Source organism: Chenopodium album, chromosome 13 (genome assembly GCF_948465745.1).
Source record: "Chenopodium album chromosome 13, dcCheAlbu1.1, whole genome shotgun sequence".
Classification (NCBI taxonomy): domain Eukaryota; kingdom Viridiplantae; phylum Streptophyta; class Magnoliopsida; order Caryophyllales; family Amaranthaceae; genus Chenopodium; species Chenopodium album.
Genome location: NC_137846.1, coordinates 37783708 through 37855796, shown reverse-complemented (window position 1 = coordinate 37855796; position 72089 = coordinate 37783708). Strand labels below are relative to the sequence as shown.

The following is a 72089-nucleotide window of genomic DNA, read 5'->3' as shown; positions in this document are numbered from 1 at the left end:
CATTGATTTTATTTATTCTGCCATAGACTATTGGGATATTGATACTCATTGTTTTAGATTTTTCCATGATGAAATATGTCCTTTACCGGAAGAATTTGGAGCCATTATAGGTTATTATTCCACAGGTCTTGCGGTAATGCCTAGAATCAATGAATATTATTATAAAGATTTTGAATGCTTTTTTGATTTGAGGGGTACGGCTTTAAAACATATAGTGCATGGGACTATAGTTGACTTGACGGAATTTGCACATTATTTTTATGATAATCCTAATCCCGATTTCCGTGTCTATAAGAGAAAGGCTTTTCTTTATTGCTTGTTTAACTAATTGCTCTTAGTTAGTGGTAATGATAATGAAGGCCGATCAATGATTATATCTGTTATAGAACAAGTTGAATCTGGGAGAAATCCAATGCCGCTAATTGTTGGAGAGACTATGTTATGGTTAGATGCATTAAGAAAGAATCCGAGAGCACCTTTTCGAGGTTCTCCAATTTTATTACAGGTATAAAATAATGCTATTTTTAATTTTCCAAGAATTAAAGAATATTATTTTTCACTGTAATACTAATTAAATACATATTTTACAGATATGGCTCATGGAGAGGTTAAAGCTTATTAATCCTCCTAACGATATACACACATATGTTCCAAATTGCATAGTCCGGCGAAAGAAACGATTTTTGAAAATAGGTCGCCGTGAGTGGAGCAAGGTGTTTGCTGCCGGTGACTTTACCATAAACTGGATTGTTCCTTGGTGGAAGATTGAGGCAATGGTTGGTTGTAGTAACCAAGCATATTGTCGTCTCCTGAGTTTGTCGAGATTAACTTTTTATTTTCCTTGTAGAGTTATGAGACAATATGGTCTTGCACAAACTATCCATGTAGGAGATCTCCGCCGTCCTTATGAATTTCCTGTGTCACAAGAGATTGAGCGTTTTGACGGATACTAGAGGGGTAGGCCCTTTTGGGAGGTGATTACCCACAAGGAGCCACCTTGTTTGTCAAATAAAGTGAAACAATGGCTTGATGGAAGATTCCAAAAATCTCAAGTCAAAATCAAGAAGTCCAATGTGAAGGATCGTCTAGGTGACAAAAAGGTCCCTGCTAAAGAACGTCTAGGGGAAAGGATTGAATTCAAAACTCCTATTATTCCAGGAAAGAAAAGTGCTAAGAAAAATCAAGGAAAAAGAAAGGTTGACTCTACAAAGAAGGAAGTTTGGGTAGAAAAGAAACATAGAGTTCTAGCGGAGGGAGAAACCATCTATACTAAGATAGAGTGTAGGTCTTCTAATGGTTGTCTCCTAGCAAAGGTTATGGATCAAGAGGAAGAGGGTAAAGACACAAATTGGAAAAGAATCAAGAAAGAGAAAAAAGATTAGAGCATTGCTTTTCCTTTGATTTATTAGACAAAGTTAATTTGTTTTAGTTAATTTTTCAGCTTTTATTTTATCAATAATGTACTTTCTTTATTAATTAATAAAATTCCAGCTTTTATTTTAATTAACTTTCAATTAAAGCAATGAAAACAATTACAATATTTATTTTTCGGAGAATTAATTCGAGTACGGAAGTCGAATAAATTTCCAGAACATGCGAAACTGGTCTAGACACTCGCAGAAAGCTGGCGCTGCTATCTGATTCACTGTCGCTGACGATTGGGCTCTGTCGCCTGGCGACAAAATTGTCGTCTGGCGACAGAGGCTATCGTCTGGCGCCAGTTTTGAAATTTTGCAGACATGCGTTTTTTACTTCGGGGATACATAATCTGAAAAGATTAAAGCGGCCGCACCCTGTCTGGGTTGCCTACGTATCCTTTGCTTAAGGAATCAGGCCAAACGTAGCTCTCTTGAGTATTTTACTCAAGTACTTATGGGTAGTATTTCTTAAGTTGGTCAAGGTTTGTCATGTTTGAAAATTCATTGCCATCCATATCAGTTAATTTAGCCGCGCCTCCTGACAGGATTGTTTTGACAATATATGGTCCGGACCAATTAGGCCTGAATTTGCCTCTTGGATCTAAAACATTTTTTCTTAATGCTTTTAATACCAAGTCCCCAACCTTGATATTTCTAGTCTTGACCTTTTTATTGAAATGTCTAGCCATGCGGGTTTGATAACATTGAGTGTGATGTAGAGCTTCTAGTCGCTTTTCACCGAGTAGGATTAGCTCTTCATATCGTGCTCTAGTCCATTCGACTTCATCGAGTTTACTTTCTAACGCAATGCGTAGAGACGGTATTTCTAACTCTACAGGTTGTACGGCATCCATTCCATATACTAAGTTGAATGGCGTATTTCCTGTTAATGTTCGGATTGACATGCGATAACCCCACAGTGCGAAGTGAAGTTTGTCAGGCCAATCCTTATAATTTTCAGTCATTTTTTCGATGATCGTTTTCAAATTTTTATTAGCGGCCTCAACTGCTCCATTTGCTTGAGGTCTATAAGGTGAAGAATGGTGATGTTGAATTCCATATTTTTGTAGCAATTCTTCACATTCGGCTTGAAAGTGAGTTCCATTGTCACTTATCATTTCATGTGGGACTCCATATCGACAAATTATGTTTCTTTCGATAAAGAGTGCTACATGTTTCGCAGTGAGCTTGGCATATGACTGTGCTTCCACCCACTTTGTGAAGTAATCTATTGCAACTAAGATGTATTCGTGACCTCCTGTTCCGGGAGGTGTAATCTTTCCAATTATGTCTATTCCCCATGTAGAGAAAGGCCATGGTGAAGTGTAGGTGTAGAGAAGAGAAGGTGGGATATGTTGCAAATTTGCGTAAATTTGACATTTTGGGCATCTTTTTACATATTGATGACAATCTCTATTCATGGTAGTCCAGTAATATCCTTCTCGCATTATCTTTTGGACTAGCATTTTTCCATTAACATGTGTTCCACATATACCTTCATGGATTACTCTCATAGCTCTTCGGGCATCCTTTTTGTCTACACATAATAGAGCTCGACCCTTAGGTACCCTTTTGTGTAGTTCATTTCCTATGAGTACAAACTGGGAAGCTAAAAGTCTTAATGCTCTTTTCGCTCTTTTGTCAGCATGCAGAGGATATTCTCCTTTGGTGACATAATTTAATATATCTATTAACCATGGTTCTTCTTCAGGTTCTTCTTCTTGAATCACTTCATCATCTTCTATAGCTTGAATATATGCTGGTTTATGCCTTTTTTCTATGGTTAAAGGCATTTTCTCAATTTCCTCAGGTATTCTGACCATTGAGGCTAGTCTTGCCAAGGCATCGGCGAATTGGTTTTCCTCCCTAGGTAGGTAAGTGTATTCCACTTTTTCCAATTGATCGGTGAGAGTTTCCAAATACGTTTGGTAAGGAGATAAGCTTTCACTACTAACCTTCCATCTCTTGGAAATTTGATTAATAATTAGGGAGGAGTCTCCAAATATCCGGAGTTTCTTTACGCCTAAGGTTAAAGCGGTTTCGAGGCCTACCAGACATGCTTCATATACGGCTGCGTTGTTGGTGACGTCGAAATCCAATTTAATGGATATAGGGACATGTTCTTCTTTAGGTGATACTAACAAGACTCCTACGCCACATCCCTTTTGGTTTGAGGCTCCATCAAAATATAGAGTCCATGTATCATCCTCTGTCATCATTAAATTTTCATCTGGGAATTCATTCTCTTCTAAGGGTGCCGAATCTTCTATTGGAAAATCTGCTAGAAAATCCGAGACCACTGATCCTTTAATCGCCTTTTGAGGAATGAACCTTATATCGAACTGGGCCAAATTTACTATCCATCTTGAGATTCGCCCGTTAAGTGTAGATCTTTCGAATAGGTATTTAAGGGGGTCCATTCGTGAGACTACGTAAACGGTATGCACGAGCATGTAATGTCTTAATTTAGTTGTGGCCCACACCAGCGCGAGGCACAACTTTTCCAATGGTGTGTAGCGTGTTTCATACTCGAGCATCTTCTTACTTAGGTAATAAATAGCATTTTCTTTGCTTTCTACCTCTTGTGCAAGCATAGCTCCCATTGTTTCCTTTGTGACGGTTAAGTATAGTCTTAAGGGTATTCCAGGGAGTGCTGGAGCTAATACGGGAGGATTCGAGAGGTAGGCTTTAATCTTTTCAAAGGCTTTTTGACATTCATCGTCCCATATGATTGGTACATTTTTCTTAAGCTTCTTGAATATTGGTTCGCATATCGTGGTCAACTTGGATATGAACCTACTTATGTATTGCAACCGGCCAATAAATCCCCGAATTTGCTTTTCGGTTTTGGGCGGTGGCTTGGACATGATTGCCTTAACTTTGGTGGGATCTATCTCTATTCCTCTAGAGCTTATGACATATCCCAAGAGTTTCCCTGAGGTAACTCTAAAAGCACATTTGGAGGGGTTTAATCTCATGTTGTATTTTCTTAGTCTTTCAAAGAACTTTTTTAAGGCTATTGGGTGTCCTTGGCGGTCTTTTGATTTTACGATCATGTCATCCACATAGACCTCCACTTCTTTATGCATCATATCATGGAGTAGGGCAGTTGCTGCTCGTTGGTAAGTAGCACCCGCGTTTTTTAACCCGAATGGCATTACCGTGTAGCAATAAGTACCCCAAGGTGTTATGAATGTTGTCTTTTCCATATCTTCATCAGCCATGAGGATTTGATTGTATCCTGCGTACCCATCCATAAATGAGAGAAGTGCATGATTTGCTGTGTTATCTACCAAAATATCGATGTGTGGTAAAGGGAAATCGTCCTTTGGACTTGCCTTATTTAAATCTCGATAATCGACACACATTCGAACTCTACCATCTTTTTTCGGAACCGGGACAACATTGGCGACCCATTCGGGGTATTTGGATACCCTGATAAAACCTGCAGTTATTTGTTTTTGTACTTCTTCTTTTATTTTAAGAGCCACGTCGGGTTTCATTCGACGTAACTTTTGTTTTACAGGTTTCATTCCTGGAATTAATGGTATTGTGTGTTGAGCTATTTCTCTATTAATGCCTGGTATATCTTCGTATGACCAAGCGAATACATCGATAAATTCTTTAAGTAGATTAACTAAATCAATTCTTTCTTCTTTGTTTAGTGTTAGTCCGATTTTAACTTCTCTTTTAATGGTTGGATCTTTTGAGATATCAACCGTTTCTGTATCCTCAATTATCGGTGTCTTATTTTCGAGTGTTTCCATTGCTTTAATTATTTCTTTATCATTTTCATCATTAGTTAAGCAATGCTCGTCATCTTTAGATAAAGAAGAACAAGAAGAATACGGGGAAGAAGACATATTATTAAATTCAGAAATCATTACATCAAATAAAGAAATGTCCGTCGGGACTTGATTGCTAACTATCGAGGGTGTTACAACTAAAGACTTAGAAGACTTGATAGGGGAAGACTCTAACTCAGACTCTGACTCAGACGATTCTTCAAACATTGGTCCTTGTCCTGTAGTCATTGAAATCTTCTTTCCATTTGTAGTGGTTACCTTCACCGTCTTGCGCCATCCACACTCTTGATCTTTTATTGGAGTGATAAATTCGGAGGGGTCAAAACTTTCACTTTGGAGAACCGCTTGGATAAGTGAAGAATCATCCTCCGTGTATCTTGATTCATTCTTTTCTCTTCCAAAGAGGAGTCCCATGACATTAAAGTCGAAACAAGGAGGTGCTTTCTCCTTATAAATTGGAGCTGGGATCTCGTCTAGGAAGCAACAATCTAAAAAGATTTCGAACCCAGGTTGTCTCATACCATTTACAACGAAGGGTTCGGGGAATTCATGACAAGGATAGTCCTCTCCTTCTCTTATAAATTGTCCATTTAGAGTGAGAGGATATTGATCCATGGGTATCTCCCTTTTTTGCGTGCGGGCATTTCTTCGTGCTCTTGATTTTACCTGGGCCCGCTTAAGGTCTTCGCGAGTTGGTTCAAAACCAAGTCCGAAAGTATCCAATTTAGGGAGGCCAGGTAAGCCCATGTGTTTAGCTATTCCTTTCTTCTTTCCTAGAGTCATTCCAGGAAAATGTCCTTGCTTTCTTAGGATAGCATTCGTTGTCATGTTTGAGTGGAGATCGTAATGAAGAGGGTTCCTTTCATCTTCCTCTATTAAGGAGACCTCTTCGCTAAAGCCCCACAAATCTTCATCATTTTCATCATGTTCCACATTAATTAGTGGATTTTCTACTGTTTTGATTCTCATATATGAAGCATCAATGGTAATTGGAATGTCTCCAACTATGGCCTTTACTTGTTGATGAAAAGATGAAGGGACGGCCTTTAAGTCATGAAGCCAAGGGCATCCCAATAGCAAGTTAAAAGATGCCTTGATATCTACTACTTGAAATGTAGTGGCATGCTCAATTACACCTGCCGTTATATTCATGGTAATTGTCCCTAGTGCTTGACGACGTGAGTTATCATAAGCTCTTATGCCCTGGGTTGATGGGGATAAATCTTCATCTCTTATTCCCAACATTCTTGCGGTTCTGAGTGGGCACACATTAATTGCTGAACTGTTATCCACAAGAGTCATGGGGACATTCATTCTTTTGCATATGATTGTGAGGTTTAGAGCTTTATTATGTTTGTCACCTTCCGGTGGTAGATCTTTATCCGAAAAAGTGACTAAATTGATTGGACTGGGAAGGTCACTCGTGAGGAAGTTAGCAAGTCCCTCAGGAGTAGTGTCCGAATCTATGCCTACTTTAGCCAACACATCCATGACTGCAACTCTATGTTCCCGAGATGTGGCTAAAAGTTTCCATACATTCATTTCCACTTTAGTCTTTTTTAACTGTTTGACAACATCGTTGTCTTCTATAATAGGCACGGGAATTTGCTGAATAGAAGGTATAGGTTGTGTTGAAATGGGAGGTTTTATTCTCCCGGACCTAGTGAGCACATCTATGGGCGAATCCTCCTCGTCCCAAATGTCACTTACTGGGTATATTGTTGATAAAGGAGTTTCTTCAATGTCTTTAAGGTAAACATCTTCATCGTCACTGTCCCATACTCCATTAATCATGGCATCTTGTGGAAGTTGAACTAATTTCTTATCATCAATCAAACGTTGAACCAAGTCCTTAAACTTGAAGCATTGTTCTATTGTATGTCCCCCTGATTGATGATATGAACAGTAATATTTGTCTATTCTTTTCAGTGATTCAAATGGTCTTGGTTCGAGAGGTTGAACTTTTCCATTCTCGAAGAGCATTTTGAACATGTTTGTGTATGACGTCCCAATTGGAGTATATTTTCTATTATTCTTTTTGGGAGTGTCAATTACTTGGAGAGAAAAAGGTTTCTTTTGTTTAGATGGGGATCTATTTTTAAGTAACTCATTCTTCTCTTTTATAGCCTCAAAGGTTTTTGAGATCAACTTTTTCAATTCTATCAATATTAATGTCAATGCCACTACTTCTTGCTTGGTTGCAGGTTCCTGGCCATGGAATTCGAGAGTTTCTTCTTCAATGGTCTCGATAGGCTCTATGAGGCTAGATGGATCCTCTTGGTTTTCTTCATCGGAAATAGCTAAGGAATCCGACAGCGATGCGGTATTGATACTTGGTTTCTTACTTGCAGGAGGCAATGGGAGCTTGTTACTATCAATCAAGTCTTGAATGGCTTCCTTTAGTCTCCAACAATTTTCTGTAGGATGACCTCTACCTTGGTGATATTTGCAGTGTGCATTTGGGTTCCAGCTAGCCGTTCTCCTTTCGACAGGTGGGTCCCCAAATGGTCCAATAGGAGTTATAAGACCTTTTGCATGTAAGCGATCAAATGCGGTGTCATAACTCATACCAATAGGAGTATAATTCTTCCTAAATGGTCTCTTTTGTCCTTGATTATTATTCATTGCCAAAACTTCATTTAGAGGAAAAGTGCTAACATTATTTGAGTGGGTAGATTTGGATGAAGAAGGATTGTCGTTCTTCTTATTTTTCCAGCCACTACTTGAGTTGTTATTAGCAACTTTTTGTTTAGCAAGGTCATCTTCAATATTAATTCCAATATCATATACAGCTTTGAAAGTGTTTAAGTTGCTTTGGTACTTAAGGTGCTTAGAGTATTTTTCTTGGAGGTTCTTAATGAACATCCTAACGGATTCTTTTTCACTAGGCACTTCAACCATTTTAGCAGTAGTTTCCCTCCATTTATTAAAGAAGGAGGTGAAACCTTCATTTTCTTTTTGTTTTAGCATTTCTAATTCTCTATGATCGGTTTCAACTTGTATATTGCATTTATACCTTTCAATGAAAGCGCTCACAATGGATTCCCAACTAGAGGTTTTTTCTTTATCAAGTGAAAAGTACCACTGTTGACATACAACTTCTAAGGATAATGAAAATACAGAATGAAATGCTTTTCTATCTATCCCCTTAATACTCATTAGAGTTTCAAAAGCTCTTAAATGAAAATAAGGATTGTCCACAGCCTTGAATTTAGGGATGTCATTGGGATTAAACTTTTGTGGGAGAAGGCCCTTATCCACCGAGACCCCTTGGGAGCTAATCTCTTGAAATCTAAAGTCGCTGGACAATTTGCCCAAGCTTTCCTGGATTAGGTCCATTTGTTTTTGTTTTTCAAGATTACTTATTTGCAGCGATAGGTTTTGCAACATTTCAGCCAAGTTTGCTACCTGTCCCTTGACTTCATTAAGTTCTTCTTGACTAGCCATTGCCTTCTTAGCTTTCCTTTTCCTACCGACTGGTTTGTCATAAAGTAAGACTTGAACAAAAGTGTTGTCCTTGATTAAACGCCCTTCCTTTCTTGACCACGCGCTGTAATTTAAACCATATTTGTTTTAATACTCAACTCTAATTGACTTGACTTTATGTTCAAAAGATTTAAAAGAAAAAGTGAAAAAATGGGGTATATGTTTTAAGGGAATTTAAAAATTGGAGGATTAATATCCGACTTACCCCCCTAAAAAAATGACGGAAAACACGCATTCAAGACTCTCTAGACATGGTCATAATGTGACAAACATGTTATGTGTGTGCTTTATGTGTATGTGAGTGACATGCTTTGACTACTAGTGTATGACCATGGGACTTTAAGTGCCTAAACTCAATTTAAGACTTAAACATGGTTTGAACCATTAACAAACTGATTAATCCGATTAGTAGACTGTTAATTAGACTCGTCGTGATGACTCGAGCAAAAGAACTGGACTGTCGCTAAAACAACAGGAATGTCGCCACGGTTTAGAGCCTGTCGCCAGACGACAAAATTGTCGCCAGGCGACAGACACTAAACTGCAGCACCACAGTCCAAATTCCTGCGCCATTGCTAGAACATTAATCTGGACTGTTTCCAGTAATTTTACTTTAAATGGACATGCCTAAAGTCATGCTAAGTCGAATTAATTAACTTATTAACCTTTAATTAATTCAAAATTAATTAATTAGACAAAGTCCTTTTAGTCATTAGTCGGTTTATTTAGTCTTTAACACAAGCCAAACAAACGGTTAACACATATATAATAAATACAAGCAAGGGTGCACAAGTAGTTCACATAGTCACAAGATGAGTTTGCAACCTAACCATGGCTCTAGTTCTCTAAAGTTCGAGGATATGGGTTAAGTCAAAAAGGTCCATGGTTAAGAATCCATATGCATTGCACACAAGCCTACCGAGAGGGTTGGAGCGAATGGACAGGATTCCGCGAGTGCGTGATGAAATCGAACTCGACTCCATGGTTTGGTGGATTCACAAACATTACACGTACCCAAATCTGAACTTTGCACATGATAGTGGAATATTCCATTGGGCAGGTGAAGCAGGAACCCCCAGAGGGTTATATCCATATGTAGAACACATATGGGTTCAGAAAAGTGAGAAAAGGACTCAATCAATAAGTAAAATCAAGCCAACAATGCTAGAAATGGACAAAGCAAGAAGGCAGACCCCTGGCTCGGTATTGGAAGAACTTGGCGCAGACTACAGGGACTGTCGCCGCAAAAAAGCTCCTGTCGCCAGGCGACAGAAACTTTTTATGGGCGACAAGCCCTGTTTTCTAGACGCTAGTTCCTACATGCCTTGGCAAGTTTCTGTGTTCTTCGAATTTTCCAGATTTCGCATCATCTTTTCGATTCTAGTCATGAAAGATATTTCTCAAATTTCCTACGTGTAAAATTCCTATGGATTGACTCATGGGGTGCTCCCATGAGGACCTTTTAATGCATATGACAATAATGTTAATCAAATCACGCACATGAAATACTTAGAATTTTTCGGGTCTCATCCGCTCATTCTAAATAATTGCCAAAATTAAATAAATTTTAGGAATATAAATAGAAATCCTCCCCAGTGGAGTCGCCAAAAACTGTAGGGAATATTTCAAGCATTACGATAACCCCAAACTTGAACCCCACTGTGATCATACACTAAAGTACGGTGGCGTTCCAAAGGGAAAGAAAAAGAGCAAAAAGAGTCGCCAACAAGTTTTAGGAACTTGTAAACCCAAAAGACAATCCAAAGGACCGTCAACTCCATAAGGTCTTGAACCAAATAGGGTCCGGGGATGAGGGTACGAATCCAATCTACAAAAGAAAGGACCCGCCCTATAAAATAGGCCTCTACTTTGTTCTGCTCGTATTCATGTGCACTTTTCGAATAACATACAAACATTATATTAAACCTACCCTGTTTATCTATGTTGGTTGAATATTAATGCACAAATAAGACTATTATTGGCGATCACTTGAGTTAAAATCACATTAGCCTAAACCAAATTAATAATCATCTTATTAAACGTGATTTCAAGTACAAATTCACTTTAAACCTGCATAAAAAGGCGTGATCAAGCAATAACAAAATATAATCAAGCAACATAACAATAAATCAATAACAATAATAATAATAATCATGATAAGGCATAATAAAGCTTAAAAATAATAGCAAGATCCTAGGCATGATACTAACAAGATTAATAACAAACCTTAGCATGTCACTAAACAATAAAGAACGAAGCTTTAAACCTAACATGGTACTAACATGATAATATGATATTAGAAAGAGTAAAGACATCCTAAACATGATACTAGAAAGCATAAAATAACATCCTAACATGATACTAGGAATCGTAAAACATCCTAACATGATACTAGGAATTAAACATTAATAAGCATGCTTTCTACATTGAAAGAGAGTAATAAGATTACATACTTTGAAGCCTTGTATCTCTTTCTAATAACAAAATATACAAGTTAGTAACTTCAATGAAAATAATAAAGAATTATTAAAGAATCAAATTGAAATCAAATTAAATAAAGTTTAGACTAGTTTTGGACCAAACCCTCAGAAAATATCAACCTTTCACGTCTAGGGCGAAGGCAACTTCGAACTTGGCTAAGAGACTCTAAGTCTTGTGAATGCGGAATATTGTATGTAAAAAGCTAGTTTAGAAAGAGAAAGAGAAAAATAAGAATTAAGGAATAATTGAATGTGAATTGATAATTGTGAATGATTTGAGGATTGTGAATGATTCTGAATGATTTCTGAAAACAGGGATTCGGACGCTATTTATAATGAAAATAATCCGGAAAAACATAGAATTTGATAAGGAATAAAACTCCACGCTGTCGCCAGGAATTAACTCTGTCGCGACGCCACAATGTCTGTTACGCGGCGACAGAGTCTGTCGCGTGGCGACAAACTTGTCGTTTGGCGACAACCTGTATTAGCGCGTTTTTCTTCACGCGGAATCCGATCTTTAATCAACTTGATCTACGGAATCCGTACAGAAGATAAAATACATATTTTTAAGATAACAAAACGATATTTTATTCCAAATAAAAATCTATTAAAAATAATTAATTATTAAATCTAACAATATTAGAATTAAAAGGAACCTTCTAGAAACTTCTAGAAAACTATAATTAATCCTAATAATTTTAGGAATAATAATTAACATTGGGCCCTCCTCTAGATCATTGGGCCGTATTTAAAATAATTAACCAGGCCCAGTTTAGTATTTTGGCCATAACTTCCTCAATATTCATCGGAATCGATCTTATAATATATCGTTGGAAAGATCTTTTCAAGCCCCATCCAAATACACTATTATTTGACCTTTATCATGGACCAAACGTAAACTGGTTCGGCTATTTTCAAATAAACAAAGTCATTTTCAAAAACAGAGAGAAAAGAATTTTAATTAAAACTAAACCTCAACACTCGACTTTCAAACCTCTTTCACCTAATTCGATAAACACAACGTGAAAGGCATTCATCACTGGGTTTGGTTTTGGGGAGACACAAATGGGTGTCTACAACGACTGTCCTGGATTTGTCTTGACAATCGCTTTGGACTTCAAGACATAAGATTTCAGCACCCCCTTGTTAGCCAGACGGTCCAACGTCCGCTTGAGGCTATAACAGTTGTTGGTGTCATGGTCGAGTTCCTCATGGAAGTGACAATATTTATTCTTGTTCTGTGACTGGACGGAACTCTTCATTGGATTCGGCTTCTCAATGGTCAGTCGATCCTTTATCTCCATGAGGATGGAGTAGCAATCTTTATTAAACTCGTACCTTGGGACGTACGATTTGAATTCTTTCTTTTTCTTCTAGGTCTGCCCATACTTCTTTCCTCTTTTTTCTTTCTTCAGCTTTCTGAGCCGGTTGAGCAAACCGACACTCTTTTTGTTTGTCAGACTTCTTGGAGTCTGACTGATGGCTGGACGAGCAGAGGTCGGTGGCTGGAATAAATCTCTTCACCTCTATCAACGCCTCTTGGAGGGTAAAGACCCTCTTCCGGACGAGGTCAAACTTAAAGGTTGACCCATCCTTTAGACCCTTGAAGAATTCTGTGTAGGCTACCTCGTCAGACAGCCCTTGTATCTAGATTCTCACCAGATTGAACCGTCTGACATAGGAGCGAAGTCCTTCTTTATCTCCCTGCCGTATGGTGCTCAAGTCAAGACTTGTTTTCTTGGCAGGGATGTTCATCGAGAAGTTGGAAGCAAACAGGAAGGCAAGCCTCCTGAAGCTATCAATGTATTCGGCTGGCAAGTTACCAAACCATTGATGGGCTATGCCCTTCAAGGTAGCTGGGAAGCATCGGCACTACATAGCATCAACCAACCCCTGCATGTGCATAAGGTTGGTGTGAGCCATGAGGTGGTCCTCAAGGTTGGTGGTACCATCATAGGCACCAACCAAGACATTCTTAGCCTTGGCCGGCTATGCCGCCTCGGTTATTTCCTTGGTGAACGCAGAAGTTTGTTCACCAAGTCTGAGTAGACGGAGCTGCCAGTGTAGGGGCTGGACATTGTGTGCCGCCTGGCCCCCGAAGAGTGCCGATTGCATGAATGGTGGGACATACTGCCCGTATGGCATCTGAGGCGCATACGGGACTGCCCCAATCATCTGAGAGCCAGTATGGACGGACATGCCGCCTGTATGGCTCTCATACAAGGATTGAGAATTCCTTGCAGATGTATTTTTGAAGCTGTCTGGAAAGCTTGATGTAGAGGTTGACTCAGAAAGCTGCTTGCTCCGATTATGCTCGATGATGTGTCGAGCATCGGAGAAGGTTTTCTTGCTGCCATTTGGCTGAACGTGCCTGATGACCTTTCTTTTGCCCGTCTGGGTAGAAGGATGTTGGACCAGTCAATGACAGGCATAGTCTTCTCCCTTGGATGTAGAGTAAGTTGCCTGTCTCTGACTGACTTTGTCCTCTCAGCTTGAGGAGTCTTTTTGGCCGACAGACCCTTGCTTGACCCAACCGTCCTCTTGTTGATCAGGTCCTTGATTTCACCCTTGAAGCTTGTCATGAACTGCATGAGCTCGTCTCGAGTGACTAGAGCCTGACCACGCGCCGCCTGGGTGTTCCCATGCGGTGGTCCAGCAGTCTTGCTGGTACCAGCTTCATCGTTGCCTCGTTCCAACTTATCTCAGGAACGTATGTGCTTAGAGAGGAGTGACCTATCAAGGCCCACTCGGGTTTCGACTTCACAGTCGTTGTCCGTATCTTGGTCTGAATAGACCACCCCATCGGCTCCAGGTCAGTTGGGTTCAGGTGGCGGTAAAGACTCTTGAACCATCTTAGAGGTACTCTCCCCACAGACAGCGCCAAATGTTTTGGGTGATTTTGTCCTCGGGAGAGTTACAGCTCGAAGACTGGTCCGGTACGGCCTGTACTCGCAAAACAACGGAGACTCCGGGTGGTTGGAACGTGTTTAAGAATATAAAAGTGGGGAAAAGTAAAAGTGAGATCTTCTCGGATTCCGAAATCAGGTGTTTTCTTGTTGTGAGAGAAGGTAGGGTAGGCTGTAATAAATGAATTGTAGATGTCCCCATAATGGGGGAATCTCCCTATTTATAGGGTCATCGATAAACGTGCCCCTAATTAGGTCACTCTAACCTAATTCTGATGGGCTGCGCCGAATTACGGCTTTCTCGAGATTTAGGCCCTGAAGGCCGCCTTTTCTCCTGAATTCTGGGAACGCCACGTGTCAAATGGGGGATAGGTCCATTTCGACTAATCCTAGGCTGACACGTGTCTCCTGCTGGTTGGACCACGTGGCATGGGTAAGAATTACCCAAAACAATTTATTATATGGCATTTTATACAATATATGATATTATGTTGCTATATATAGACTAGTATGACCCATAGATTCTAAATACGATCTGCGCATCGTGATGTATTTTTGTAATCTAAATACGGTATGTGAACCGTTAAGTATTTTTGTAACTTTATTTAAAGTAAATAGATTAGTTATTTAAATAGTTTAGTCTAAAGAAGCCCATGAAGTGAAGGCCCAAATGAGCAAGGTGGATGAAGATCCATGATGGTTCAAGTAGGAGCATTTCATTTCTAGTTTTCTTAGGACTAAGGGGCCATACTATGTCATGCTTTATTTATGCATAAGTAGATAATGCATGTTAGATTTTATTTATGATGATTGATGATGCGCTAGAGTTCACTAAATAATCACAACATAATAAATCTAGGTCTCAGTAATATTGAGATTGCTTTTCCAATTAAAAACCCGATAAACCTTTGATATTTATGATAGATCATGCCAAAGGTGGGGGTCATTTTATATCTTGGGAGAGTTGGGGTAAATCAAGTTTTACGATTTTAATTGGTTATGCTCAACAAGGTTACCTAAAGCGTTTAGAATCTTGAAGCAAAGGGTAATAATTAAACATATGATGGTTAATTATTCAACCAAGAGTTACAAGAGTTGTAATCAGTAAAGAGTTTACTCACCTTGAAAATGTAATGGTTGATGGTAGGGCCAAAGTCTAGTAAATTATTACACAAATAAAGGGTCTTGGAATCACTTAAAATTCAATTGGGATCAATTAATATTGAATAAAGTGTTTTTAAAGTTACCAACATAATTCGTTTATGGTACTTTAATTTAAATTAAACATAACTATTTAACTTTGCCTTATTTTTACCTAGATGGGTAGCTGTAACAATGACAACAACATTTACAATCTACGACCATTCCTTGAGAAGGATAGGTTGACAGGAGAAAACTTTTCCACTTGGGAAAGGATGCTAAGGCTTGTTATGAAATTTGAAGGAAGAGAGGATGTCATTGACACCCCATTGCCAGGACCTTTGGCAGAAGATGCTACTACGGCAGAGGTCTGTAAGCGCAAGGAAGCACTAGACAGGGATGTGCCTATCACTTGCTTGATGATTGCTACTACGGAGCCTAGTCTTCAAAAGTGTTTTGAGGACCAGGATGCATATACTATCATGCAAGAACTCAAAGATTTTTTTAAGAAACAGGCTAGAGTTGAGAGGTACGAGCCCCATCGAGTGATTTTGGATTGTAAGATGGAGAAGGGTACCACAGTTCATGATCATTTTTTCAAACTGATCAACCTTATTAAAAATATGGAAAAATTGGGGCACCCATACTGTGATGAGATGGCAACATACATCATTCTCCACTCACTTCCAGAAACTTTCAACCAATTTATCATGAACTTTAACATGTCTGATGCTACAAAGACTATGAATGAGTTGCATGCTATGTTGGTTAGTGCTGAGAAGGAAATCCCTAAGGAACCTAAGAAAGAGGTTCTCATGGTTTAAAAGGGAAAGGGGTTCAAGAAGAAGGGGCAAAAGGCTAAGGGCAAGGGCAAGAAAGTTGCCAAGGCTCCTTAAAATCCTAAGGTGACTCCAAAGCCGACTACCACGAACCACCACCACCACGAACCACCACACTGGCGCCGAGAAGGAGTGAGAGTGCCGTGAGAGAGAGATAGTTTGAGAAGGGTTTGATCTCGTGTTTTCTAATTAGGGTTTGATCAAACTGATCACTGAATTGCATTACTGAAAACCCTAGGTACCTAGTTTATTTATAATCCTATTATTATTAGACTAAGTCACGAAGCCTAAAACACTCCTTATTCCTCCATATGGCCGGCCATACTAGGGGATGAGGCCCATCATGGGCCTCGTCCTCTACTCGTGCTCGATCTAGGCCCTTTGTGTGACCTTATAGGATCCATCCAATTTGGGCTTTAGCCTATTTTACTAGCCTAAAGATCGTTAGTACCTCTAGCTATGATATAACGACAACCCAAATGTACGAACTTAATTATCTCCAGAATTTGATCCATTTATATATCTAGTAATTGCACATGATGAAGTCATAAATCCTTCAATCTCCCACTTATCTGAGATAAGTGTGCAATACTCAAATTACTTAAGTCAATGTGTGTCGATTTATATGATTGCATTACATGTCGAGATCATATTAATCTACAAATCGTTTCATGATATCTGAGTTTGAATTACAAAACCAAATGATTATTGAGTAATGCATTTGAACGTAGCCACATATTTTCTGAATTCTCCCTCATCAAGCTGCCATGACACATTCCCTAATTTAATAGGTAGACTCAATCCAATCTTGTAGCAACAAAGCTCCCACTTAACTTTTGAAGTAACCAGGAAACATCCTTTATAATCTCCAGTTACGGGTAAACGTGTGAATGTACCACAGTTAAATCAATCATTGAATAGAATCAATGTTCCACTCATGTCAAAGGAATCCACTAATATATCTGGAAGCTCAATACTTGAACTTCAAAGCAGGTCAATAGTTCGATCATGCATCATTTATGCATATCTAAGTGATTGACCAAGCATCACTATGCCCATATAGCCCATGAAACTGCGCTATCCAATCAATCTTACATGCTAGTCCATTTATTGAAATCATTTATGTCCACTTTAATGATTTCGAACTAGGAACTTAAATAATATATGAATTTTGTTCACTTGTGGGAATTCATTCACCAGGTCATCAACCTGATGAGCCCATCAATTCATAATAATTTTGGACATTTTATTTAATTTCTAAAACCATAATAAATAAGAGAAATGAAAAATTTGTTTAAACATAATTCTGCAAGTATATGTGTTCCTTATGTAATATGTTTTCTCAAAACATACACAACTTGAATTACATAACTTGGTACTATCCAAGACTTTGATATGACTCTCATACCTTAGTCTATAGAAGGGGTTTAATAAGTAAATAAGTGTTTTTCTCACCTATAATAAACTTTGCAGATCATGACATCCCGTAATTCATTGATCTCATAAATGAGGTGATATCTCATATCTATTTGTTTGGATTTGTGATGTGACCCTGGCTCCTTTGTTTTGGCAAAGGCATCCTTTTAGTCACAGGACAATTTGATCAAACTTCCTCTTTAACTACTTTTGTTGTAGCTAAAAACTCATGTTCTGACATTGAGTATGCGACATCATTCTTCTTTAAACTCTTCAAACTTACTGTACTTCTCCATTCAGACGAAAAATGTATCCAGATCAACATCTAAAGTCATCTTGTCTGTTTGGAAACTTGCATCCGTATAACCTTTTAACAAATTGTTCACATACTTTTGCCACCTTAAACTAGAAACATTCCTTTAGTGCTTCTTAAGTACACAAGGATTTGTTCTTGGTAACTTTCAGCATGCTTATTCTTAATTTTCTTGAAAATTTTCTACACATGCACAAGTCATATGTAACATCTTGCTTGTACATATCATGGCTCATATATAGTGGATCGTTTTGCAGAAGCATAAGGTACACTATCCATACGACTCAACTCCACTAGCTTTTGAAGGCAGTTTTACTGAGCGTAATACCATGAGACATGGTAAGATATCCTCTCTTAGAGTCTTGCTTCATGAACTTGTCAAGAACCTTATCAACATAAGTCTCTCAATGTAGTCAATTCATTCTTCAACATTCATTTCGTGGATCTTGATTCCTAATATGTACTCAACATCTCCTAAGTCTTTTATATAGAAACAACTCCTTAACCATTACTTGACTGATTTAAGCATTGATATGTCATTTCATATGAACTGTATGTCATCTACATACAAGAGTAAGAAGACCATTTTCTCCCACTAAACTTCTTGTCTCTACAAGATTCCTTTTTGTTCTTTGAGAAATTAAACTGTTTGATTGCCTTGTTGAAACGAATGTTCCAACTCCTTGATGCTTACTTCACTCAATAAATGAATTTCTGAAGTTTGTAAAACTTTCTAGGAATTTTTGGATCACAAAACCCTTAGGTTGTATCATATACATATCCTCCATCAAGAACATTTCATGAAGGCGATTTTGATATCCAATGCTAAACTTCATAATCGATAGCAATCACTAGAAGAATCCAAATAGGCTTACGCATCTAATAGGTTAAACCCCATTTGTAAGACTACTATAGACTAACACATCTTTACAGACATGGAGTCAATTCTGGATTTCATGGCCTTAAGCGACTTCTTGAGTTGCACTTACCAAAGCTTGCTTGTAGGCTGTGATTTCCATCCATTCCATTAGGAAATTTTGGAATCCACCTTTTCTCAGAATTTCAACAAACTGTTTGTTTTGATCCTAAGTAACCTATGATTGGTATAAGCAACAATAGAATTATTCTCTTCAACTCTTTGAAGCCTTTCATTCAAGTTAGGATGATAGAAGTCTCGCTAGTTGAATTAGCTTGCTTCGACACATGATTTATCAAATTAGCTGATTTCATGCGCCTTCGTCTCTGATGTGGGGTCATCGTCATCCATTTGTTGCTCGTTTCAAATCTCATCGAGATCTAACTTTACTCCCACTTGGCTTTGTACGAAGAGACTTCTTTCTATAAAGACACTATCGTGAGCAACAAACACTTTGTTATCTACGCGATTGTAGGAATAATACCTCTTAGTTTCCATGGGAAAACCCACGAAGAACTATTTACTTGATTTAAGGTTTATTATTTCATCTTTGTAAACATTTTATATCGATTTCATAACCCTCAATCCTGTCCAGAAAAGACAATTTTTAGAACATTTCCAATTCATAACTCTTATGACGTCTTTTCAATTGCTTTGGTTAAGTTTATGTTTAGTATATTGACAATTGTTGTTTTGATGCATATCCTCAAAACGATATTTGTAAAACATTAAATTTAATCTAGGATCAAACCATGGCAAGCAAGGTTTGATACATGCTTCATAGTTTTATTTCAGAATTTTTATGATGATCTTAGACTTAATTCCGATTTTGATGAGACAATATTTCGATTTTCTTGTTTGAATACTGATTTGGTTTTACTTGGCATGGACAATTGTTGATCCATGACCAAGGTAATAAATTGTTTTCATTTATTGCTTGATACGAGTTAATTTTGTTTTATGACATTGATATAAGTAGATCACAAAAGCAAAATTAGATGATTTAAAATAAACTTACTTAGAACAAAGTAAGGTTAGATCACATAAACCATTTGCACATCCAAAGATTACAATTGGATGCACTCTTATTCTTATTTGATTATGAACACTTGAGAATTAAAAGTCGTGCTTGATAAGGTAAGATGACCAAGTCGCCTTTTAGTTGAAAGGGTGAAGGAGCTAATGACCTTTTGGAACTCTTACATATGATGTGTGTGAACCAATAAGTTCAAGAATTAGCAAAGAGATTTAACTATTTCATTGCTTTTACTAACGATTTAAGTAAATACGTCGATAATTATTTAATGAAGTAAAGCATGGATTTATTGAAATGTTCAAGAATTCCAGAATGAAACATAAAATCAGTTTGAGATGAATAATTAACACCAAAATAAGATTGTTGTGATAATATTTAACTCAAAATTAATGATCTTCTAAAGGGAATTGTTGAATAAATTCACAATCCAGGAACACTATAATTAAAATGTGTGTTGAAAGAAGAAATCAAACTTTGCTTGCCATGGTTTAATCCAAGATTAACTTTAATGATTTACAAATATCGTTTTGAGGAAATATATTAGAACAACAATTGTGAACAAACTAAACAGAAACTCAACCAAAGCAATTAAAAAGACGTCATAAAAGTTATGAATTAGAAATGTTCCAAAAGTTGTCTTTTCTAAAAATGACTAAGGGTAATGAAATCAATGTAAAATGTTTACAAAGATGACATAATAAACCCTAAATCAGATAAATAGTTCATCATGGGTTTTCCCATGAAAACTAAGAGGTATTATTCCTACAATCACGTAGATAAAAAAGTGTTTGTTGTTTGCGATAATGTCTTTATAGAAAGAAATCTCTTCCTACATAGCCAAGTGGGAGTAATTTTAGATCTCGATGAGATTCTAGACGAGCAACAAACGGATGTGAATAACATTACATCAGAGACGAGGGCGTATGAAATCAGCTAATTTGATAAATCATGTGTCGAAGCAAGCTAATTCAACTAGCAAAACTTCTATCGTCCTAACTTGAATGAAAGACTTTAAATAGTTGAAGAGAATAATTCTATTGTTGCTTATACCAATCGTAGGTCACTTAGGATCAAAACAAATAGTTTGTTGAAATTCTGAGAAAAGGTGGATTCCACAATTTACTAATGGAATGGATGGAAATTATTAAATTATTATCATGTTTTAAAGGTTTGATTTTGAAAGCATGTGGAATTTAACAAAAAGGAGTTTGGAATTATATTGGAATTATTAAAAAAGATTTATTGAATTATTGAATAATTATTATTAAAGCTTTATAAGCATGTTAGTAACCCCACTACGCGGATTTGGTTTATTTGATAAGATTTTGGACTTTGTATGACCGAGTCTTTCCTCAAGAATAGCCTTGTAATATAAGGAGACTAGCTTGGGGGGTGTGCACACTTGGGTGAGGAATAAGGATATTTGATGGAATTGGTTTTATTATTATTGAATTATTGGAATGGTTGAAATATTGGAATTTGATTTTGAATCATGAATTGGAATTATTGGTTAATTATTGGAATTGATTTTAAAAGCATGTTTGCTACTAAATTGAATTTAATTATCTTGCACTTATCGTACTTAGCATATTTTTCTAATTCGTATTTCCTATTTGTTTTGGTTCGCCCTATTTGCCTTAATGGTAAGCAGCGTTGACTAATTTTAGGTGGAGTCAATATGTGAGCATTTGGATCCCGGGAATGTCTTCATCTAGATTAGGAATGTTGGTTCTTGTTTTTATTTATGAGTACTCATGACAATGGTTATTATTATGGTTTTATTAATAAAAGAGTATTGAAGTTTCCGCTGCAAAGTATTGGTTTTATTTAGTAAGTTTGGTAGCCTTGTGTAATCACGCTGCGGTTACGCCTAAGTCTATCTCTACGATATAATTATACGTATTTTTCTAGTAATACCGTAGAGGGATATTTGGGGGTGTTACAAAATGGTATCAGTTTTCCGGTCCTAAAAAGATTAAAATTGGAGTAATAATAAAAATTGTGGGTAGACTTAAGAGGGCATATAGGATAGATAGAGTTTCGCATTTGTGTGAGAGTCGAAAGCTTTATTTTTATATAAAAATATTTTCCCATTTGTGGAAAGATGAATGAGAAAAGGATTCTCGAGTTCTCTACGAAGGCTTATAATGGGTACGACCTCTCTGTCTAGGAAAGGGTCGCCTCAACGTCGTAGGTAACTTTCCTGGGAGACACGGACTCGACCGTCCTATAATCACGACTCAAGTACATTATTATTATTTTTCGAAAATAAAAAGAATTGAAATTATTTGAAACTTGAGTATGTGATTATGTGTGCATTAAAGTTGGTGTTAAAACTCCTTAAAGTGTGTATGGGGGTCCGAAATTCTTGGATTATTGCCCATGGTTAGGTGATCTTGATTTATACTTGGATTGGTTGAGTTATGAATTGCTTATTGCAAATGGATTTTGAATCGAATTGTTTATGTGATTTAGCATTGAATTTATTGTTTTGCATGTGTTTGTGAAACAGATGGAGAATATTGATGATATGAGAAAGAATTACTTAACTTGTACTACTTGAAAGATAATGGAGTCATAGTTAGTGAGTTCATAACTAGAATTGTTACCTTGTCCTTTACCCTTTATGAGAAGTATGACTTGGAAGTCTTGACCCCAACCACCTTGGATGATCCTTTTGGCGTTGGCTCATTTAACTAGGGTTGCAAAATATCAACATCTCTTTGACAAATATGGGGATGTGATCAAGAAAAATGGGATGTGGAATGAAAAGCATCATCATGAAGGGAAGTGGTTAACAAGCATGTCTAACCATAAGAGGGACTTACACTATGTGGTTAGCAAGTATGAACCCAAGAGAAAAGTTGTGAACATTCCCAAGCCTTCAAAGAATTGCACCTTTGGAGAAGAAGACCAAATGTACTACCTAAATGCCCAATTACCATTTTCTTATCGAAGGGAGCGTCATGAATTTGTGGAATCCAGTGATGAGTCCATACCACCTCTTGGTAGGAGTAAGAATTACCGTTCTCCTAGCCACACTCCAAGCCATGAACCTCCAAAACGTCCTAGCCCAAAAGTCCATTTCCATGTTGAAAAAAGGCCCAGAACTCGTGCCCAAACAGCCAAAGAAAGAGCCCAAATTAAACTCCTAGCCCGGACAGAAATCTAAGTGATTCTGGGTCAAGCTCTTCAGACCATATTCCAAGATATAGTGGCTATAACCCAACTCTCATGGCTGAACCAAGTGATAAGCAAGATGATCCTGACTATGATCCTATTGAAGATGGTTATGCTGGTAGTGTTACTTGATTGAATGATTGAACTATGATTTTGTTTAATGTTTCAATAATTGTCCTAAATGACAAAGTTGTATTTTCATTAATTATTAATGAAATAAAATAATTTATTTGAAATTTCTCTATGTTATTAAGTGAATTAAATGCTTATATGATAGAAATTGTTTTAATTTTCAAAGTATGATAATTATACCCAGGAAGTATGTCTGCAAGAATAAGAGTCCAAATGAGAAGTAAGCGCACTGGTTCCAAAGTAAGGAAGGTCCTTAGAAAGCTAACCCATATTACTGAGAACATCACAAAAGTGGTGAACAAAGGAAACCGAAGCTTTGACCTTGACTCTTACTGTGAGGTTTTCAAGAGAGTTGCTGCAGCCAAACCACCTGTTTACTTGGGAAAGTAGGACCCTACCAGTCTTGAAAACTGGATTAGGGAGTTTGATAAGTTGTTTGATGCAATCAATTGCCCAAGTGAGCTGAGGGTGAACAATGGGGTTTATTATCTGAGGGAGGAAGGTGACTTATGGTGGGCCCAAAGAAAGGATGAGCAGTTAAAGAAACCAAACTTTGGGTGGGATGAAATCAAGGAAGCCCTGAGAGAAGTTTTACCCTTCCTCCCTGAGAAAGTAGAAGTGCATGAAGTTCACTAACCTAAGGATGGGGAACATGTCAATCAGTGAATACTACAACAAGTTCATTGAGTTAATGAGGTTTGCCCCGGAAGTAGTCCCTACTGAAACCATCAAAGCTCAGAGATTTGAGCAAGGCTTAACCTTAACCCTTCAAGGGAAGCTAGGGGTAGTGACCTTTGAGACCTTGGACAAAGTGTATGGCCGTGCAGCCCATCTGTACGGAATCAAGGGGAGGGAAATGGAGCATGGAGAGAAAAGGAAGAACCCGGACTCTTTTCACAAGGGTGGAAAGAGGCATAAGCCTAATGGTAACTAACAAAGGAATTCTGACAGGAGAGACAACAAGGGAACCTTTGGGAAGGGGAATGAAAGACAGTCGTTCAATTCTAAGGGTAATGGAAACCAAAGGGGTGAAAGACCCAAGAGGAAGTACATTTGTAAAAGGTGTGAGAAAGACCACCCAGGGAAGGACTGTGAGGGGAACCCAGTAACCTATCATTATTGTTAGAGTTAGGACACCGTGAGTATAAGTGTTTCAAGAAGGAGGCTGACGTTAAGTCAGGGAAAGTGAAGGAGTCGAGTGCTTCCAATAAACCACCCTAGTCTAGTGGACCTACACCCAAGGTTGGAACTAGTGGCAATGCGGGAAGTGCCCCACAGGGTCGTGTGTTCGTGATGAATAGCCGTGAGGCTGAGTCTGCTAATGATGTGGTAATTGGTGTTTTCTTTATAAGTTCTTTGCCTGTGAAAGTCTTGTTTGATTCAGGGGCATCCTATTCTTTTGTTTCTAAGAGAGTAGTTGGAAGTCTCGGGTTAGAAAGTCCCGAGTCGGTTTCTCTAGATGTGTCTCTTCCGTCTGGGGAAGTGAGGAGTTGTTCCAAGTTGTTTTTGAGTGTGCCTATTTCCATTTCTAGGGAAAAGTTTCTGTCAGATTTGATTGAGTTCAATTTAAAGGATTTCGATGTAATTCTGGGTATGGATTGGTTGGGGAAGTATGAAGCAAAGATCGATTGTGCGGCCAAAAAGGTTACCTTGACTAGCCTAAGTAAGGCTAGAGTGGTGTATAAAAGGGAAGGGAAAAGTTTAGGGTTGAGAATTGTCTCTGCAATGCAACTACAGAAGTTGGTTAAGAAGGGTTGTCCGTTGTTTTTGTGTAGTGTTTAAAAGATTGAAAGTGAGGAAGAGAAAGGTGATGAGAATATTCCTGTTGTGGAAGAGTTTCCAGACGTATATTCAGGTGAGATTCCTAGTATGCCACCAGTAAGGAATGTTGAGTTCACTATCGACCTAGTGCCTGATACTAGACCTATTTCTAAGGCTCCATATAGGATGACTCCAGCTGAGATGAGGGAGTTGAAGACTTAGTTGGATGACTTGTTGGAAAAGGGTTACATTCAACCTAGTTCCTCGCCTTGGGGAGCTCCAGTGTTATTTGTAAAGAAAAAGGATGGAAGTATGAGGTTGTATATCGATTATCGAGAATTGAATAAGGTGACAGTAAAGAAAAAGTATCCATTGTCGAGGATCGATGATTTGTTTGATCAGCTGAAAGGAGCAGGAGTATTTTCAAAGATATATTTGAGATCAGGGTATCACCAGTTGAGAATTGCGGAGCAAGATATTTCAAAGAGTGCTTTCAGGACTCGTTATGGTCATTATGAGTTTACATTCATGCCATTTGGTTTGACCAATGCACCAGCAGTGTTCATGGATTTGATGCATAGGATTTTCAGGCCATACTTGGACAAGTTTATGGTGCTGTTTATCGATGATATCTTGGTGTATTCGAAGAATAAAGAGGAACATAAGGAGCATTTGAGGCAAGTATTATCTAGTTTAAGGGAACACCAGTTGTATGTCAAGCTGTCAAAGTGTGAATTTTGGTTAGAAAAGGTAGCATTTTTGGGCCATGTGATTTCCAAGGACGGAGTTGCAGTGGACCCAAGTAAGATTCGAGCTTTGAGTGATTGGCCAACCCTAAAGAATGTGTCGGATGTGAGGAGTTTCTTGGGTTTGGCAGACTATTACAGAAGGTTCATGAAAGATTTTTCAAGGATCGCGAAGCCCATGATAAGTTTAATGAAAAAGGAGCATAAGTTCTTATGGACTCCAGAGTGTGAGGAAGCGTTAAAGATTTTGAAAGAAAGGTTAACCACAACACCTATACTAGCTTTGCCGGATGGAAGTGACTTGTATGAGGTGTACAGTGATGCATCGAGGTTTGCACTGGGATGTGTTTTGATGCAAAGTCGAATAGTGATTGCGTATGCTTCAAGGCAATTGAACGCCCATGAAGGGAATTATCCAATCCATGATTTGGAGTTAGCTGCAATAGTGTTTGCCTTGAAGATTTGGAGGTATTACTTGTATGGGGTGACTTGTAGGATTTTCACAGATCATAAGAGTTTAAAGTACATTTTCACCTAAATGCATTTGAATTAGAGGCAGAGAAGATGGTTGGAGTATATGAGTGACTATACATTGGATATTCAGTATCATGAAGGAAAGGCTAATGTGGTGGCAGATGCTTTGAGCAGGAAGTCAGAACATTCGATGAATGTGATGGTAGTACCAGATCAATCGTGTGTTGAATTTCAGAAGTTGAACCTAGAAGTGATGGAGCATGGTGAAGTGAATACGATGTTTAATGCCTTAGCGATTCAACCATCCATTTATAATGAGATAAGGGAAAGTCAATTGGAGGACGAGAAGTTAAAGGCAATCAAAAAGAAGATTGATGAAGGGCAAGTGATGGATTTCACTATTGGTGATGAGGGGAGTATTTGTTTTAAGGGAAGATGGTGTGTACCGCAAAGTCGTGGAGATCTGAAGCAGAGATTGATGGAAGAGGCCCATAACTCTCCTTACTCAATGCAACCTAGAGGGGATAAGTTGTATGAGGACATGAAGAAGACTTTTTGGTGGCCCGATATGAAGAGAGAAGTGGCTGAATTTGTGGCTAAGTGTTTGACATGTTAGAAAGTGAAGATTGAGCATCACAAGCCTCAAGGAAAGGTCCAATCCTTGGAGGTGCCCAAATGGAAGTAGGATTCAATTTCTATGGATTTTGTGGGAGCCTTACCAAAGACCAAGGCAGGGAATGACATTAATTGGGTAATAGTGGCAGGTTGACAAAGTCAGCAGCGTTCATACCCATGAAAAGTACTTGGACTATGGATCAGTTGGGGAGAGCTTATGTGAAGTTTGTTGTGAAGTACCATAGGGTACCCTCGGACATCATTTCGGATAGAGATTTGAGATTTTTGTCTAACTTTTGGAAGAGTTTACAAAAGGCGATGGGAACAAAGTTGTTAATGAGCACGGCATTTCATCTTGAGACAGATGGTTAGACGGAAAGAACGATCCAGACATTGGAGGATATGTTGAGAGCTTGTGTGATGGAGTACCAAGGGTCTTGGGAAGACCACTTGGATTTGATAGAGTTCTCTTACAGCAACAGTTACCATGCAAGCATTAGAATGGCACCGTTCGAAGCGTTGTATGGTCGGAAGTGTAGAAGCCCAGTTTATTGGAGTGATATAAGTGAGACTATGGTACTTGGGCCAAAGATGATTGAGGATATGGTGAAGCAGGTCAAGTTGATCCAAGAAAAGATTAAAGCAGCCCAAGATCGACAAAAAAGCTATGCTGATTTGAAAAGGAGGGAGGAAGAATATGAAGTTGGAGAGAAGGTTTTGTTGAAGATTTCACCCATGAAGGGTGTGATGAGGTTTGAAAAGAAGGAAAGTTGAGCCTAAAGTACATAGGGCCTTATGAGATTATCCAAAAAGTGGGAAAAGTGGCATATAAGTTGGATTTGCCAAATGAGCTAGAAAGGGTTCACAATGTGTTCCATGTGAGCCAAATTCAAAAGTATATTCCTGATGTGACATATGTGTTGCAACCACAAATAATTGAGATGGATAAGAATGTGACTTATGAGAAAAGACCAGTAAAGATTCTGGATTCTAAAGTAAGGAGCACAAGGAATACGGATGTGAGTATTGTGAAAGTGTTGTGGTCGAATCAGAAAAATGAGGAGGCTACATGGGAAGCTGAGGCTGATATGAGGAAACGTTACCCAGAGCTCTTTGCCTAAGGTTAGTGGTCGAGTTACGGGGGCATAACTCCTTTTAAGGGGGGTAGAGGGCGATGAAGTTTCGCGCGTTTGCTTTTCGAGTCATTTTTGAGTGATTTCGAGTCTTTCTTGAGTTTGTTTGGAGTCTTGAGTCAAGTTAGGATGTGCATGAACCAAAACCTTAAAAAGATTTTTGTTTCTTTTTGGCTAAGTTTCGAGTCGAAACTTCTTTTAAGGGGGGTAGACTGTAATTCCCCCGTATTTTCATACGTATTTTCCTAATTAATTATTATTTCATAAAAAGGGTATTTTAGTAAATTAACTTACGATTTGAATTTTGGAGCCAAAATGATATTTGAATTTTGGCGCCAAAAATAATTTAAAAAATTAATTATTATTTTTAGATTTTGGATAAGATTTATTATCCATTTATTTTATTTTAAAAACTAGATTATTTATATATTTTGGATATTTTAATTAAAGCAAAATTATATTTTATTAATTAATTAAGAAGTCCGAAATATCCATTTATTTAGCTAAGAATTTTGGATTTTCTATGTATAGAAAATCTGATTTTTCTTAGTTATTTAATGGTGAATAATTGGTAGTTAATTAATTAATTATTTATTTAATTATTCTATATTATTTACACAATTATTTTTATCCCTTAAAACCGAGAAAAAATATTCCTAAATATTACTAGGGAGATCCGAAAATCTGAGCTATGGGAAGCTCAAGATTTTCGCCCTTCTTGTGTGATTTTAGGGGAAATTATTTTGGTAAATTATATTTTTAATTATCTCCCAAAAATCTTTTATTTTCCTTAATTCCATTTTTCCATCTTCTCAATATTTGATCATCATATTTTCCTACCTTTTATTTCTCTTGATTATTCCCCAAGTAATCTTCCTTGCCATATTATTTTTCATGACAACATACCTTCCATATTTTTATTATGCACAATCACCTTAATATCAAAACTTTCCATAATTACTTGTTCACTTCTCCAAGTATTTCCATAACTCTTCTTGCCATAATTCTTCCTACATTTTCCTACCATAATTCATGACCATACTAACCTATAAATACCCCTTCATTTCATGACCAAACACTTACACCAATTCTCTCTTATTCTCTACTCTTATTTCTCTCTTTTTTCTTCTCCTCCTTGCGCACCACCACCTCCACTGTACGCCACCATGATGAGTGACATTTTATGTCACTCCTAGGATAGTGTTTATGCCTTGTTTTATCTTGTCTTAGGGTGTTCTGTAGTTGTTTTGTTCAAATAATGCGTGCATACATGTCTCGATGTATTTTTAATGAAATCGCGTATATTGTTGAATGCTTGCCTTCATTGCGTTTGCACCGTTCCCTATACCTTATTGCTTCCCTTGGTGTTTGTGCTTAGGTATTTGAAGTCTTGGATTGCAAAGAAAAAGCCAAGGAAGCATGAGAGAAGAATCGAAGAAAGCAAGGTGCAAGGGCGCGAATAATGTGCGGGCGCGCAGCCCTGTGAGAACCCGCGCAAAATTGGCGAAATTGCAGAATCGAGGCAGAAAGTTTTGCGCGGCCTGTGCTCGGGCGCACACCCACAAATGCGCGGGCGCGCATCCAGCAGCGCGGGCGCACACACCCAAGCACAAGTCGCGCAACCCAAAAATGCGCGAGCGCGCAGCTACATTGCGCGGGCGCACAGATCCTTGCGCGGGCGCACAACGGGTCCTGTTCAGCGTTTTTGCGCGATTCTTTATATATTGCGGGGCTTGTTTTGTACGGGAGAACTTCATTCTTTTAGATTTTTTTCCCTTGTTTTAGGAGAGATTCTCTCTCTAGGTTTAGCTTAGGATTAGAGTAGTTTAGAGAGAGAAAGTGAGGGTTTCACCATTGTTGAGCTTGGATTTTGAAGAAGAAGAGTGATCATCTTGTTTGTAGACTTTCATCTTCAATCAATGAGAATCTCTAACTCTCTCTCCTCTATTTTATTTGCTTTCTTTTGACTATTGTTTTTGTTGTTGGTATTGCTTGTTAATCATGTTGATTCTTGATTATTTGTTGATTAATCTTGTTGTTATCATGATTAGTGAGTAATTTCCCCATTAAGGGGATGGTTGTGGTGTAGTTGGATCTTGAGCATGTTCTAGGTTAGAATTGATTTATTTGTGATTAAAGTCTTTATATGCTTGATATTCTTCAATCTTCTTGCAAGTGCACATTGTTGGTTGATTAAAGGTGAATCTTTGCTAACAAGGAACGGAAGTTGACTTAGCTAAGGTTCATTATTATCGATTGTTATTTAATAGTACCTCCTAGTATATGGTTCTAATGTGGAAGCATAGAGGCTATGTTAGGAGAAGCCAATTGACCCCGGAAGGCGGCTAGATTGGATCCTTTATTTCGATATTTGAGAATGTTTAGTTCATAATTAATTCAATTTCTATGCCTTTGTTTATGTTCAAGTGAATGCTATTCCTAAACCATTTCCCTTAATGTTTTATTTCTTGTTTTAGCATATTTAGACTTTAGTTTATTTATCTCCTATTCCGGACTAGCTTAATTGTCGATAACATTTGGTGGTGTTTATCCGTTCTCTGTGGTTCGACCCCTATGCTTGCCTTATACTCGTATTAGGTTTGTTTAGGTTGTATAAATTGTATTTGATCTAGGGATAGACAATTGACGACGCGTTTATTCCCTTGTCACACCACCACCACTCCGGCACCCCCTGCCGCCGCTAGCCACCTCTGGTACCCATGCCGCCACCCTGCTGCCGCCGGAAGCCGCTGATAAGTGATATTTATGTCACTCGTAGGGGTATTGTTTAGGTTATTTTCGTGTTTATTTTCCCTTATTTTACCTTTTATTCTCTTGTTTTCTCTTTAATAAAGTCTCTAGTTTATTTTGGTAATTTTGGTGTGTTTTAGATTATTTTCTTTATTTTATTAGTTTTAGTCTATTTGTCGTATTTTATTTTACTTTAGTTGCTTGCATAGTTTTAATTATTTTTGTTTTAGTTTAGTTTTATGTCCCTTGTTTTCTATTTTTATTTCTATTTTATTTATTTTATTCTTTGTCCCGATTCTCCCTTATGTTTATTTGGTTGTGTAGGATCGTGCTCGGAGGTCGGAGGTTCGAGTTCAAGGTCCGAGGCACAAAAATGAACTAAGCAAGCTGCTGCTCCAGGCCAACCCCTGTTGCCACTCTTAACCATCACCCCACCTCTTTCTTAACCTCCACCACAACAACAGCCTAACTCCCCTGCTCCACACGCATCGCAGCCTTCACGCGCAACTCCCCTGTTTCAACCAGCCACCACCAATCCCAACAACACCACGCAACACCACCAGCTCCACCACACTGCCCTACTCCCTGCTCCCTGCTTTCCACTCACAAATCACCAGCAACACCCCGCAACACCACCTACAACATCAACATCAACCACACTCACCAGCCACGCAAAACTGCGCAACCACAACAAACACCACCAACAACAACAACCTTCATCCACCTCGCGCAACCTCGCAACCACCACCAATTCGCATCTCCAATCACACCAACAACAATCAGCGCATCAATCAAACCCGAATCCGCAACAATTGCATTCCCCAAGCTACCCAGACCTTCGCGGCCGCGCAACTCTGTCAGAAGGCGCACAAATTGAGTCCAAAATCAGATTCAAGGCAGAAGCTATCGCGCGACCTCTGTGCGATGTCTGTGTGGGCGCGCAATTATGGGTCAATCACGAGCTTCTCACGCGAGTTTTAATGAAAATTTAACGGCCTTGATTGATTGAAGCTGATCGACGGTGATGATTGATGATGGTGAATGGCGGTTGAATGGTGGTGATGTTAATGATGAAATCAGAGCAGTGAATGGAAGGAAGAAGAGAAGGGGAATCGGGGTCTGATGGTTTTTGGGGGAATTTGTGGGTTTATTTTTCTTTTTCTTTTATTTTTATTTCTTTTCCTTTTCCTTTTCTTATTTTTTTTTCTCTTTTATTTCTTTTCTCTTTTATTTTCTTTTTATTTCCTTTTCTTTCTTTATTTATTTTCTTCTTTTATTTTTCTATTTTTCCTAGTTTTATTAAGTGTGTATAAATACCCATTTTTGGGGTAATTAAAAGGGAGAACATTTTTTGAGCTATCATTCTACTCTCTAATTAGTTTTAGGAGAGCTTCTCTCTCTAGGTTTAGCTTAGGATTAGAGTAGTTTAGAGAGAGAAAGTGAGGGTTTCACCATTGTTGAGCTTGGATTTTGAAGAAGAAGAGTGATCATCTTGTTTGTAGACTTTCATCTTCAATCAATGAGAATCTCTAACTCTCTCTCCTCTATTTTATTTGCTTTCTTTTGACTATTGTTTTTGTTGTTGGTATTGCTTGTTAATCATGTTGATTCTTGATTATTTGTTGATTAATCTTGTTGTTATCATGATTAGTGAGTAATTTCCCCATTAAGGGGATGGTTGTGGTGTAGTTGGATCTTGAGCATGTTCTAAGTTTAGAGTTGATTTATTTGTGATTAAAGTCTTTATATGCTTGATATTCTTTAATCTTCTTGCAAGTGCACATTGTTGGTTGATTAAAGGTGAATCTTTGGTAACAAGGAACGGAATTTGACTTAGTTAAGGTTCATTATTATCGATTGTTATTTAATAGTACCTCCTAGTATATGGTTCTAATGTGGAAACATAGAGGCTATGTTAGGAGAAGCCAATTGACCCCGGAAGGCGGCTAGATTGGACCCTTTATTTCGATATTTGAGCATGTTTAGTTCATAATTAATTCAATTTCTATGCCTTTGTTTATGTTCAAGTGAATGCTATACCTAAACCATTTCCCTTAATGTTTTATTTCTTGTTTTAGCATATTTAGACTTTAGTTTATTTATCTCCTATTCCCGACTAGCTTAATTGTCGATAACATTTGGTGGTGTTTATCCGTTCTCTGTGGTTCGACCCATATGCTTGCCTTGTACTCGTATTAGGTTTGTTTAGGTTGTATAAATTGTATTTGATCTAGGGATAGACAATTGACGACGCGTTTATTCCCTTGTCAAATTGGCGCCGTTGCCGGGGAACGGCTTCCATTACCATTGTGTTATCTTATTGAGACTAGTCCATTGTGTATATTTATCTTTCTATTTGTTGGTTTTTATTTGTGTTGCTTTATTTGAAAAAAATGGCTTGTATTTCTATTCCTCAATTTGATAATGAACCGTTTTAGGTGTATTTTAATAGACTTGAGGATTTCTTGGATGGTGTTGAGGGTTTTACCAAGGGTGATTATTGTGAAATCATTAATTTGGGATTAAATGAGCATTTTAGAGGAGTGGTTGATAATATGTTAAATGGTGATCTTGAAACTATGTCTTCGGATGAAGCTTGGGATTTCTATTCATGGTTAGCTAGGGATAATTATGATTGGGAGAGGGCCAATCATGAGACTTATGTTCGGGATTCTCATGCTTTTAATGTTGATGCTAATTGTCATGATTTGTCTAATATGAATTCCCATGATGTGCTTGATGCTCCCCATAATGACCATGTAATGCATGATTTCAACTCCCCTCCCTCTATAGCTCAATGTAATGAGGTACATTCTAATGATGATGAAGTGCATGTTCTTTCTCATATTGCATCCGATTTTTGCATGAATTCTAAAGGTGTGTCCCATAGTTCCCTAGATGATTCCAATGAGCATGCTTTTGACTCGTCTATCCATGATGATTTGGACTCATTTGAGATTATGGCCCAAATATTTCTTGCATTTCAAACAAAAGCCCATAACCTTTTGAGTGAGTTCGTTGATAATGCTTCATTAGAAAGAGATGAGTTTGAGAGGAATTTTCCCCCATTCACTCTTGGATTTGAGATGGTAGGCCTTGAGATATGTATGGGAGATGTTGTCCAAGATGATGAAGAGGAGGTTGAGGTTGAATCATTTGGAGTTTTTGGGCTTGAGGGAGATGTAGATCGTGAGGGTTCTTCATTTGAGGATTCCATGATTGATTTCCATGCCCTCATTAGTGATGTGAGACCTTGTGGTGAGGGAATAGCTACCCCTTTTCCCCTTTCTCATACACCTTTCTCCCAAAGGTTTAACCATATCCCCTACTATCCTATGTTCCTCCCTTCTTTTCTCAAAGAACCGCTTAGGAATCCTCTTCCTATCCGTGCTTCCGAAGCCCCCAACTCTTTTATTGTTGATGAGGAAAAGAGTTATAATTCCAACCAAAAAGATTTTTGTGAGGATAGTTTGCCTCCCTATCTTTGTTTTTCTTCTTATTTTATTGATTTTTCTTTTGATTCTTTTACTTTTTCTTTTCCCCCTTCTCTCAAACATAAAGTCTCCTTGTACTTTATGTTTTCTTGTCATATGAGCATCGCGTATGCTCTATTTCTTGATATGTTTGCCGGTGCATATGACAAGCTTTTGCGTTCTTTGTCGGGTTATTTACTAGTTGGTCGTGCTTGGACGTTAAGCAAGCCTTTCTCGGGAAGTAACCCGTGTTTTATTGCTTTCATTTTCTTTTCTTTTTAGAATAGATTTTCTCTCATGGAAATGTTTGTGTGCCTTTTTCTAGGTACATGACTTGGTATACTTTGGTGCATTGATTTGGATCAAGAATCAAAGAAGATTGGCACCGCAATTGCTAGCACATGGAGGGCGAGATTCGATACTAGAGGAATTTAGTCTTGAAAGGTTTATTTGGGTCATTTGCGGGAATTTACACCCACCTAATATCCGGTAACATCTTTCCTTGCTCTTTCTCTAATGGTTGATGCCTTGTTGGACATGTGTCGGTTTGTGGTTTTATCTCTTCCTTTTCCCCTCCCATGGATTATTTGGTCTATGTTTGAGTATGTTGCCTCATTCAAGCTTGGGGGAGGGTATTCTATCATGTTTGGTGGGATGTTGATTCATATATGTCATGCATTGAGTATATGCATTTCCATGTTTTTCATGCTTTTGGAAAATCCAAAAAGATTTTTGTTTACTTCAAGACAAGTTTAGCAATCGTGTTTTGTTTGTTCTTAATTGGACATTATATCTTTTGGATTTGTTTACTCTTGAATGCCTTTCTTCCTAAGTGGTTAATGTGTGCACGGTTTGAGAGTGTCATTGGTTGACTCTAGGATATTACATGCTAAGGTAGCCGGGTTAAGAACTTTTAGGGCGCCATGAAGCCCTAGTTCACGGGTATGTGGTAAGATGGTGTTGCTCTCTATAGTGGATTTGGCACCCTTGGTTGGTATTTGCTTAGTTATAATCCCGTGTGAGGTAACATTGTTCTAGCCTTCATCACTTTGTTGTGTGGCACATTTGGATCCTTAGCTATGCATGTCTTGATCCTTGTTTTGACTTATAGCTCCCAAGATCGTGACCGAAGCACTCTAGGGGAGGAAAAGGGCACTTCTTTCTCATTTTTTTTTTCTTTATCTTCTTTTTGTTTTGTTACAAATTTGATTTTCTATTTTGCATAAACCTACTTGCTAACCAATTTGAGCCTTATGTTTCCTGCTCTTGTTTAAACCACATTACAAACCTAATACCTATGTTTACCAACCTTTTAGTTAGTGAAGCATTGGCATGTGAGGTTTGAGTTTTGAGTTGTTAATCATAAACAAGATGCATTTTGAGATTTGGTTAGAGTTGAGCTTGTAAAGAAATATGCAAATTTATGAAAATCAAGTGAAGTTTCAAGGAAAAGCCGTCCAAAATTAAAAAAAGGCAAGGACAATGAATAAAGTTAAAAAAAAAAAAAAAAAAAGAAAAAAAATTGAAAAAAAAAAAAAGCAAAACAACAAAAATATTCTAGATGGTTTCATTTTCTTCCTTAGTTTAAGCATTGAGGACAATGCTTTGTTCAAGCTTGGGGGAATATTGTGTGTTTGTTTTGAATAAGCTTTGGGGAATGGCATTAATGGTATTTTTGCTTGATATTTAGTGAATTCTTGAGTTATTTTTTTAGTGTCGGCCGCACTTTTTGCTTCACTTAGGAAATTTCACCAAATTTCAAATTTTTACCCCGCCTTAACCCTTAGCCTTACGTTATAACCAATAAATAGACCCTTAGACTCTAGTGGGTTAGGTCAAAAGAACGGTGGAGGGAGATAGACTTCAAACCTATGGAAAGAGTATGCATAGTTGAGACGTCGAGATTACCTTCTCAAAGTTTTTCATTTCTTTTTCTTTTTCCGATTCCTTCGTGGAATCTTGAGAAGCTAGCAAAAGGGTTGATTTGAAGCTAGTGGAGAGAACGTGGCCCGATTGGTTGGGGCTAGGGTGGATTGGGTCCTAAGTAGTTCTCTATGCTTAGCATGTGTTATGTTTCAATCAACCATTGACATCTTGGAACGTGCATACATTTGTCCATTTAGAAAGGTTTGCTAAATTAGTACTTGTCCCTATCTCTTGTCCATATATGAGCTTGTATTTGCTTTTTCTCTTCGTGTTTCTTTTCCCTTTCCTTTTGTTGCCTTGCCTTGGATTTTGTCGAGAGTTTTAGGGTAAGCTCTTAGGAAACCCTCACGAGACCTAACTCGTCCTCATAGGTGACTTTGGGGTTTTAAGGGCTTGTTGTAGCTAAAAACAACCGTGATTCCTACGACAGTGAGTTAGTGTACATTCTTTCTCCTTGTTTCTATTTTTTTTCTTTTGCTTTCAATAATTCCATCTTGTTCTCTTTTGCCTTAGCTTTGCTCGAGGACGAGCAAAGGTTTAGCTTGGGGGAATTTGATAAGTGATATTTATGTCACTCGTAGGGGTAGTGTTTAGGTTATTTTCGTGTTTATTTTCCCTTATTTTACCTTTTATTCTCTTGTTTTCTCTTTAATAAAGTCTCTAGTTTATTTTGGTAATTTTGGTGTGTTTTAGATTATTTTCTTTATTTTATTAGTTTTAGTCTATTTTCGTATTTTATTTTACTTTAGTTGCTTGCATAGTTTTTATTATTTTTGTTTTAGTTTAGTTTTATGTCCCTTGTTTTCTATTTTTATTTCTATTTTATTTATTTTATTCTTTGTCCCGATTCTCCCTTATGTTTATTTGGTTGTGTAGGATCGTGCTCGGAGGTCGGAGGTTCGAGTTCAAGGTCCGAGGCACAAAAATGAACTAAGCAAGCTGCTGCTCCAGGCTAACCCCTGTTGCCACTCTTAACCATCACCCCACCTCTTTCTTAACCTCCACCACAACAACAGCCTAACCTTCACGCGCAACTCCCCTGTTTCAACCAGCCACCACCAATCCCAACAACACCACGCAACACCAACAGCTCCACCACACTGCCCTACTCCCTGCTCCCTGCTTTCCACTCACAAATCACCAGCAACACCCCGCAACACCACCTACAACATCAACATCAACCACTCTCACCAGCCACGCAAAACTGCGCAACCACAACAAACACCACCAACAACAACAACCTTCATCCACCTCGCGCAACCTCGCAACCACCACCAATTCGCATCTCCAATCACACCAACAACAATCAGCGCATCAATCAAACCCGAATCCGCAACAATTGCATTCCCCAAGCTACCCAGACCTTCGCGGCCGCGCAACTCTGTCAGAAGGCGCACAAATTGAGTCCAAAATCAGAGTCGAGGCAGAAGCTATCGCGCGACCTCTGTGCGATGTCTGTGTGGGCGCGCAATTATGGGTCAATCACGAGCTTCTCACGCGAGTTTTAATGAAAATTTAACGGCCTTGATTGATTGAAGCTGATCGACGGTGATGATTGATGATGGTGAATGGCGGTTGAATGGTGGTGATGTTAATGATGAAATCAGAGCAGTAAATGGAAGGAAGAAGAGAAGGGGAATCGGGGTCTGATGGTTTTTGGGGGAATTTGTGGGTTTATTTTTCTTTTTCTTTTATTTTTATTTCTTTTCCTTTTCCTTTTCTTATTTTCTTTTCTCTTTTATTTCTTTTCTCTTTTATTTTCTTTTTATTTCCTTTTCTTTCTTTATTTATTTTCTTCTTTTATTTTTCTATTTTTCCTAGTTTTATTAAGTGAGTATAAATACCCATTTTTGGGGTAATTAAAAGGGAGAACATTTTTTGAGCTATCATTCTACTCTCTAATTAGTTTTAGGAGAGCTTCTCTCTCTAGGTTTAGCTTAGGATTAGGGTAGTTTAGAGAGAGAAAGTGAGGGTTTCACCATTGTTGAACTTGGATTTTGAAGAAGAAATTGATCATCTTTTCTATAGATTTACATCTTCAATCAATGAGAATCTCTAACTCTCTCTCCTCTATTTTTATTGCTTTATTTTGATTATTATTTTTGTTGTTGGTATTGCTTGTTGATCATGTTGGTTCTTGATTATTTGTTGATTAATCTTGTTATTATCATGATTAGTGAGTAATTTCCCCATTGAGGGGATGGTTGTGGTGTAGTTGGATCTTGAGCATGTTCTAAGTTTAGAGTTGATTTATTTGTGATTAAAGTCTTTATATGCTTGATATTCTTTAATCTTCTTGCAAGTGCACATTGTTGGTTGATTAAAGGTGAATCTTTGGTAACAAGGAACGGAAGTTGACTTAGTTAAGGTTCATTATTATCGATTGTTATTTAATAGTACCTCCTAGTATATGGTTCTAATGTGGAAACATAGAGGCTATGTTAGGAGAAGCCAATTGACCCCGGAAGGCGGCTAGATTGGACCCTTTATTTCGATATTTGAGCATGTTTAGTTCATAATTAATTCAATTTCTATGCCTTTGTTTATGTTCAAGTGAATGCTATACCTAAACCATTTCCCTTAATGTTTTATTTCTTGTTTTAGCATATTTAGACTTTAGTTTATTTATCTCCTATTCTGGACTAGCTTAATTGTCGATAACATTTGGTGGTGTTTATCCGTTCTCTGTGGTTCGACCCTTATGCTTGCCTTATACTCGTATTAGGTTTGTTTAGGTTGTATAAATTGTATTTGATCTAGGGATAGACAATTGACGACGCGTTTATTCCCTTGTCAGCCGCCCCTTGCCGCCACTCTCTTCCCCTTTCTCCTTGGTTTTCTATCTTTTCTTCTTCTCTTTTCTTATTTAATTAATAATTATTATGGGGATTTATAAAAATTATTATAACTAGTTTTAATTAAATAAAATAAGATTTTTAATGATGTTTATGAGAAAATAATTTAAAAGGTTCATGTACATATTAGATGGGGGTTTTTAATTTAATTATTGTGATTATTTGTTAACATTATATTAATTAAGGTTATATTTAAATGTAGGGTGTGTTCAAGCAAGGTTCTTGAGTTCCTTTGTGTGATTTGCTAAGCAAGGATCGAGGTACGTTTAGGTGGCTAAATACCTTCAAAAGTGATTGGTTTGAATAGCATGTTTTATGATTTTATTGGTGATTGAATTAAATTGACTTGAATTATGATTTATGAAATAAAGCATGATTTTAATGTGTGTTTTAATAAATTGATCTTAATATTATGATTTTATTGAATTAGGGTTTATGAAATAAAAAGTATGATTAAAGGATTGTTTTTAATAAATAAATTAAAGGTTGATTTTATATCATGTCTTGATTAATTAAATTATTAATCATGTTTTAAAGGTTTGATTTTGAAAGCACGTGGAATTTAATAAAAAGGAGTTTGGAATTATATTGGAATTATTAAAAAAGGATTTATTGAATTATTGAATAATTATTATTAAAGCTTTATAAGCATGTTAGTAAACCCAATACGCGAATTTGGTTTATTTGATAAGACTTTGGACTTTGTATGACCGAGTCTTTCCTCAAGAATAGCCTTGTAATATAAGGAGACTAGCTTGGGGGGTGTGCACACTTGGGTGAGGAATTTGGATATTTGATGGAATTGGTTTTATTATTATTGAATTATTGGAATGGTTGAAATATTGGAATTTGGTTTTGAATCATGAATTGGAATTATTGGTTAATTATTGGAATTGATTTTAAAAGCATGTTTGCTACTAAATTGAATTTAATTATCTTGCACTTATCGTACTTAGCATATTTTTCTAATTCGTATTTCCTATTTGTTTTGATTCGCCCTGTTTGCCTTAATGGTAAGCAGTGTTGACTAATTTTAGGTGGAGTCAATATGTGAGCATTTGGAGTCCCAGGAATGTCTTCATCTAGATTAGGAATGTCGGTTCTTGTTTTTATTTATGAGTACTCATGACAATGGTTATTATTATGGTTTTATTAATAAAAGAGTATTGAAGTTTCCGCTGCAAAGTATTGTTTTTATTTAGTAAGTTTGGTAGCCTTGCGTAATCACGCGGCGGTAATACGCCTAAGTCTATCTTTACGGTATAATTATACGTATTTTTCTAGTAATACCGTAGAGGGAGATTTGGGGGTGTTACATGCCAACTCAGGAAGTGGGTTAAGGCCATAAATCTAAAATGGACTCCATGTCTGTAAAGATGTGTTAGTCCATGATAGTCTTACAAATAGGGTCAAACCTATTAGATGCATAAACCTATTCGAAGCCTTCTAGTGATTGCTGATTTTCGATTACGAAATTTAGGATTGGATATCAAAATCGCCTTTTTGAAATTTTCTTGATGGAGGACATGTATATGATACAACCTAAGGGTTTTGCAATCCAAAAATTCCTAGAATGTTTTGCAAACTTCAGAAATTCATTTATTGATTGAAGTAAGAAATAGGGAGTTGGAACATTCGTTTTAACAAGGGAATCAAACAGTTTAATTTCCTCAAAGAACGAAAAGGAATCTTGTAGAGACAAGAAGTTTAGTGGGAGCAATTGGTCTTCTTAGTCTTGTATGTAGATGACATACAGTTCATATGAAATGACATATCAATGCTTGAATCAGTCAAGTAATGGTTAAGGAGTTGTTTCTATATGAATGACTTAAGAGATGTTGAGTACATATTGGGAATCAAGATCCACGAAATGAATCTTGAAGAATGATTGGACTACATCAAGAGACTTATGTTGATAAGGTTCTTTACAAGCTCATGAAGCAAGACTCTAAGAGAGGATATCTTCCCATGTCTCATGGTATTACACTCAGTAAAACTTAGTGCCTTCAACAGCTAGTGGAGTGAAGTCGTATGGATAGTGTACCTTATGCTTCTGCAAAAGGGTCCACTATATATGAGCCATGATATGTACAAGCAAGATGTTACATATGACTTGTGCATGTGTAGTAAGTTTTTAAGAAAATTCAGAATAAGCATGCTGAAAGTTACTAAGAACAAATCCTTGAGTACTTGAGAAGCACTAAAGGAGTGTTTCTAGTTTATGGTGGAAAAAGTGAACAAGTTGTCAAAAGGTTATACGGATGCAAGTTTCTAAACAGACAAGATGACTTTAGATGTTGATCTGGAATGGAGAAGTACAATAAGCTTGAAGAGTTTAAAGTAGAATGTTGTCGCATACTCAATGTCAGAATATGAGTTTTTATCTACAACAAAAGTAGTTAAAGAGGAAGTTTAAATCAAATTGTCATGTGACTAAAATGATGCCTTTGCCAAAACAAAGGAGCTAGGGTCACATCACAAATCCAAACAAATAGATATGAGATATCACCTCAATTATGAGATCAATGACTTGTGGGGTGTCATGATTTGCAAAGTTTATTATAAGTGAGAAAAATGCTTATTTACTTATTAAACCCCTTCCATACACCAGTGGAAAAATAGCTATCCATAACGGGCAAAAATAACCTATCCGTAACGGGCAGCGGGCGTTACGTATGCTGCCGTTACGGATAGGATATGTTATTCGTAACGGGCAATCAAGGTTATTCATAATGGAAAGTTAGACTGCCCGTTACGAATAACCCGTTATTTGTAACGGACAATTTGACTGCCCGTTACGAATAACGAGTTATTTGTAACGGGCATTTAAACCGCCCATTACAAATACAATTGAACCCAAATTTAAAAAAAATGCAGCAGGTGATACCTGCTAGTCTGCTGCCAAATTTTAATTACTATATAAAATCCAGCATATGCTGGATAGTGGATAGCTTGATGATTTTATCAATTACAAAAAATAAATAATTTTTAATAATAATTTATACAAGTATACAGTTTAAATTCAATTAGCAAAAGCTATACAACATTCAAATGATTTTATCAATTAAAGAAATTAAAAACTAGTCATGCACTTGCTATTTGCTATAACTAAGATTAGATTCAAATGATTTTCCACCACTTTTCTAAATTGCTGTGACTTGTAGGTAGTTTTTCGGCATCTTCTTTACATTTTCACTTTGGCTGGCTTGCTTGACATTTCTTAGAGGAATTAAAACCTGCATTTAGATCAATAATACACTTCAGTCAAAAGTTTTAAACATTAAAACATAACATTTATTGAGGAGGATATGAGAGAATAGATGGAGAGATGGGAGGAGATTAAGTGAGGATAAGAGAGAGAAATTGATGGTCATCAATTAGAAAAAAACTCAAATTTTGAGTAATCCGGCAAACAATTTAGGTTTTCTACCTTGCATAATATATCAATCAACTCCCATAGTTGATTATATCAATTCAAAGACCAATTTTATCCAAAATTGTTAAGAAATTAAATCTATAAAATTGAATTAATCAACTTGAACAATTTCTTAAAAATTGTCACAACCCACAACAAATTCTCAAAAGTATAATGTCTACTAAAACTCCTACTTTAAATCTTCAACACAATCTGATCAAATCTCAAAACCCCACTAATATAATACCAAAAAAAATATATATAATCCCAGAAAATTAATTGTGGAATCAAAGCAAAATCAAATAGAATGAAGAAGGCAAGATACCTGGATGAACAACGACGTTCAGTGGGACCCGAAGCTGGAGACTTGAGAGGGGTATTTCGGTCAAATTGATTTCTTCTTGGTGTTCATTTAGTAGCAACAATGGACTTAAGTTGAAGAGAGAGATCGACAATGCCAATTTTCAGTAAACGTTCACGGTTTTCTTTAATCCGTTGCTCTCTCGTTTGCTCATAATTCAAAACTGTTTCAGCAACAGCAACAACAACAGATTGTTGTTCTTTCTGGGGTTGTTCCCGTTGTTGTTTAATTTGGGCGTGATTTCAACAACACCTTTATAAATACTGCAAATTCATCAAAATCAATCAGCTTTACAGACTCTCTCATTTTCAATATCAAAATTCTTTAAAGAAACAGATACCAAAAGATAAAAAGATTCATTTTTGTTTCCAAGTATAATACCCAATAAAATAGTGACAACATTAGTGAATATGTGATACAGATTACTTATCTCAAAAATTCAGGTAATTACAACAAATGTCAATGCAACAGCCATAGATTCGAACAAAGTGCATCTGTTAAAAGCTACTTTTGCATCTCTAGTTCAACAATAGTCCACAATAAACAAAAAAAATCAGTACCTATATACCCATATAAAGCAATATATCTCAAAGAATATGACTTCCAATAATCTCAAAAAATTGATTCGTGATAGATAATAAAGCAACTACAATAATACAAGATTATGACTTCCAATAATCTCAAAAAATTGATTCGTGATAGATAATAATTTTATACACCTTCCAAGAAAGGAGGTGTCAGACACAACAAATAAAACCAATAACATGATGGAAAAAATAATCTAAAGAACTTACATCTTCTTTTACCAGAAAAATCATCTAAATCAACAGCTTTACAAGCATATATAGATCGTTAGATCACTATAACAAGCATAAAACAATAGCTCTGAACCCAAAAATTGAAATCAGTTCATGTAAATTATAATCAGATTAAAGTTTAAAAATTCCAACTACAAACATTCCTTAAATCAACCAGCCAAATTCAGCCTCAACGAAAGAATCCAAAACTATATAATTTTACAAAAGAATTCACATATACATATATTTAGCAAATATGCTAATCAACACAGTAACAAAAAAATCCAATACAATAATTCTTTACACCAGTTTATAGTAAGTAAAATTCACAATATTCAAATTCCATTTCATGAGTACATTTTGTAAGATCTCAATTATAAATCAAGTTTTATAATTATTCAATTCATTTTGCAAATTAACAATCAACTAATACATTAATAATAAACACTGCAACATAAGAAGCTAACCAAGCGTCATTCCTAACACGAGATCAACATCAAATTGGTAAGTACTACATTAATCAAGTTCAAGATCCTTGTTACTTCATGCAGTTGCACTTAAATAGTAACATTAGGGTACAAGTTCAGCTCTCAAGCTCAGTCATTTAAGATACATTTTACATGTTTTTGGTCCTAATTTAAAAGTTGTGTTCATAAAGCTGAAACATGTAACAAAGTACATAGAGGTCAAGTTCAGCTAAAAGAATTAAAGAATAGCTTTTGAGACATCCTTAGCCACTTGTTCTTTTAATTCCCTTCTAACATTGTTTAAGTTACAGAAATCTGTCCCCTCTTCTATATCTTCAATTACAAATTTCAAGATGATAATATCAAGTCATTTTGTTATTAAATATTGGCCTCTATCAGTTTATATCTAGCCTACATAATCTAAGAGACAATACTATCGAAAACAAGCAGCATCAAATAGAATCAACACTAACATTAACTCACAATAAGTATGCAATTCTACAGAGATATAAAAGATTATACTCCTTAAGCTATTATTATTATTATTATTATTATTATTATTATTATTATTATTATTACCATCACAATATGTTCTTCTAAAACAAGCAGCATCAAATTGAACATGGAATACAACACTAACATTAACTCACAACACATGCAATTCTTTAGAAATATAAAAGATTAACACATGAATCATTTTTCGAATTTCACTAACAAATTAAAACTTATTATAGTCTACCTTAATTGAGCAGAACCCCCAAACATAACTCCATCATCATCCCCATCAGGCCATCACTATCATTCCATCCAATACCTCCCCCTAAACTCCCCCGCGCGACATCGGCATCATCATCCCTACCACTATCATCCAAAGCCCTTATTCTCACCAGCAATCACCGACGATTCTCAGACACCTAATCATTCTTCCCTTCTCACCTAATCAACTCCAAAATAAACAAAAATCAAAACGAAAACCGCAAAAAAAAAAAAAAAAAAAAAATCAAATCAAAAATCCAAAAAAGGGGGAAATTACCAAGAAGACTTCGTTGAGGAAGACACCAGATCCTTTACCGCATCATCAAAATCGTACATAGGAGAGCGGCGATTCGGCTTCAAAAGCTTAGGGTTAGAATGAGCAGAAAAATTAGATATTTAGGCGGTGAAATTAGGGCTGAAAATGAAGGGAGGTTAATGGAGGGGGAGAAAGAAAATGGAGGTAAGGAGAGTGAAGTGAGAAAAATCGCCATACAAGGAAGAAAATAGTGAGTAAGACAGAGGAGAGAAAGTGTACATGACGGCCGCTTGAAATGAGGAGTGAAAAAGGAAGTTAGACGCTTAGGGTTTTTTAACCTCTAACCTCTTTGTATCGAGCAACTGGTGCATGTTACAAACACCAAATTATTTGTAACGGGCAATTGGTGCCTGTTACGAATAATCCAATTTTTTGTAACGGGCATCATTTTACCCGTTACCAATACTATTTTTGTACCACTAAGTATGTTTTTGTAACATACTGTTATTTTGCCCGTTATAAATATGTTTATTGTAACGGGAAATATACTGCTCGTTACAAATAGGGTGTTACAAATGACAATATTTCCACTAGTGATAGACTAAGGTATGAGAGTCATATCAAAGTCTTGGATTGTAGCAAGTTATGTAATTCAAGTTGTGTATGTTTTGAGAAAACATATTATATAAGGAACACATATATTTGCAGAATTATGTTTAAACAGAAATTTAATTTCTTTTATTTAATTATGGTTTTGAAAATTAAATAAAATTTCCAAAGTAATTATGAATTGATGGGCTCATCAAGTTGATGACCTTGTGAATGAAACCCCATAGGTGAACAAAATTCATATATTATTTAAGTTCCTAGTTTGAAATCATTAAAGTGAACATAAATGATTTCAACAAACGAACTAACATGTAAGATTGATTGGATAGCGCAGTTTCATGGGCTATAGGAGCATAGTGATGCTCGGTCAATCACTTGGATATGCATGAATAATGCATGATCGAACTATTGACCTACTTTGAAGTTCAAGTATAGAGCTTCCGGATATATTAGTGGATTCCTTTGACATGATTGGAACATTAATTCTATTTAATGATTGATTTAGCTGTGGTACATCCAAACGTCTACCCATAACTGGAGATTATAAAGGATGTTTTCTAGTTACTTCAAAAGTTGAGTGGGAGCTTTGTTGCTAAAAGATTGGATTGAGTCTACCTATTAAATTAGGGAATGTGTCATGGCTTCTTGAAGAGGGAGAATTCAGAAAATATTTGGCTGCGTTCAAATGCATTACTCAATAATCATTTGGTTTTGTAATTCGAACTCAGATATCATGACACGATTTGTACATTAATATGATCTCAACATGTAATGCAATCATATAAATCGACACACATTGACTTAAGTAATTTGAGTATTGCACACTTGTCTCAGACAAGTGGGAGATTGAAAGATTTATGTCTTCGTCATGTGTAATTACTAGATATATAAATGGATCAAATTATGGAGATAATTAAGTTCGTACATTTGGGTCGTCATTATATCATAGCTAGTAGATAATAACGATCTTTGGGCTAGTAAAATAAGCCAAAGCCCAAATTGGACGGATCCTATAAGGTCACACAAAGGGCCTAGATCGAGCACGAGAGGACGAGGCCTATGATGGGCCTCATTCCCTAGTATGGCTGGCCATATGGAGGAATAAGGAAGGTTTTGGGTTTCGTGACTTAGTCTAATTATAATAGGATTATAAATAGACTAGGTGCCCAGGGTTTTCGGTAATGAAATTCAGTGATCAATTTGATCAAACCCTAATTAGCAAACACGAGACCAAACCCTTCTCAAACTCTCTCTCTCTCTATCTCTCTCACGACACTCTCACTCCTCCTCGGCGCTAGTGTGATGGTTCGTGGTGGTCGGCTTTGTCCATTAAAGGTGGTGATCGTGGTTTTCCTCTTTCACTCGACCAATATAGTATTGGTGGACGACTCGTTCGAATCCCATGGACTAAGTAGAGGAGCAACGCTTGGGGCTCTATTCTCTCCCTGATTCGCCAGTCGTATTGCTTCGTGGAATTCATGCTTCAAAGGTATGATTATGTGTCTTGTGTGTTATGCATGCGATCTTGGGATTAGGTGCTTTATGAATATGATTCATATTTTTCCGCTATATAGTACCTATAAACACCTACAATATGTTCAAGCACTTCTAGTTTAATGACATTATTTACCTTTGTTGATGCTATAGCTGCCATGTAAAAGAATTGCATGTAAAGCGGCCCAGGAAACTTCAATTTGAAGTTGGTTGGCCCATATGTGTCCGCAACAGAATCTAATTTCAGCTCTAAGAATCACTTTGTTAGAAGCATCCAAAATACCCTACATATACAATGTATTGGAATATTAGCTAAGTCCATATTCAAGCACTTACTCAACAAAAATCAAAGAAAAAGGGCAGGTCTCACTAACCTTTTGCCTGTCAGACATATAAGTCACAGACTCTTCTCCTTCCCTCACCCATGTCAAATCCTGAGCCACACTCCCCAAGTCCTTTACAAGCAACTCCAAAAACCATTCTCGGGTCTTACTGTTTTTAGTTTCCATAATGGCCCAGGCTACAGGAAATAAATTATTGTTTCCATCCTTTCCCACTGCTGTCAAACAAATCAAAGGTACATCACCCCTTAAATGGCATCCATCTACACCCAAAATTAGCGTACACCTAGCTATAAAGCCTTCTTTACATGGCTGTAAACATATATACATTCTCTTAAATAAGGGGGTGGGTTCTCTATTCCAATACACTTCACCACAGTTGTACTCCCAGGATTATATTATCTAATGGCTATAGCATAATCCCAAACCCTCCTATACTGATCTGCAGTATCACCATGAATCATTTTCATGGCTATTTGCCTAGCATTATTACACTTGTAATACCCAAGACTAACTCTTGTCACTCTCTTAGCTCTAGCATAAAGTCTCTAAGCTTCCAAGTAGGTGAATCCCTCCATTCATCTAAAAATCTCTCATCCAAGTACAGAGATGTAACCTTGTTGTTTTCATGTTGTCTTCCACATACATGACTCAAGTTTATAGTTATAATCTAAACTGTAGCCTCACCTTTGACCTTCTTACAGTGCACTTTAAACCTGCATTTTCTATTCCTCTCACTCTTGCACCTTACAATCCTAAAATGCTTCCAGTTCTAGTCACACTTATTGACATAGAACACAGTCACTTTCTTGTTGTTATTATGCAGAAAATAGTATTTGTGTCCATTTTCAATTGCATGATACCTCAAAGCCTTCTTAAGTATGTGTACAGATTGGAATTTTAACCCCTTTCTTAGCTTTATCTTGTCCTTAAATACACTACTGGGTTGAAAACTGGATAATGTATCCCCCTCTCATCATTTGAGTCTGGAAAGCTCTCAACATCATCATCAGATTCACACAAATTAACATCTTCTTATAATCCCAAGTCCACCAAACCAGGTCCTTCTGTAGCAGGGGGCTGTTTAGTTTGTGCTTGGTAAACTTGTATTGCCTGACTACCACCTAGACTTCTTGTCACTCTCTCAGTGATTGTTTCATCTACATTTGCTGCAAACAAATCATCATCATCTTCTTGATCCTCCCAATCATCATCACTTAAATCCACATCACTATCATCATCTAAACTAGTGAAGTCCTCCTGCTCCTTCCTTAACTCTTTCTCAACTACAGTCTCTACATTCCCAAAATCCTCAAAAGCTTGCCATTTCCTAGATCTAGCAGTAGCTTTCCCTTAAATGCGTGAAGAAGGATGTTTTTGTGGCTGTTTTTAGCTTAAGGAAGGGGTACAAGGTTGGTTAGTAGTTGAAGAAATAAGTGAGAGTGTATTTTCAGATCTAGGGTTTCCTTGTGCACCATGTGGACCCCTCTGACTTGTTGGCTCACCAGCTTTTCCTTTTTCTTTATTGTCCACACCAAAAAGCTGGTCTATATTAAACTAGTCTTCAACATTAGAAAGATTCTCATATTCCTCATACTCATCATCATACTCACCTTCATCATACACATGACACAAAGCAGGCCCCTCCTCTTGGCTTTTCCCTCCCCTAACATTATACACTCTCTCATAATGTACAACATACAAATTGTACCAACCATCACTTTCAAAAGATTCCAACAGCATAGGAATCTCTTTATATATCATTCTCTAAGTGCTTCCTCCCAGTAAATAAAGTACAATTCTTTTTCCTAAACCAAATCTCACCAACATCCTCATACTTCAGCTCATGCCTAATCTAGTAGGCAAACTCAAAGTAACAACATTCCTCTACATTTGGGTGTAAACTAAGGCCATAATAACCAGTAGGCCCTGGTTCATAAGTGGTTTGTCTTTTCTTGTTATTAGTGACAAAAACCCCACCATAATACAATCTAAAGTTCATTTCCCCAATTTTTAATCTATACCTAGGCACACCTACAAACTTTTGTCCATTAAACCTGATACATAACAACAAACACCAACAAAAAGTACTTAAATTACCACACTAACTTCAATTTACAGGTAGCATAAAAAGGATAACCGCATTACTAATTAAATAATCAACATGCACCAATTACCAATATCAAATTGCTTCAAATACCAATAACACACCACAGTTCACAATATTCAATTGCTTCAACTAATGAAACCAATACAAACAGTTCACTTTGCACAATTTACAAATTAATCAAATAATTAGTGGTAATGAAATGTAACTAGTGGTACAAGGCCATAATTCAGTTTTAAAATCATCCATAAAATACACCATTAACACATTATTATACTCAGAAAAACGTACTTTGCTTTATGAACTATCTCCCATTTGGTCCCCCCCTTTGATTTTTTCTTGCATTTGTAATTTGTACCTTTACCCATTGATTATAACTCAGCTTGATCAGAAATTTACCCAGAGAACAAAGAAAGAAAAAAAAGAACAAAGCCCCGTACAAATTAGGTCAAAAGTAGAAAAAATTTACCTTTTTAATCACGAATCCACTGTTTCATCTACTACCAATTACTCGATTCACCTTCGCAATTAAGGAGGATGTCCAATCGTTTTTCAATTTACAGAAGGATTAATGGTTGGAGGAGAGAGAAAGAACAAAGAGAGGAGAGAGATATTGGAGGGAACTCCAAAAATTTCAAGGAGGAATAAAAAGGAAGGGAGGGAGTCATTCAAAGTCACGCGCAAGGCACGTGGCTGTGGTCAACGCCGGAGTTAAGAGTCAATGCCGGAATATAGACTCTAGTGGCATTTGACAACTATTTTTTTTAAATGGGTGGTCCAAGACAACAATCTTTTTTTTCGGGTGGTTTTTGACAAAAAAGTGTTTTTAACGGGTGGTTTCTGACAAAATTTCCTAATTTTTTTTAAAAAATAGAAAATACACAACCCCAGCCCCCATCCCACCTATGGCCCGAACGACCAATTAACCACCCCGCCCCCACCACTTGCGCTGCTTGGGATGAACGACCTCGCCCTTCCCTTCCCCATCCCGCCTGAACAACCCACCCCTACTTTCCCCTTCCTCGTCGACATTTAGTCCCACCCCAATCCTCACCTCTAATTTATTTTCATTTCACTATAACATCTGAGTTCGTTCATTTTGACAGGAAAAATGATCACATATTCTAATTGACTAGCAATAACTATACTATCACAATCACTACCATTCAGAATCGATCAAAAATTCAATTGCAGGATTAATGTCAAATTCATCACCAACACCTATACCTTTGGTATATCAAAATTGACATTACTTTATTAGCTTTTAGCATGCAGTTTCCGAAATAATACAATTTCAACTTTGCATTTGTTCTGAAAATCATCACAACAACCCAAATAACTCCAAGTGAAACCAAAAATATAAATTAGACATCTTCAATTCAGCGCGTAAACCAGTAAATACAACAATCGGGTCAATAAAAAGAGAAATCAATATTACACTCTTCGGTGTGGGGTTGCGGACTGCGGTTGGAGGGTGAAATGAAATTAAGCTGCTGTGAGGCTTTTGTAGGCGGTGGCACGCTGGGGAGATTGGGTGGTTTAGGAGGAAGGGGGTGGATGTGGTGGCAAGATGAGGGGGCGATGCTATGTTGGTGGAGTGGTGGCTCATGGTGGGAGGAGAGACTCTTAGAGGAAAAAAAAACCTGTTTAACCGGTTATAGGTAAAAGGGACCGTCAAAAAGAAGATAAGGGTGAAAGGTGGGATTGTTTTAGAATAATCGAAAGATAGGATTATTTTGGGAAAATGGAGCATAAATGGGATTATTAGTTTCCATTTTTCCTTTTATTATTCTTTTTTTTTAATTGTTACACTTATCAAATGTCATCGTTTTTTCAAAGTGCTACACTTCCATCTATTTATATTATATACTAAAGTAATCACCAAACTTATCCCAAAAATACACATGTTACATAACAAAAATTTCTCCTCCTATAAATACCTTATTAATCCCCAAATTTTCCTCACACAAAAAGGTTAGTCTTATTTTCTTTCTTCTTTTATTTTTCTTTCCTTTTTTTTCCTTTTTTTTCCTTTCTTTCTTTCTTTCTTTCTTTCTTTCCCCTCCTTTCATGTGAAACCCATCCTTATGTCGCCAGCCACTTGCCGTCCGCCAGACTTTGGCACCGCCACCTCCCTGGCCGTGAGCAAACCACAAGCATCCCAGTTGGTCATCGTGGCTTTCCACTCTATAGGGAATATTTCAAGCCATCCTACACTTGAGCCCCACTGTGATCATACACTTAATCATGGTGGCGTCCAAAGGGAAGGAAGCTAGAGCAAAAGAGTCGCCAACAAGTTTTAGGAACTTGTAAACCGTTCACGAGGTGAAGGTTACACCCCTTAACGATCTAGGAGATCGTCAACTCCAAAAGGTCTTGAACCAAATAGGGTTCGGGGATGAAGGTACAAATCCAATCTAAAAGAGAAAGAACCTGCCCTAATAATAGGCCTCTACTTCATTCTTCTCGTATTTATGTGCGCTTTCTGACTAACATGCAATCAATAGGTTAACCCTAAACCTGTTTATCTATGTTGGTTGAATATTAATGCACAAATAAAACTATTATTGGCGATCACTTGAATTATAATCATACTAACCCTAAACAAGATTATTAATTATCTTATTAAGCGTGATTACAGGTACAAATTCCCTTTAAACATGCATAAAAGGCGTGATCAAGCAATAACAATAAATAAGCATCAAGCAACATAATAATAATCATAATAACAATCATCATAATCATAATCATAATAATATTCCCAATCTCAAAGCATAATAATATTAGCAAGATCCTAGGCATGATACTAACAAGATTAATAACAAATCCTACCATGTCACTAAGTAATAAAGATCAAAGCTTTAACCTTAACATGATACCAACATGATATTAGAAAAGAGTAAAAGGCACCCTAAACATGATACTAGAAACCAATAATAACATCCTAAGCATGATACTAGGAATTAAACAAATTTAAACATGCTTTCTACAAGAATAGAGCAATAAGATTACATACTTTGACGCCTCGTACCTCTTTCTAATAACAAAATACACGCGTTGGTAACTTCAAGGAAAAGTATAAAATCAAACAATTAAATTAAATAATGGAAATAGAGATTTGGGACCAAACCCTCAGAAATTACAACCTTTCACGTCTAGGGCGAAGGCAACTTCGAACTCGGCTAGGTGTTTCTAGATCTCGTGTATGCGGAATTTTTTTTGTGAAAAGGTAGAGAGATGAGAGCTTAGAGAGAAGGATTGAGAATAGACTGATTGTAGATGAGAATTGATGATTGATGATTGTAGATGAATAAAAACGGAGGTTCAGGACCCTATTTATAAGAAAACAGTCCGGAAATAGGTAGAATTTGATAAGGAATAAAACTCCACGCTGTCGCAGCAAAACCAACCTTGTCGCTTGGCGACAAGCTCTGTCGCGTGGCGACAGGCCTGTTGTTTGGCGACAGCCTGATTCCTACGCGCTTTCAAACACGGAGTCCACTTATCAATCGAAATTAACTTGTAAAGTCCGTATGAAAACTAAAATCGTATTTATCATAAAATAATATTTTATTCCAAGTAAAACTCATCAAAATCTAATTGTTAATTCTAATGTTATTAGGACTTAAGAGACCTTCTAGAGAATTCTAGAAGACTATAATTAATTCTAATAACTTTAGGAATAATAATTAACATTGGGCCCTCTCCTAGATCATCGGGCCGCATATAAAGATCAACCGGGCCCAGTTTAGTATTTTGGCCATAACTTCCTCATTATTCATCGGAATTGGGCTTATAATATATCGTTGGAAAGCTCTTTACAAGTCCTATCCAGCTACACCATTATTGGACCCTTGTCGTGGACCAAACTAATCTGGATTGTCTGTTTTTATAAAATAGAGTTGTTTTTTCGAAAACAGAAAGAAAGAATTTTTAATAAAAACTAACCGAAACACATGACCTTTCACACTTTTACTTCGTTCGATAATCATTTGACACAAAATGGTTTCATCACCGGGTTTGGTTTTGGGGATACACATTTGGGTGTCTACAGAAGCCCCCACTTTGACTGAGTTTGGAGAAACGCAAGTTTCGAAAACAAAAGTCAAAGTATCGATAGGGACGGAGAATGATTCAGAACGTTCTGCGATCCCAAATCATTCTTGTAACGCCGATGCCTGCAAACTAGCGTTAGTTTAACAGATAAAAGAGTTAAGAAATGTGTATCTTGCACCGTCGAGCACACGTCTCTAAAGGTAACTGATTTGTTGCATTTTGCTTGCTGTTGTGACAACCTTCCACAAGCTAGGGAACGCCATCCTGTCGCTTTTGACGATCTCCCCCAAGCTAGGGGATACTGCCTGAAGACTGCTACGCCTGTAACTGCCTCCAATTTCTGCTGTGATAGTCTTCCGCAAGCTAGAGAACACTATCGAAGACTGCTTCGCTTGAAACGATCTTCTGCCACTTTGTGACCATCTTCCACAAGTTAGGGAACATGATCAAAGATAACTCCGCTTGAAATCACCTTCAGTTGTCGTGATAATATTCCGAAGAAAATTATCGAAGACCACCGCTTGTCAATCTTTTAAAGTTCGCTTGAACTTTGCTTCCGCCATGCCAGTACGTCGGCACTTTTGCTGCTTGTGGACCATTACGTCGGTCCTTTTGCTGTTTATGAACCATTATGTCGGTGCCTTTGTAATGAGCCAATGTTCAGGTGCTTTAAGCGAAGTGAGACGATCTTTTTACCAGGTCGATCACTTGATTTAATCATAATTGAGCCGATTATTAAATCATGTCAAGTTGCTTAGAGGGGCTAACTGGCGTACCAAGGAACCCAAACCGCTGCCCGAGGTTCACATAACCATATTATGGATCCCTGTACTCTGTCGCCGCTCCAACGCTAGCCGGAACCGCTTGTCGCCGCTATTTCTTCTTGTCGCCAAGCGACAGGCTTTGTCGCCATGCTACAATCTTGTCGTTTGGCAACAGGGTCGGGTTTTTTAAATACCCCCCCCCCTTTCTTCTTCATTTTCCGCTACTGTTGTTCTTTTTTTTGCATTTGCTCAAAACTTCAACCTTCTCGTTCTCGCTCAATTCTTAACCGAATTCCCATAAGTTTTACTCAAACTCAACTCGGTTTTTACTGAATTATGCATTCTTTGTTCGCGACTTTTTCGAAAATTTGAACATGTTCTTGCTTAATTTGCTTAGTTTGTTGAATTTTATGCCTTGAACTTGCTTGATTATGCTTATACATTGCCTTGGGAGTGTTTTGAGACTTGTTTGACTCAATTTGGTGAAGAAATGAGCGATTCACCATTGTTGGACCTCTTGAGGTCGTGAAGAACATTGTGATCCGTTCTTTGTGCTTTTACTAGTTCTTCTTGTACAATTTGTCACAATATTTATCATAGTATTGCAAGAAATTGTTTGGTTGCTTGAAAATGCTAATTATGCTTAAATTGAATTTGTGCTCTGTTTTAGTACTACGTACTCTATTTTTTTGCGAACATAGTATCATGCGGCTAGGCAAACCTTAGATACTATAGAACCTTAATCTTTATTATTTGCATAATATAGCATGGTTAGGCAACGGGGCTCTGGTTCTCAGTCGAGGGACACGCGCCGGGAAGACAAGCCTGTCGGCGAGGGTAAGGACCCCTCTACTAGACTTGGACCTCTTCCATAGTGGGATGAGCACACTCTTTTCTTTTCTCCTGAGCACCATATTTCTAAGCGAGTGCGACGCAGGCTCATAAGCGGGAGGACTCGCAGTCATGGTTTTGGCAACAACATCATCGGTACGCTATACAAAGCGTACTTCAACAGAGACGAGGTGCTGCAACAGCTCTGGGAGTCCTGTGGATTGACTCCCCTCTTTCGGGCTACTCAGGCCATGTACTCCTATGATGGGAGTAACCTCGTCGTCCGAGCTTTGGTGGAATTCTTTTGGGACACCACCAACACCTTTAACTTTCCCTGGGGTGAGATGACGGTCACTCCTGCCGATTTCAGTCTCATCACAGGTTTGGAGTTTCGTTCTTCTCCACTGCCATTTAATAGTGATATTATTGTCTGCTCACCGATGGTTTTGGAGTTATTGGGTCCAATTGCTATTCGGGCCCGTGCTGAGGCTCGGCCGGGACAGCTTAGTTCTCGGTGCATCTGCCGTTCCACCTTGGTAGCGGCTTTTGAGGATGATGCGACCACTCGCGAGCAGCGGGTGTGCATCTTTGTTCTTATTTTGCTGTCAGGGACCTTTTCTCCTGAAAAGGGTAGTCGAGTGCTCCTCTACTACCTGAGAGCTGTTCGCGACCTTCACCTAGTCGGGACGTATGACTGGGCCAGCTTGGCCTATGCTGATTTTCTTCTGGGCTTGCGACGTTCCTGCCGTCACAGGGCCTTGTCTGGAGAGATCGCACTTTTCAGCTTTTAGAGGGTCGTAGAGGTATATTTCTATCCTTTTGAAATTAGCTCTAAACTTGTGCAAGCATTTGCTAACTTTCTCTTATCTATGTAGATTTGGTTCTACGAGTACTTCCCCTCGCTTACGCTGGTGGGACCTTCACCTCGCGAGCTCCCCGTTGGCACCAGTTGGGGAGGTCGCACCGGCCAGGTCGAGACTGCCCGTATTCGAGATCTGATCCTCTCGGTAGTTTCTCGTGAACACTTGTTTTTTTTTTTATATTGCTCTTTTGAGGGCATTTATCTTACATAACTGTTTTGTAGGAGCCTGGCGTGGTATACTGACCATGGGCTGATTTGGCTATACATGCACTGGCCGCGCGGTATACTACCGAGCGTCGTTATTTTCAGGGGACGTATGCCGCTATAGTGTATCTTGGCAAGAGAGTAGCTATTCAGCACTCCTCGGATGTTTTCGTCGTCCCTACTTGCCCGCCTCAACATATGTTTCATGAGGCGTTGATGCGTGACTCCGCGAATCGGTCGTCTCCTGGCACTCCCTGGAGGTCTCATGTCCATTTGGGGCAGAGTTACGAGGATGACTTGTTTCCTTTTCTAGCGCCGGCCCCTGTTTTGTCTCAGGAGGCAGCGGTATGCTTTACTTTTTATTTTTCATTAAGTAGCCCCAAGTGAATTTTAATCATTTGAATTTTATTTCATCAGGCTGGGCCTAGGGATTTCGTCCATCCGAGGATGTCTATCCATTACCAGGGTATGTTCGGACCGATTGAGGAGATGATTCCTCCAGCCCCCGAGGATCAACGTTTTGTGGAGCGCTCCATTCCTCGTCACCAGACTCGGGTGAGCTTATCTATCTTCTTGCTTTTGTATTTGTTCTGTATTATTACTGACTTTATTCCTTTGACAATTTTCTCGCGAGGTGGTGACAGCTATGGCGAGGTGTATAGACGCCTTCGTAGCCAGCTCGTGAGGTTACGGAACTGAGCTACCTGTCGGGGAAACGACGTTGAGGAGGTATCTCTCTTGTCTTTCTTTTCTGTCACCTTTTATTATATTCTTTACTTGGTATCTGACTTGATTTACCTTTGCAGGGATAGCCTATTCCTTCACCCCGCACTCAGTCGAGACCCGAGGCTAGGAGAGAGCCGGCTAGATCTAGCTCAATGCGTCGCCGCACTTCTGATGGCGGCCGAGGTGGTCGGTCTAAGGCTGCTCCAACCGAGGACTCGGTTTCTTCGCCTGAGGATGTCTTTGCTGGGCCGACGGACCAAGGAGGCGTGACATCGGCTCCTTCAATGGGTGGTGGGACGTACAAGGTTGGCTCGTCATCGCAGCTGCCCTTGCCGCCTCAGCCGTTGTCGATTGATTATCAGGGTGAGCCTGGGTGGACTGGCCCTAAGCTGAGGTTTCCGCCGACTGGCGGGTCAGGGGATGGTGAGGGGCATACACCCCGGACTACAACGTTCTTTGATATGATGGGCGTACCTGATCATCTACGGCCTCCGGCACCGTAGTTTGTACCTGTGCTTATTTATTTATTTGACTTCATAGGACTTTATCCGTTATATTATAGGACTCACATATTAGACATATTGTATATACAAACTTTTTATATTAAGCCTATTTTATCTTTGCATTTTATTTTTCATATTATGTGCATGTGAGTGTGTGCAATTGTGACTTAATTTTTGCGCAAAAATTTCCGTCATTTTTATTATTAATGGAGGGTATCCGACTTTCTCCCCCAAAAGAAAAAAAATGAAAAATAGAATGATGTTGACTAAAATAAGCCTAAGCTCAATTTAATCAAAAGAAAAAAGCAATATGGATTGGATTTGTATATAGGGGTATTGAATAACTGGGTGTAATGTGCAAAATCAAATTCGAATCGAAGTTAGAAAAACGCGATTTGCATAACGCGTAATTGTTGCTGGCTTAGACGCGTTTCCTTTGTCGCCACGCGACACACGCGACAAAGTTGTCGTTTTGCAACAGACTTATTTTTCCAAATCCTTTTGGAATTCGAAATCTGCCAAAAAATTGTTTATATTAGCCCCCAAATCTGACGATTTCTGTATAATTCGAACAGATTAACTCAAAAAATAATCATGGCTTTAATTAAGAAGAGTTTTTGTGATTTCACTCGTGAGTGGTGTCGTTCTTTAACTGCTAAGGAGAGAAAAGAACTTGACTTTTTCCATATGAGGGGTGTTTATGGCATAAAGGGGGTAGATCTTGATATAGACTTCATTCATACCGCCTTAAAATATTGGGATCCTAATACTCATTGTTTTAGATTAGGCTATGATGAAATTTGCCCTTTACCGGAAGAGTTTGGTGCCATTCTAGGCTTTCCTTCTATAAATCTTGTGGTAATGCCTACGGTAAGTGAGTATTATTACAAAGATTATGAGCGTTTCCTTGACCTTAGGGGTAAAGATCTAAAAAACATAGTGCATGGTAATAATGTTGATTTAAAAGAATTTGCACATTTTTATTTTGATAGACCACGCTCTGAATCTTTTCATGTTTATAGAAGAAGAGCTTTCCTCTTTTGCATGCTTACCCAATTTCTTCTTACTAGTGGTAAAAATATTGATGGTCAAGCAATTATAATATATGTGCTAGAACGAATTGAATCTGGGAGAAATCCAATGCCATTAATCGTTGGAGAGACTATGCTTAGTCTTGATGAATTGAAAAAGAATCCAGAAGCACCTCTTCGAGGCTCTCCAATTTTATTACAGGTAGAAAAATAATATTCTTAATTACAGAAATTAAATACATATTTTTGTACAGCAATACTAATTATGTGCATTGATTTTTGCAAATGTGGCTCATGGAGAGACTAGAATTAATTAGTCCTCCTGATAATATTGTCAAATATACCCCCAATTGCTTTGTTCGGCGAAAGAAACGTTTCTCCTTGAAGATGGGTCGCTGTGAATGGGGCAAAGTTTTTGCCTGTTGGGACTTCTCCATTAAATGGGTCGTTCCCTGGTGGAAGCTTGAAAAAATGATTGGTTATAATACCCAACCCTTTTGCCGCCTTCCTAGTTTGTCAAAATTGACCTTTTATTATCCCTGTAGAGTAAAGAGGCAATATAGGATTGCTCAGACCATTCCTACGGGAGATCTTCGTCGCCCTTATGAATTCCCCGTTTCACAAGAAGTTGAAAGATTTGACAAGTATTGGTGTGTTAGGCCTTTATGGGAAGTGATTACCCAAAAGGTTCCTCCTTCTTTGTCCAATGATGTGAAGAAATGGTTGTTTGGTAGATCTCAAAAGGACCGAACCAAAGTAGAGAAGACCAATGTGAAGATTCGCCTTGGTGACAAGAAATTTCCTGCTAAGGAACGCCTAGGTGAAAGAGTTGAGTTTAAGACCCCTGTGATGTCTAAGAAAAAGAGTGCTAATAAAGACAAAGGGAAAAGAAAGGTGGACTCTACAAAAAAGAAGGTTTGGGTAGAGAAAAAGCATGGAGTTTTAGCTGTAGGAGAGACTATCCATACTAAAATCGAATGTAGAGCCTCTAATGGATGTCTCTTAGCAAAAATGATGGATGAAGAGGAAGCTTCTAACAAGAATTGGAAAAGGATTAAGAAAGAAAAGAAAGATTAGAGTATTTCTTTTCCTTCAATTTATTAGACAATTTAAGTTAATTTTAATTTTTTTTAGCTTTATTTAAATTCCATCAATAATGCAATTTCAGCTTTTTTTTAATTAACTTTACATTAAAGCAATGAAAACAACTTAAAATATTTTTTCTGAAAAATTTCTTCAAGTACGAAAGTCGAAGAAATTTCCAGAATGCACCGAAGTTGTCCAGATGTCCGTAGAAAATTGGCGCTGCTCATACGAGTCTGTCGCCAGACTTTTCCACTTGTCGCCTGGCGACAGATTTGTCGTTTGGCGACAAGGTCTTTTTTTTGGTGCTTTTGTCGATGTTGGGACGCGAAATTCTTAATAATTAAAGTGGCTGCACCCTTTAAAGGGTTGCCTACCTATCCTTTCTTAAGGAATCAGGCCAAACGTAGCTCTCTTGAGTGTCCTACTCAAGTAATTATGGGTAGTACTTCTTAAGTTGGTCAAGATTGGTCATGTTTGAGATTTCATTGCCATCCATGTCAGTTAACTGAGCTGCACCTCCTGACAAGATTGTTTTGACAATGTATGGTCCGGACCAATGTATGTACTTCTTAAGTAATCGATTGCTACCAAGATGTACTCGTGACCTCCTGCTCTAGGAGGTGTGATTTTTCCGATTATATTGATTCCCCATGTTGAGAATGGCCATGGTGAGGTGTAGGTGTAGAGAAGAGATGGAGGAATATGTTGCAAATTTGCATAAATTTGGCACTTTGGGCATCTTTTTACATATTGATGACAATCCCTATTCATGGTAGTCCAATAATATCCTTCTCGCATTATCTTTTGGACTAGCATTTTGCCATTAACATGCGTTCCACATACTCCTTCGTGGACTATTCTCATAGTTCTTTGAGCGTCCTTCTTGCCTACACATAATAGGGCTCGACCTTTAGGTACCCTTTTATGTAACTCATCATTTATGAGTACGTATTGGGAAGCCAAAAGTCTTAAAGCTCGTTTTGCTCTTTTGTCAGCATGAGAAGGGTATTCTCCTTTGGTGACATAAGTGAGTATATCAGTATACCATGGTTCTTCTTCTTCTTTTGGGATTGTTTCATCATCCTCTATGGCTTGAATGTATGCTGGTTTGTGTCTTTTCTCTATAGTTAGAGGCATTTGCTTAATATCCTTAGGAATCCTAACCATTGAGGCTAGTCTTGCCAAGACATTGGCAAATTGGTTTTCTTCTCTAGGTAGATATGTGTATTCTACCTTTTCTAGTTGATCGGTGAGAGTTTCCAGATAGGTTTGGTAAGGGGCTAAGCTTTCGCTCCTTACTTTCCATCTTTTGGAGATTTGGTTGATGATCACGGAAGAATCTCCGAATATTCGAAGTTTCTTTACACCCAATGCTAAAGCTGTTTCGAGGACTACTACGCATGCTTCATATTCTGCAGCGTTATTGGTAACGTCGAAATCTAACTTTATTGAAATTGGAACATGCTCCTCTTTAGGTGATACTAATAGGACTCCTACGCAACATCCCTTTTGGTTCGAGGCTCCATCGAAGTATAAAGTCCAAGTATCATCTTCCGTGACCATCAAGTCTTCATCTGGAAATTCATTGTCGTGTATTAGTGTCAAATCTTCTATTGGAAAGTCCGCTAAGAAGTCCGAGACTATAGATCCTTCACTACTACAAAATGCGTGTTTTTTGGACGCTTTTTAGGCCTTTTTTCGACGCTAAAAAGCGTCGAAAAATAATTTCTCGACGCTGCAAAAAAGCGTCGCAAATCCAAGAGTCGAAAATTTTTCGGAGACACAAAAAAGCGTCGAGATTCTCGACGCTTTTTATTGTCCAAACGAATATACGAAGCGTCCAAAATCACGTATTTCGTGCATTATCCCAAATGTATGTAGTTTTTTAGCGACGCTTTTTCCTGTCCACATAATCAAATTTTTCGACGCTTTTTGTTGTCTTGCGTTTATTCGTGTCAGCCTATGGTATGGCGGGAAAGTCTTTGAAATTTGAAAATGCGCAATTATGTAGACATTAAAAAGCGTCTAGATTTATTTTTTAAGCTTTTTTTTCCTTTTATTAAATTATTACCATCATATACAATATAGTTATTTAAATTTATCATAAATTAAATTAATAACATTAAAATTAAAATAAACAAATATTTAATATAACAAGTTTAGATCAGATTAAATAAAAAACAATAATTAATCAACAATAATAAGAGTATGTTGCTAACAATTACCAAATTTATAAATAAAAGAAAACATCAACACAATTAACTAAAATAAAAAAAAAGTCGCATATTATAGTAGCTTGTCCCTAAATAAATACATCACTAATATAAATAAGACTAAAAACCAAAATAGTTAGATATAGTCTCTTGTTTTGATGCTCAAGTGTCTCGACCTATTCTCTTGTTGCTCCTACATTGCCTTTTCCAATCTTAAAAAAAAAAAAAAAAAAAAAAACAAAGTATAAATTAGTACATTACACAATATAGCCTTACACACACACACACACAAGCTCAAAATTATATTGGCTTATACACACACACACACACACACACACACACACACACACATCACTTTCTCAGTCCAAAACTATCCCAGTTGCTAACAAAATAAAGAATTATATTGGGTATCAACAATTTTTCACAAGGAATGTAAAAGCAGGAAACTGTAGTAGATTACTCTAATTAAGAAATGATGTCATAAATTAACACTCATAAATTACCAACCTAAGCCTTATACAGGGCAATTAGCTGATGATGTTTTTCAGAAGCGCAGCCAAAGTAACCTATGGACTATGGTCTTTATTAGAAAATTATAAAGAAAAGAAGCAGCAAAGAGCTTTTCACATATTAGGTATTACAGCATGGCATCAAACATAATGTCTAAAAAACAAATGAACAAAAACTAATACTCTGCATTTCTCTATATGTGAAAAGCATGGCATCACAGTAGGAAATAGCACATTAAGGAGAAAGAAGAGTGTAACAGAAACTTTTCCTTTTCATTTATCACATTAAGAAATAGCACATCACAGTAGGCTTTGAATTTTATGGGATTGTGATATATATGAAAAGTAAGAATGTTAACTGATAATTATTGGAAACGAATGATTAATTCAGATGATCATAATTTTTGATGCTGTATTTCATAATTCCCAAATGATGACACTCCTCAAGATAGCCCTTAAACGAGCTAAAAAGTTAAAATAATTATTTATTTATTCCAACTTATCCCAAAAAAGCAATTTACATAAGATGAGTGAAATGCTAATTATTAATACATGTTATTCAGAGGTTAAGTCCTTCAATCAATAGCAGGATATACTTGGTCAAAACTTAATGTTACAGTCTGCCTGACATACTTCAAAAATACTCTGTCAGTGGTCACACTCAAAACTTGATATATGCACATAGGAATGTCAAAAAATACCAGGAACATTTCTGAAGCATCCCAGCCATACTAGCAGTCTACAGCAACCCCAGTTCAGAACTCAGTATAATTCAAACAACCCCAGTTCAGAACTCAGTATAATTGCCAGATAAACATCTTGCCATAAAAAACCAAAACCCCAGATTAAAACTCAAAATTTTAATAGCCAAACAAAATGATGAACTTCTTGCAATTAAGCCAAAACCCAGATCTTAATTGTTTTCAAATCACAAAACTATACTACTCCACAAAAATCAATTTGAACAGAACACCGGCTTCAGAGAATATGCACAGCAAGCTTAAGCAATAAAATTTTATTTATTTTTTGCTATCATACTCAAATATAGCTTTCAAGCTCTCAAATTACAAGAAATTAAAGAGTTCAAAAATAAGGATCCCCAAAAATCACACTGAACATCCAAACATAAACAGATTAATGCAATTGTAACATTCAAACATCATAGTATATGAATCAAATACAGTATATTAAGCAAGAGAGGGTAGCAAAAACATACAGCTAATGCGATGAAATTTCAAAAACAAATCTTGATGACAAGGGAGAATTGAAACAAAAAAACTTTTGATTTAACAAGGCAATTTAACCAATTTCATAAGGCGATACAACAATTTATAGGTCGATTATGCACTACTAATAATCAAATAATCAACAATTTTTAGTTCTGGATTTCAGTTCTGAAATTGTTAAGAATATATAGTAAACAGCAAGTTACAATACACAATACAACAACTTACTACACAATACAGCAAGTAGTAGGGGAGCAGGGCAGACAAGCAGAATAAAAGCAGCAGGGGAGCAGGGCAGACAAGCAGTAGCAGGGGAGTAAGGCACACTCACACACACACACACACACACACACACACACACACATCACAAGCAAGAATTCACACAAGCTCTGACTTTCACACACACACACACAAGCTTTGAATTTCACACACACACAAGCATTTTTGGATTGAAGTTCTGATTTCCATTTCTGAACTTCAGATCAGTTTGTTACCTGATGTTTTGCCTTTCCTAAGAATTCAGATGCTTTGTATAGAAGACCCGGAGATGCATTCCCTTGACGAACTGCACCTACAATCTGAGAAAATTGTCCAACAAGCGCTTTAAGATTTGAATTTCAGTTCTGATTTCAGTTCTGTAATTCAGTTCTGATGTTCAGAGCTGAATTCAAAACTGAATTCCAAAACTGAATTCAGATTTGAATTTCAGTTCTGATTTCAGTTCTGTAATTCAGTTCTGATGTTCAGAGTTGAATTCCAAAACTGAATTCAGATTTGAATTTCAGTTCTGATATCAGTTCTAGAATTCATTTCTGATGATCAGCGCTGAAATCAAAACTGAAATCCAGAACTGAATTCAGATTTGAATTTCAGTTCTGATTTCAGTTCTAGAATTCATTTCTGATGATCAGAGCTGAAATCAAAACTGATATCCAGAACTGAAATCAGATTTGATTTTCAGTTCTGATTTCAGTTCTAGAATTCATTTCTGATGTTCAGAGCTGAAATCAAAACTGAAATCCAGAACTGAAATCATATGTACTGAATCACGTATAACACAATTAGCATGTACTGAATCAAAAAAGAAAGCATGCTACACATATCATATGTGTGTCTCAAAATCTGATCTCATGATGAAGTAAGGAAAAAAAAATATAAAAATAAAAATAAAAACCAAACAAACATGACATTAGCACATAACACGTATAACACAATTAATTATGCAGCTCAATACAAGTTTCAAGATATAAACAATTCCATATATCCAAATTTAGAACAAGTTTGACAATGATATTTAAAATACATATGCATGTATAACACATATAACACAAGTTAGCCCCCCTCCCCCTCCCCCCACAATAACAAGCAGCAGCAATAGGGCAGGATCACACCACAACAACATCAAGCATCAGCAGACAACTTTGAATACAAAACATTTACCTATGGTTAGAACCTCCTCCTTGTCGTCAAAATCAATGTCATCTCGCCAATCCGGAGTGAACAAAAAAAGGCACCAAGGCACCAATACAATAGTGAACAAAAAAAGGAAAGTTGAGGCACGAAGCTATTCAAATCCAACTAACTCACACACATCCATTTTGGTAATCTATCTTTGCTAGACAACAGTAGGAGTCTACTAGGACTCCATATTTAGACTAAATATAAAATGTATAAAATTGAGACTTTACTCAACCATAACAAAATTAGACAAGATTATGAATATATCGATGTTTGATGCAATGAAAATCGTACCTTAATAAACTTTGGCTTGTCTAAAACCACAAGCGAAATGTAACTCTCAACCAGAAATCTACAGCTGCAGCAACATCAAAGGAAAAATCTGTTTATAAAGAAAAATTTTAGCCTCATGCTTCCCTCCAAACATCATAGAGTTGTTTAAATATTATGCAAATCACCGAGCAATTCATACATTGCTTACTTTTACCACTAAGAGGCAATTGTCATCACCGAGCAATTGTCAATATTTCAGATTCTTGATCTAAAATAAGAGCTAAAAAAATATAGGCAATGAAAGAGAACTAGGCTAGGGGAGGCAGTAGTGATCAGATTGTAGCCAACATTAGTGTTTCAGATTGGTATCCTTATCAACGTGTCTATTTGGTTGAATAGAAATGTTTGATGTCAAAAGTGCAAAAGTTGCAATATCTATACATCAAGAGATCTTTCAAAAAGATAAATGAAAGCCTCACATTTAATGAAAAGCCACAAGTACCAAATAACAGTAAACTCGGCTATACATTTAGTTCTATCATGATTAAAAAATTAGGCAGAACACACAGAAATTAGCTACTTTCATTCACTATCTAAATTATAAATCTATTCAGATACTTCATTTATTTTATACAGACAAATAAGTCATCCATAACAAAGAATCCTGAATATCAGAGAATTAAAGCAGTTTTGGATAATCTATGGGCATGTGCCCATTGCCGCCACATTGTTTTACTGATGGAGTGTCATGGATCCTATGTATAGATCTTTTATCAAATCTTAATTCTACTTCGTCACTCACAAAGAAAAAGGTGTATATCCTTTGAGCAAGATGTGATACCCGAGTGTAAATTGTCCAGCTAGACAAAATATGCACAATGCGGAGATTGGCACTGAAAGTAACAAAATTCATGGGGTAAGGAATTGAAGGGGTCCTTGTAAAGACTACAATGATTCCCAAAAATCATGCAATATGCATGTGTAAGAAGGGAAAAGCAACGAGTCAAACTCTATTTTTCCTACAATACAATAACGAATAAACTGAGAATATCAAAATATGATAGAAGAAAAACAAAGTGATCAAATCTTAAAAAACTGAGCACCCAGATGGGGAAGCTGAGAGGAAAAGGAAAAAAGAACGATAGGAACCACATTAGGTGGAAAAAATGGAATTGGGGAAACTAAAGACAAAGGATATTGCTAGATACAGTCCATGTAAAAACTACTGTGTTTCAACTTCCAATTAATATAGCATATTTAAGGGGGAAATCATAAAGTTTGATTTCATCTCTGAGATAAAGCCCAATATTAGACCAAATTCACTGTCCCAAAATCAATCTCACTGTCCTCCTCTTATATATAGAGTACATTATTTATATGAGATTACCTGCTATGGCTCCCACACCTCAAAAGAAAACAACAATACGTACATTCTTAACAACAAGACTTGATTCATCAACAGCTCCCAAATCTAGGATCATATCCAGTTCACACTGCTGCCTTGGCTCTATACGTACATATCATAATAACGAACAAACTTATACTGATTCATCAGCAGCAGGCCGTGAGTATTGGGGGTGTTGTCTAATGATTTATAAGGGAATGAGTATTGCTTCTAAGAGTAGAGCATGTGAGGACAGAATGCAATCATCAGCCACAAAATCACCATAGAAAAACAAGAAAATTCATATCAAAAACCCATAAAATTCATATCAATAACCCATAAAATTCAAAGCCTACAAATTTCATATCAAAAACCAGAAAATTCATATATATCAAAAACCCATAAAATTCAAAGCCTACAAAATTCATATCAAAAACCAGAAAATTCAAAGCCTATAATATTCATATAAAAAACCCATAACATTCCAAACTAAAACCCTAAAACGCCATAAAAATCAAAACAAAAACCAAAAAACAATATGAAAAAAAAACATGAAAATTGGATTTTAAAACAGAATTCACGAAAAAACAACATAAAAAGAAATTAATTTATCTAATTAAGGGCAAAAAATTACCTCGCAATAAGAGATTGATTCTTGTTCTTCACCAACGCAAAATCGAAGACATGCAAACAAATAATTCCCAATTTTAACGAAAATTTAGAGAATTGTGATATATTATATGCCAAAAACGATAGAGATATATACCTAGCAACAATATTGTTCAGCAAATTGTAAATTAATACCTCAAATTTATGAAAGTGACGAGCCACAAAACCCTAAATTCCTTGAAATTTAGCAAGCAAAACCCAGAAATTAACCTAAAATGTGAGATTTTTTTTGTCGCTGATGAAAGTGATGACGGGGTCCAAATTTGGAGGAGAGCAGAACAGAATATGGGCAGTTTAATTGGGAACCTTTTTCTTTTTTTTTTTTTCTTTTTTGAAGACGTTTAATTGGGAACTAATTCGACTGAGCTGAGGGTGAAAAAAGACGAATCCGCTAATTATTTCATTAAAAAAATTCAAAATTGCGGGCAACCTTACTCACGTGCATAGCACGTGAGTTTCTCGACGCTTTTAAGTGTCGAGAAAATTTTCGACTACAAAAAGCGTCGCAAAAAGACGGAACCAAAAATTATAGACTGACGCCCCTTCAACAGCGTCGAACCAATTGCGTCCAAAAATCACTCTTTTTGTAGTAGTGCTTTAATGGCTTTTTGAGGCATGAATCTTACATCAAACTGGGCTAGGTTGACTATCCACCTTGAGATGCGTCCGTTAAGCGTGGATTTCTCGAATAAGTACTTGAGAGGATCCATTCGTGACACTACGAAGACTGTGTGAACAAGCATATAGTGTCTTAACTTGGTTGTGGCCCACACCAATGCGAGGCACAATTTCTCAAGTGGTGTATAGCGTGCTTCATATTCGAGCATCTTTTTGCTTAGGTAGTAGATGGCGTTTTCTTTTCCTTCTACCTCTTGTGCGAGCATAGCTCCCATTGTTTCTTTGCTGACTGTTAAGTACAACCTTAGAGGAATTCCCGGAAGCGCTGGGGCTGATACGGGAGGATTGGCGAGATAGGCTTTGATCTTCTCAAAGGCTTTTTGACACTCGTCATCCCATATTACTGGCACGTTTTTCTTAAGCTTCTTGAATATTGGTTCACATATTGTTGATAGCTTAGATATGAACCTACTTATATATTTCAACCGCCCAACAAATCCTCGAATTTGCTTCTCGGTTTTGGGCGGTGGCATTGACATGATTGCTTTGATCTTGGTTGGGTCTATCTCTATTCCTCTAGAGCTTATGACATATCCCAAGAGTTTGCCCGAGGTTACTCCAAAAGCACACTTGGATGGATTCAACCTCATGTTGTATTTTCTCAGCCTCTCGAAGAATTTTCTTAAGGCCACTTGATGTCTTGGACGGTCTTTAGATTTCACAATCATGTCGTCTACATATACTTCGACTTCTTTGTGCATCATGTCATGGAGTAGGGCAGTTGCTGCTCGTTGGTAAGTGGCACCCGCGTTTTTCAACCCGAATGGCATTACCGTGTAACAGTAAGTACCCCAAGGTGTTATGAATGTTGTTTTCTCCATGTCTTCTTCGGCCATGAGAATCTGGTTGTACCCTGCGTATCCATCCATAAATGAGAGAAGTGCGTGATTCGCTGTATTATCTACCAAAATATCAATGTGTGGTAAAGGGAAGTCGTCCTTTGGACTTGCCTTATTTAGATCTCGATAGTCGACACACATTCGAACCGTACCATCCTTTTTTGGAACTGGGACTACATTTGCAACCCATTCGGGGTATTTGGATACCCTGATAAAACCTGTAGTTATTTGTTTTTGTACTTCTTCTTTTATTTTAAGAGCTACGTCGGGTTTCATTCGACGCAACTTTTGTTTTACAAGTTTCATTCCTGGGATTAGTGGTATAGTGTGCTGAGCTATTTCTTATTAATGCCTAGCATATCTTCATATGACCAAGCGAATACATCGATGAATTCTTTAAGTAGATTAATTAAACCAGGTCTTTCATCTTTGTTTAGCGTGAGTCCGATTTAAACTTCTCTTTTAATGGTCGGATCTTTTGAGATATCAACCGTTTCAGTGTCCTCAATTATTGGTGTCTTATTTTCAAGTGTTTCCACTGCTTTCATAATTTCTTTGTCATTTTCATCGTGAGTTAAGCAATACTCGTCATCTTGAGTTAAAGAAAAACACGAGGAATAAGGGGAAGAAGACATATTATTAAACTCAGAAATCATTACATCGAATAAAGAAATGTCCGTTGGGACTTGATTGCTAACTATCCTAGGAGTAGATGAAATAGAAGACCTAGAGGGAGGTGCTACAACTACAGACTTAGAGGACTCGATAGGGGAAGACTCAGACTCAGACTCAGACTCAGACGATTCTTCGAACATTGGCCCGTGTCCTGTAGTTATTAAGATCTTCTTTCCGCTTGCAGTAGTCACCTTTACTGTCTTGCGCCATCCTCGCACTAAATCCTCTATTGGAGTGATGAGTTTGGAAGGATCAAAGTTCTCGCTTTGTAGGACTGTTTGAATGAGCGAGGAGTTATCCTCTATATATTTTGGCTCATTCTTTTCTCGCCCAAAGAGAAGTCCCATGACATTAAAGTCAAAGCATGGGGGTGCTTTTTCTTTATGGATAAAAGTTGGGATCTCATCTAGAAAACAACAATCCAAAAATATTTCGAACCCAAGTTGTCTTATGCCGTTTACGACAAAGGGTTCTGGAAATTCGTAAATGGATAATCTTCTCCCTCTCTTATGAACTGTCCATTTAAAGTAAGAGGGTATTGATCCATTGGGATTACTTTCTTTTGTGCGCGAGCATTTCTACGTGCTTTTGTTCTTTCCCGGGCTCGCTTTAGATCTTTGAGAGTTAGTTCGAAACCAAGTCCGAAAGTATCTAATTTAGGGAGGCCAGGTAGTCCCATCTGTTTTTCTATCCCTTTCTTCTTTCCCAGAGTCATTCTACGGAAGTGTCCTTATCTTCTCAGGATAGAATTGGTTATCATGTTGGAGTGGAGGTCATAGCGAAGAGGGTCCTTTCATCTTCCTCGATCAAGGAGACCTCTTCATTAAAGCCCCACAGATCTTCATCATTCTCATCGTGCTCCACATTGATTAGTGGATTTTCTACTGTTTTGATCCTCATGGGTGAAACATCGATTGTAATTGGTATTCCTCCAACTATTGCTTTCTCTTGTTGGTGAAAAGATGATGGGATGGCCTTTAGGTCATGAAGCCAAGGGCGTCCCAACAGTAAGTTGAACGAGGCCTGAATATCTACCACTTGGAACGTGGTGGCATGTTCAATTACTCTCGCCGTTATGTTCATAGTAATTGTGCCTAATGCTTGACGAAGCGAGTTATTGTAGGCTCTTATTCCTTGTGTTGATGGAGATAAATCTTCATCTCTTATCCCTAACATCCTTGCAGTTCTAAGTGGGCAAACGTTAATTGCCGATCCATTATCTACAAGAGTCATAGGGACGTTCATTCTCTTGCAAATTACTGTGAGGTTGAGAGCTTTGTTGTGCTTGTCACCTTCCGGCGGTAGATCTTTGTCGGAAAAAGTGATCAAATTAATAGGACTTGGGAGATCACTCGTGAGGAAGTTAGCCAACCCCTCAAGAGTGGTGTCCGAATCTATCCCTACTTTAGCTAAGGCATCCATGACCGCAACTCTATGTTCTCGGGATGTAGCTAGAAGTTTCCATACGTTCATTTCGACCTTAGTCTTTTTTAATTGTTTGACAACATCATTGTAATAGGTTGGGTAGTAATGGGAGGTTGCATTCTCCCGGATCTTGTGAGGACATCTATAGGTGAATCCTCTTCATCCCAAATGTCACCTACTGGATATATTGTCGAAAGTGGAGTTTCTTCGACGTCCTTGAGGTAGACATCCTCGTCATCACTATCCCAAACCCCATTAATGGTAGCATCTTGTTCTTGTGGGATTTGAATTAGTTTCTCGTTATCGATCAATCTTTGGACCAAGTCTTTGAACTTGAAACAATTTTCTATAATATGTCCTCCCGATTGATGATATGGACAGTAGTACCTATCTGTCCTTTTTAGTGATTCAAATGGTCCCAATTGGAGTGTATGGCATATTGCCCCTTTTGGGTGTGTCAATTACTTAGAGGGAGAACGATTTCTTTTCTTTAGGTGGAGGTCTACTTTTGAGTAGTTCGTTTCGTTTTTTAATAACCTCCATGGCCTCGCGTAATAATTCTCTTGCTTCCAACACAACCTGAATAAGGATACACACTTCTTGTTTAGTCGTAGGTTCTTATCCACAAGGAAAATGATCCTCGGCATCCTCGAAGACTTCCTCCTCTTCTTCAATGGCTTTGAAAGGTTTAATTAGATTCGAGGGGTCAACCTGATTTTCCTCATTGGAAATAGCCAAGGAATCTGACAGTGGTGCATTATTGATACTTGGCTTCTTGCTTGCAGGGGGTAATGGAAGCTTGTTATTATCAATTAAATCTTAGATTGCTTCCTTTAGCTTCCAACAAGTTTCTGTGAGATGGCCCCTACACTGATGATACTTTCAATGTGCATTGGGGTTCCAGCTAGCCGCTCTCTTTTCGACGGGTGGGTCCCCAAACGGTTCAATGGGAGTTATAAAACCTTTTGCATGTAAGCGATCGAATGTGGTGTCATAACTCATACCAATAGGAGTAAAGTTCCTCCTAAATGGTTTCTTTTGTCCTTGATTATTCATAGCAAGGACTTCATTCAAATTAAAGGTGCTAACATTATTTGAGTGGGTGGTTTTGGAAGAAGAAGGATTGTCGTTCTTCTTGCCTTTCCAGCCACTATTAGAGTTACTATTGTTAGCAGCTTTTTGTTTAGCTAGGTCGTCTTCAATGTTGATGCCAATGTCATAGATGGCCTTGAAAGTGTGCAAGTTATTTTGGTATTTGAGATGCTTAGA

General features: G+C 37.4%; 1 protein-coding gene and 2 long non-coding RNA genes across 3 annotated transcripts; 2 read left to right on the top strand and 1 right to left on the bottom strand.

The window, feature by feature from the left end:
* The first annotated feature begins 27168 nt into the window (after nucleotides 1–27168).
* Nucleotides 27169–27788, top strand: LOC145575475 (uncharacterized). Its single transcript, XM_081633343.1, has 2 exons — nucleotides 27169–27282; nucleotides 27564–27788. Exons 1-2 carry the CDS (start codon nucleotides 27169–27171, stop codon nucleotides 27786–27788), a joined length of 339 nt encoding a protein of 112 aa, XP_081489469.1.
* A 28074-nt stretch (nucleotides 27789–55862) lies between these two features.
* On the top strand, nucleotides 55863–57423 carry LOC145576618 (uncharacterized). The gene is made up of 4 exons (XR_014098495.1): nucleotides 55863–56066; nucleotides 56144–56680; nucleotides 56770–56854; nucleotides 56932–57423. It is a non-coding gene; the product is annotated as an uncharacterized LOC145576618 (long non-coding RNA).
* A 4145-nt stretch (nucleotides 57424–61568) lies between these two features.
* On the bottom strand, nucleotides 61569–67514 carry LOC145576617 (uncharacterized). The gene is made up of 5 exons (XR_014098494.1): nucleotides 67339–67514; nucleotides 67169–67194; nucleotides 65172–65259; nucleotides 63914–63997; nucleotides 61569–61896 (listed from the first exon to the last, which is right to left on the bottom strand). It is a non-coding gene; the product is annotated as an uncharacterized LOC145576617 (long non-coding RNA).
* Nucleotides 67515–72089: the final 4575 nt, after the last annotated feature.

Bases quoted from the DNA above. Each gene is read 5' to 3' on its own strand.
- LOC145575475 (XM_081633343.1), top strand. From the start codon at position 27,169: ATGGCACCGTTCGAAGCGTTGTATGGTCGGAAGTGTAGAAGCCCAGTT. The intron at 27,283-27,563 runs GTCAAGTTGATC...CAAATTCAAAAG, and splicing joins TTGAGGATATGGTGAAGCAG to TATATTCCTGATGTGACATA.